Source organism: Schistocerca cancellata, chromosome 1 (assembly GCF_023864275.1).
Source record: "Schistocerca cancellata isolate TAMUIC-IGC-003103 chromosome 1, iqSchCanc2.1, whole genome shotgun sequence".
Taxonomy (NCBI): Eukaryota; Metazoa; Arthropoda; class Insecta; order Orthoptera; family Acrididae; genus Schistocerca; species Schistocerca cancellata.
This window is the reverse complement of record NC_064626.1, coordinates 762,286,048-762,340,903: the sequence shown is the minus strand read 5'-3', so window position 1 is coordinate 762,340,903 and position 54,856 is coordinate 762,286,048. Positions and strand designations below refer to the sequence as shown.

The 54,856-nt window shown below is 40.7% G+C and overlaps 1 protein-coding gene across 2 annotated transcripts; it reads left to right on the top strand.

The window, feature by feature from the left end:
• The first annotated feature begins 4,689 nt into the window (after positions 1–4,689).
• LOC126186724 (PC4 and SFRS1-interacting protein-like) lies at positions 4,690–54,498 on the top strand. Of its 2 annotated transcripts, none has more exons than XM_049928235.1 (3): positions 4,690–4,764; positions 5,294–5,436; positions 52,631–54,498. In XM_049928235.1, the coding sequence occupies exon 3, from the start codon at positions 52,657–52,659 to the stop codon at positions 54,067–54,069; it is 1,413 nt and encodes a 470-aa protein (XP_049784192.1). In that variant the 5' UTR covers positions 4,690–4,764; positions 5,294–5,436; positions 52,631–52,656; the 3' UTR covers positions 54,070–54,498. The 2 variants fall into 2 exon arrangements, with proteins under 2 accessions (XP_049784192.1, XP_049784193.1); XM_049928236.1 differs by having other exon boundaries at positions 4,713–4,852.
• Positions 54,499–54,856: the final 358 nt, after the last annotated feature.

Sequence of the window (54,856 nt, the reverse complement as noted above, 5' to 3'; positions counted from 1 at the left end):
AGAGGATCCCACCAGTTCACAGTAGTACCCAAATTTGCTTGGAGGCGATGGCAAGTTCATAATACCACAAAACAGTTTACTAGCAGCAGACCCTTTTCCAATGGATCGAAGACCATACACAAGTTGAACATTCACATCAAACACTCTAGATCTTCCGTCTTCACCAAAGAGACTGGCATGTGAATTGTAGAAAGTCACTTGATACTTGCATCATGCACAGATTATCTTCATCTCACAAGCTAAACCAAAGTGCTTTGTTATCTCTAGCCCCACTCTTACACTTGAACACATTTTGCACAGAACACTTTCTTTCAGCACAGAAGATAATAATCCAATATTCAGTACTTCGTTAATATCATCACTGTCACTAACATATTCACGAAATCTGTCACTTCCACCAGTCAGCTTCTTGCTAGAAGATGTCACAGGGTTATGGCCGGCCATGTGTTGTTTAGCAGAAGAACACACTGTTTCAGTAATTGTAGTATCGCAACTTGGTATTAGTGTTAATTTTATTTTCCCTACGTTCTTCCTCTTCTTATATACACGGTTACTAAAACGTGGCATCGTAACCAGAACAACACTTTACACAAGAAGTATAACACTACCAACAACAGGCGCAACACTGAACTAATTCGAAACGGTAAACAGCAAAGTGACGATGTTCCGCACTCTTAGCGCTTCATTTGTCACAGAAAACAATGTAGCCAACCCTTGCACACTCGCTGTATGCGTATCATAAGGCGCTGTATGCGTAACAGGCCGTGAGGCCGAGCAGTTCGCCAGGAAGTCACGAGAGGGTGTTAGATGCATTCAGCGGCCGCCCATTTCCTCTGCAGGCATGGGGGAAAATGTTGATAACTCCACTTCTAGGGCGAGTAGAACAATAATTCAAAGTTTACATTAAAGAGGAATGTTCCAATTAATTTTCGGTAGCAAAAAAAAAATCGTAGTTTTTTGGATTTTACCACATCCGGCTCCCCTTAAAGGAAATGGTGGGAGGATTCATATGTATGGGTGTCTGTGTGTCAATGTAATGTACAGTACAGGATTTACCTCCCTCAGCGTATCTTGGAGCACTATATAATTGTAACGGAATATGTTGTTGTTGTGGTCTTCAGTCCTGAGACTGGTTTGATGCAGCTCTCCATGCTACTCTATCCTGTGCAAGCTTCTTCATCTCCCAGTACCTACTACAACCTACATCCTTCTGAATCTGCTTAGTGTATTCATCTCTTGGTCTCCCCCTACGATTTTTACCCTCCACGCTGCCCTCCAATACTTAATTGGTGATCCCTTGATGCCTCAGTATATGTCCTACCAACCGATCCCTTCTTCTGGTCAAGTTGTGCCACAAACTTCTCTTCTCCCCAATCCTATTCAATACCTCCTCATTAGTTATGTGATCTACCCATCTAAGCTTCAGCATTCTTCTGTAGCACCACATTTCGAAAGCTTCTATTCTCTTCTTGTCCAAACTATTTACCGTCCATGTTTCACTTCCATACATGGCTACACCCCATACAAATACTTTCAGAAATGACTTCCTGACACTTAAATCTATACTCGATGTTAACAAATTTCTCTTCTTCAGAAATGCTTTCCTTGCCATTGCCAGTCTACATTTTATATCCTCTCTACTTCGACAATCATCAGTTATTTTGCTCCCCAAATAGCAAAACTCCTTTACTACTTTAAGTGTCTCATTTCCTAATCTAATTCCCTCAGCATCACCCGACTTAATTCGACTACATTCCATTATCCTCGTTTTGCTTTTGTTGATGTTCATCTTATATCCTCCTTTCAAGACGCTATCCATTCCATTCAACTGCTCTTCCAAGTCCTTTGCTGTCTCTGACAGAATTACAATGTCATCGGCAAACCTCAAGGTTTTTATTTCTTCTCCATTGATTTTAATACCTACTCCGAATTTTTCTTTTGTTTCCTTTACTGCTTGCTCAATATACAGATTGAATAACATCGGGGAGAGGCTACAACCCTGTCTTACTACCTTCCCAACCACTGCTTCCATTTCATGTCCCTCGACTCTTATAACTGCCATCTGGTTTCTGTACAAATTGTAAATAGCCTTTCGCTCCCTGTATTTTACCCCTGCCACCTTTAGAATTTGAAAGAGGGTATTCCAGTCAACATTGTCAAAAGCTTTCTCTAAGTCTACAAATGCTAGAAACGTAGGTTTGCCTTTCCTTAATCTTTCTTCTAAGATAAGTCGTAAGGTCAGTATTGCCTCACGTGTTCCAGTATTTCTACGGAATCCAAACTGATCTTCCCCGAGGTCGGCTTCTACCAGTTTTTCCATTCGTCTGTAAAGAATTCGTGTTAGTATTTTGCAGCTGTGGCTTATTAAACTGATTGTTCGGTAATTTTCACATCTATCAACACCTGCTTTCTTTGGGATTGGAATTATTATATTCTTCTTGAAGTCTGAGGGTATTTCGCCTGTTTCATACATCTTGCTCACCAGATGGTAGAGTTTTGTCAGGACTGGCTCTCCCAAGGCCGTCAGTAGTTCCAATGGAATGTTGTCTACTCCGGGGGGCTTGTTTCGACTCAGGTCTTTCAGTGCTCTGTCAAACTCTTCACGCAGTATCGTATCCCCCATTTCATCTTCTTCTACATCCTCTTCCATCTCCATATTATTGTCCTCAAGTACATCGCCCTTGTACAGACCCTCTATATATTTTCTGCTTTCCCTTCTTTGCTCAGAACTGGGTTTCCATCTGAGCTCTTGATATTCATACAAGTGGTTCTCTTATCTCCAAAGGTCTCTTTAATTTTCCTGTAGGCAGTATCTATCTTACCCCTAGTGAGATAAGCCTCTACATCCTTACATTTGTCCTCTAGCCATCCCTGCTTAGCCATTTTGCACTTCCTGTCTATCTCATTTTTGAGACGTTTGTATTCCTTTTTGCCTGCTTCATTAACGGCATTTTTATATTTTCTCCTTTCATCAATTAATTTCAATATTTCTTCTGTTACCCAAGGATTTCTACTAGCCCTCGTCTTTTTACCTACTTGATCCTCTGCTGCCTTCACTACTTCATCCCTCAAAGCTACCCATTCGTCTTCTACTGTATTTCTTTCCCCCATTCCTGTCAATTGTTCCCTTATGCTCTCCCTGTAACTCTCTACAACCTCTGGTTCTTTCAGTTTATCCAGGTCCCATCTCCTTAAATTCCCACCTTTTTGCAGTTTCTTCAGTTTTAATCTACAGGTCATAACCAATAGATTGTGGTCAGAGTCCACATCTGCCCCTGGAAATGTCTTACAATTTAAAACCTGATTCCTAAATCTCTGTCTTACCATTATATAATCTATCTGATACCTTTTAGTATCTCCAGGGTTCTTCAATGTATACAACCTTCTATCATGATTCTTAAACCAAGTGTTAGCTATGATTAAGTTGTGCTCTGTGCAAAATTCTACCAGACGGCTTCCTCTTTCATTTCTTAGCCCCAATCCATATTCACCTACTACGTTTCCTTCTCTCCCTTTTCCTACACTCGAATTCCAGTCACCCATGACTATTAAATTTTCGTCTCCCTTCACTATCTGAATAATTTCTTTTATATCATCATACATTTCTTCAATTTCTTCGTCATCTGCAGAGCTAGTTGGCATATAAACTTGTACTACTGTAGTAGGCGTGGGCTTCGTGTCTATCTTGGCCACAATAATGCTTTCACTATGCTGTTTGTAATAGCTTACCCGCATTCCTATTTTCCTATTCATTATTAAACCTAATCCTGCATTACCCCTATTTGACTTTGTGTTTATAACCCTGTAGTCACCTGACCAGAAGTCTTGTTCCTCCTGCCACCGAACCTCACTAATTCCCACTATATCTAACTTTAACCTATCCATTTCCCTTTTTAAATTTTCTAACCTACCTGCCCGATTAAGGGATCTGACATTCCACGCTCCGATCCGTAGGACGCCAGTTTTCTTTTTCCTGATAACGACATCCTCTTAAGTAGTCCCCGCCCGGAGATCCGAATGGGGGACTATTTTACCTCCGGAATATTTTACCCAAGAGGACGCCATCATCATTTAATCATACAGTAAAGCTGCATGCCCTCGGGAAAAATTACGGCCGTAGTTTCCCCTTGTTTTCAGCCGTTCGCAGTACCAGCACAGCAATGCCGTTTTGGTTATTGTTACAAGGCCAGATCAGTCAATCATCCAGACTGTTGCCCTTGCAACTACTGAAAAGGCTGCTGCCCCTCTTCAGGAACCACACGTTTGTCTGGCCTCTCAACAGATACCCCTCCGTTGTGGTTGTACCTACGGTACGGCCATCTGTATCGCTGAGGCACGCAAGCCTCCCCACCAACGGCAAGGTCCATGGTTCATGGGGGGGTAACGGAATACACCTATTTATTTAATTTACTTATGGAATAGGTTCCTGTTTTTTTAATTTGTATATGCATATATGCTTGTAAATTATTTCAGTTGCCCATTGATATTTTGTAAAGTCGTCGAGGAAGATGTAGTTATTTTCTTATCGAAGAAACTTATAATTTTTTGACGTTTATTAATGTAATTGATTTCCTTTGAGTTGCAAAAGGTACTCTTTTATTTGCCGTTCTTCTTGTCACACACAATTTCTTTTTAATCGTGTTCAACTACGACCTTTCAGAGTATAGTTTTATCTTTCTATTCTGTTGTCTTTGTTACCGGTGAGACATTTTGGCGCACTTTGGTTGTGAGTAATAGTAGCATTGGAAGAGTTATTTGAATTAGGTGAGGAGATTTAGTGTTTTGTGAAGTTATTTTTGCTCCAAAAAGTCACGTCATTGCTGATCATAGGAAACGAACACAGTAATGCTTAGTGGGTTGTGTTGTGGATATTTGTAATGTGAATTGTGTGAAACCTATTGTAATGATTTGTTCTCCACTTTTTTGAGTAATTGTAAAAATGGCAGTGGGACTGAGATGTCAGCAAAAAGACGCTCCAGTTTAAGAACAGTTACCACAGTTAATGTTGTAGATGAATTTAGTATGTTTCTGTAGGCGTGTTGTGCTAGAAGAAGCTAAAATTTTACTTTGTAATTTGTCGCTTTAATCTTTATTCGGCATAGTGGTTGCGAGTGTTAAGTTTTTGGAAACGAGCTTGCGTGCTGTGAAACTTGAAGATATTTGTGTGGTTACTTCAGAAGATATCATTATTGATATGGAAGAACGCCCTACAGAATTGTATTCTTGTGTAATATGATATTGAATTGATCGTTACTTTCGCGATGCGTTAATGGTACCAAAATTTGTGTTGCAGTGGTTAGACTCCTTGGTCTTCCTTGAACTGCAACGTGTTCAATTATGGTGAAAGCTGGCGAATTGTCTTAAAAAGAGCTGGTGGAAGTATCGCGACTGGTGTGCGCCGATACAGCCGCACGTTTTGATACTGACATTTTGGAGGTACGTTAATATATTTGTGGAGTCAAATTATTTTTTTCCTGGTAAGCACTTGTTGGAACTTTGTTGTTAAATTGTAAATTTAGTGTACCTACAATCTAAAGGAATTGTAATCTGTTAAATACGTTTGATTTTTTAATATATCTGATATCTTTGTGAACTATTTAAGTAGAGAATTTCTATGCTGTTTGAATATGTCGGCGTTTTTATTGCAGAAGTAATCAGTTTCTGTTCCATTGCTTGCAGATTTAGTAGATGGCCCTATGCTGTATATTGTTTAACATTAGGGATTTCCATTTTAGTAGTTCACAAAGAAGAATTAGGGTCAATGTTCCAGTTTTGGACGCTGCCGTAATTAGCGTATTATAGACATGAAATGTGCTGTTAGATATAGGAGCATTTCTTTGTTCTTGTTCGGAGTCCTACTTCTGTGTTAAGGCCTGTTAAAGGTTTTTCTTTAAGCAACATATAACCGTTTTTCGTATTCCACATTTTGAAGTAAAACATCCGAAGAGAGTTAATCTCTTGCGAGGTAAGGTGAAGGATTATATGTTGTTAAACTTCATGGCCTTTAACGGATACAGATTTTGCCTCTTGGTTCTCTGTTATGGCTGCGTTTGTGGCTATATGTAGATGTGTGTCTTATTTTTGACCACTTACAAAACGGGGCATTACTGAGGACTGGGATAAGACCTGTCAGTTTTGACCAATGACATCAGAAGTTACCACAGAGGATGTATTGCATGGATTTAACAGAGTGATGGATGTTGAGAAACAAAGGAATGCAGGACTGAGCAAACAAATGGACATGTCATGTACATTCATATTTTGGGTATAATATTAAGTACATCACTTCTAGGCACCCTGGTATCCTATTCTTAAATTTCCTATGCTCAACTAAAGAGTAGGATACTAGTGCAAAAAAAAAAGAGGGCAGAGGTAACACAAGCATTGAATATCTCAGTTGGCATATGAGTTGTATCCTGAACTTCAGCTGCAGTACGGGATACAATTTTAACATATGTAGATGACCTGTGTAGGTCAACTGAAGTATGCTATTCAAATTTTACAGGTGTTGATTTTTTCCGCCTCTGCTACTACTAGTGCCCTATTCTTCAGTTGATATTAGTACTAGCTAAGGTGAAAGACCAAAATATGTATCCCATACTTCAGATGACCTATATTTGCCAACTGTAGAGTAGGATACTAGTGCTAGTAAGACGTAAAAAATCGATGTACGTAACATTGGCAGCCTTGTACCTCAGTTGAAGTATGTGAAAGTGAATAAAAGTGACACTTGTCAAATTCTATCCTATACTTCAGTTGACCTGTACAAATACAAATTTTGTTTCACCTTTGATACTGACAATATCAACTGAAAATTATCATAGGTAGTTGTGATGGCGAACGGTAAAATTTTTCTCCCGTACTTCAGTTGACCGAAGTAGAATACTAGCGGTAGCGAAGATGAAAATTGGCAACATACATAAAATTTGTATCCCATTCTTCTGTTGACTTTGTATGTCAACTTAAGATCCTTCATAGTTAAACTGAAGTATAGGATGCCAATGTTATTTATGTTGCATTTTTCATCTTTGCTGGTACTAGTATCCTATTCTTCAGTTGACCTGTATAGGTCAAATGAAGTATGGGATACAAATTTTTCGTATGCTGGTTGTTTCACCTTCGATAGAACTAGTATTGACTGAAAAGAATTGTAGTAATACTAGTGCTAGTGTAGGTGAAAAAAGAGACAACTGAAAAATTTGGATTCCGTGCTGCAGGTGACAAACCCTGCTTCAAGTCTTCCATATTGATGGGAATAGACAAATAGATACCTACAAATGAAAATCAAAAAGTAAAAATTGTACATAATGAGAAAATTCTTCTAAAATACCTCACTCGCTTTGAATGAATTGTAACGAACAAATGATTTAAATTAGTAAAAGTGCAAGTCATACGGCATCGTCCATATCAATTAAGGCAGGCTAGGAAAAAATTTTACCTTCATAGTCTCGGATGTTATTGAATTTGGCATATGTCAAAGTGAAGAACTAAGTAATGAACACATTTTTTGTTTTGTCCCAAAAAATTTCTGCTCGGAGATACAGCCCTACAAAGATGACACTGCCCATACCATTTTGAAGATTCAAATTTTGGAAAAAAATTTAAAATGCTGTATCTCTGGAACAGTTCTAGATATTTTGTTGTGTCTTTTATTTGAAAAATAATTGCTTTAAGATTACAAAGAAATCCTCCATTTGGGCTTATCTGTCAAAGTTCTATTACTATAGATTTCTGAACTTTCTGATTTATGGATTTTTTCAAAAATTCCAAGCCATAAAATTTGAAATTTTTTTTTTTTCTGTTCATTAGTACCATATAGTTCTGTTTCCTGAAAAGGAGAGCTTCCACTTTCAGGTTGAACAGGTTTTATGAACAATTGAATTTTTTGCCATACATAAAATCTTTATCACATAACAGGCTCATAAAAATCAAAAGCTAGCCTTATTTAACATTATTTTTTGTTTTGAAAGATAAGAGATTCATTTTTTCAAGCATTTTAAATGGTTCCAAAATGTGTGAAAGGTCCAAAAACTTACAGGTTTCAATTTATACAACTTCTGTGCATTCTGTTCTGTACTGAAATTAGCCAGTCAATGAACTAAGTGTGTTCCACTGCTTCGGTATCTTCCCTTGATGTAGAGTGGTACCTTCCTTTTGAACCAATAGGAATTGGAGCACTAAAGTCTTCAGAACATTGTGAACGGGAAGTGAGCGCTGATGGTGTTGTTGCTGTCCTTCAGCTGGAAACCTGTATCTAGCAGCTGGTCCATGTGGTAGCATAAAGTTCACTGCAATTTCATTTAACTCGTAACTGGTTTATATAATCTCTGCAATCCACCTGTCATACCTACGTGCCACGAAAATCACTCTTCTCATGTTGTGAATCTGAATATTATCCTGCTGTTTCTGAGGTATTGGCTGAACAAACGAAATTTCTTCCATCTTGCTCTTTAAATGGCATGCAATATGAGTTTGCCCATCACTTTGAGTCCAAAAATGTGTCTTCTGAATTCCTTTCACAGTAGTAGTTTGTTTGGTCTATTCTTTTTCTACTCAAGGAATTCTTAGATTTCCTCTTTGGACAAAAGAACGAGGGCTGTGTGTAAGATTTCTTGGCTCTCTTAAAATCCTCAGCATTCTGAATCGCAGCTGTATTTGGTCCGGAAAGATTGTTTTATAACATTGTGCTCCAGCAAGCCGCCTCCTACACCATCACAAGGTCCTTTCTTGTGACCAGTAGCACTGTATAGCCAGTCAGTTGGCACAAGCGACTTGCTCACTTCAGACAGCTGGTAATGATTCTTAAAATGACTAGGAGCACAATCAGAAATGATCTTCTCTGCCCCTGTTTGCACTTGAATTTTGCACATTGCTAGTAAAAAAGGTCCTTTCATCACTTATAACTGCAACACTTTTGGTCTTGCTTTGAAAATATTTCACTCCTGTAAAAACTGAAATCTGGTCATTACTCTAGTGATACCCTTGTACTTCTTGTGGGAGAGTTACAGACCAGTTCTCAGAAAAATCATGGTGCTGTAGTGTTACTGATTTCACTGACCAAATATCAAGTTCATCAATGAAACTGTCAAAGGCAACAGGTTTTTAAGTAGTTTATTTTCCTCCTATGTTGCTATGTAGTTTTTGCAGAGTTATCTGCTATGTCTTCCAGGCCAAGTGTCTGTAAAGACAGTCCTCCCTTTCCAGGGCAGTCACCACATTCTTGAAACAACAAAGTATTTTGATTTACTTCACAGACTACCAATGACTTCACGCGCCCAACCAAGATGTCATATGTCACGTGCTCCAGCAAGTTCTTCAAAGTTACCACACAAAGTTCAAAATTCACGCAGTACACACATAAACAGACATCTCTAGGTGGGTGCGGAGTTGCTCAGTTAGGTCGTAGTGCATGAAATTTTGATCTTCCAATGTGTGAAGTTCTATTGTTGCTCTTATAAACTGCAAAAGTTTCTGTAATACTGCAAGTCATTTACCTCTTCACTTTCGCAACTTTTTGACCTTCAGCTGTTACAGTTGTAGTGTCTTTTTTGTTGGCACACTGGCGAGAACGGTCCCATTTATCTTCCTGATAAAATGACTGCACTGTTTGAACTTGAGCTGCTTCTACAGGATGACCAGAATAGGGATCTGGTCTTCCAGACTCCTTTTACAGATCTCACATTTCTTAAATTGTGTAACATGTCTTTGATACTTATGGAATGTGGTTCAAAATTTTCTTTGAAAATGTTTCTGGAATAATAGTTAAAACTTGCACCTTTTCACTGTAGGATGCACAGTATTAAAGAGCTGAATTGATATTTGTGAAAAATTCCTAGCAAGAGGTGCAAGAGTGCTTTGGTTCATTTTCTTCTGAAGATGGAATTTCTACTTTGAAGACTGTGGTCAGTTTTGCTGTAGTCTATTCATCGATAGCTCTAGTGATTTCTCTGTGCTTTCTTGATGCATAGAGCTCATGACTCTTCTTCACTGACCACCGTTTCTTAACAGGACTAACACATACATCTGTAGTTGACTTATTCAGGGTATTTAATTCTTCCTCTATTGATGCAAAATCTGCACCATGAAGGCTTCACCTTGTTCACATACTGTCATTGTTGTTATTTTGTCAAAACATTTAGAACACGAAAAAGTTGTCACTGGAAACATCTTCACTTTGAAATAGTCTTCAAATGAACACTTATTCCCAATCTGAACAGTCTGTTTTTCGTTTCTTTTATGGATATGTAAATAGTTAGCACACTTCACTCTCCTGTGGCCCCAGTCAGAGGACATGTCAAACAGTCCTTTTCTCAAAACACACTGGAACTGTCCCAACTGGCAAATTCCTCACAAAAACACAGAACTCACTGGATGGTCTCAGATTTCATAGAAGCCTCTTCAGTGGACAACTTAGTATTGAACAACTACAATAAGAAAACCAACAATGAACAACCACAACAAAGAGAATGACAAGAAACTACAACAAAGTGAAAAGAAATAACTGCCATAAAGTGAAAAAAAGAAATAACGGCCACAAAGACAATAGATACAAACATTGCAACAAAGAAATTAGCAAGAAACAGCTTCAGTGAAGACATACATGACCCTTGAAAGCTAAAAAAAATGATTTTTTAAAATAAAACCTGTCCAGCTTAAAAATGGAAGCTCTCCTTTTCAGGGAATGTAATGTGGTACTAATCAACAGAAAAAAATAAAAATTTTACAGATTATAATTTTTGAAAAAAATCCGTAAATTATAAAGAAGTTCAGAATGCTATAGTAAAAGAACTTTGATGGGTAAGTCCAAATGGAGGATTTCTATGTTATCATGAAGCAATTATCTTTCAAATAAAAAAAACCCCAACAAAATATCTAGAATTGTTACAGGGATACAGCATTCTAAAATTTCTTCCAAAATTCGCATTTTCAAAATGGTGTTTCCAGTGACATCTTTGGAGGCCTGTGTCTCCGGGCAGGTATTTTTTTGAGAAAAGAAAAAAAATGTTTCTTATGAATTTTAACATATGCTAAATTCAATAACATCAGAGACTGAAGGTAACCCCTCTGCCTGAAGTGATATGGATAATGCCATACACGGTCACTCTGATAAGAGGTGACAATTGTGCCATATACAACGTCCAGCCCTGTCTTTTAGAAACACTTTAGTTCAATTTACAATAGTGACGCCTCACTGCAGAAGGTAACCAATTTATTATCCATGGCTTGAAAATAGACATTCATTTCTAAGAGTAAACCACGATGACGGCAGTCGAAGCTGATGGGTTGTATCCCATTTTTTCACTTGACCAAAAAAAAAAGTTTACAGTACATCTATAACAGACCAACAAATTTGCTCTGCATTCTAAGTAGGCTGATTTTAAGTAGACGTATTTAAAATAATTGTTACTTTTTTATTTCAAGATAGGCATAATTAAGTCTAGCCTGAGCATCTCATAATTTATCTGTGCTTGTAGCATAATAAAATATTCCACATGAATTATAAAAATATAACATTTTTAACTAAAGGTTTTTGAGTCAACACAAAAAATTTCAGTATTCTCCCAGTGAAGTGAAAAATGCACAGGAAGGCTATTGTTTAGGGAATGAAGGTTGCTTCTACAACAAAGTTGTACAATGCTCCAAGTACATTAAAGAAATAAGATTTCTGATAGATCTCCATGAAAATCTGTTGGGCACTGTGGCCCACATTCTGTCTTGGGAGGAAAAAAGTTGCTGCGCTTGGCTCTGGATGGTTCAGAGATGGGGTTTCCAGTTTCTAATGAAAATCGTGATGTATATATGCAGGAAGGTATTGAAGAAACAGATTTTGCGAAATTCTAAGGCTGCATTGCACACAATCTATCTGCAGAAAGTGATTGTCATTCTGAAGAGAAGCAGAGCTTAGTAACACAAAGCTGCTGAATGTTAATGGGATTAGAGATACAATAACAGCAGGAAAAGTAAGAAATTGGTTCCAGGAACGAACTGAATGTCATGTGACATGACCCTGACAGACTTTTTAATGTGGTTGAAAACTTGCTTATTTTTCTGGCTCGTAAAGGAGAATTAATTGTAGATTGCTTCTAGACCAGTCATTACAATGCCTTAGGCCAATCATTAAAATGCTTCTGTTAATTATTTTTCAATTCCAATCAGTTGCTGTAACTTGTATCTACTTAATACATTTTTCTTAAGTGCTTGTATAAAGAACAAATCACTTTTCAGCAAACAGTGGGTAAATGTCTGGCCATAACTAGTTTGTGGGGCAAAATGGGGAAATAAACCATTCTGATTTCAATTTTTTTTCTATAAAACTTGGAAGGTTTATTACATAGTCGTAGTATACATACTTCGAAACGATAGAAATGATTTTTATAAAGTGATGTGTGAACTTCTTTCCTGGAGCAAACATAAAGCCTGTTGTGAATTGTCTGTATGATAGCCAGAAGTGGTGCCTCAACCCTACAGTAGAAAGTCACTCTTAATATATTTCATAACATTATTCTTCCTCACATATGGTAACTTAATGTTTTTGTGGGTTGGTTATTTGCTACACAAAATATAGACTGTGGTTAAGCTTCCAGTTCTAATTGTAGTCAGAAAGTAGCATACTGTGTGATTTTGTATCAGGTTGGCTTATTTGAGATAGTCTGCACTTGACTCCATAAGATTTTGTTCAAATTTGGTGTGTACTTTTGCTAAATGAGATGATTTACAAATTTCTAGTTTCCAAATGCTTTGTGAGGAGGGATCTCATAAGTGAAGAGCCTAGAAATGTTGGATCAGTGTAACAGAACTTTAATACCTTTGAACTGCTGTAAGACAGCAAATAATAGTGGAAAAGATGCAAAACATGGCAGGATAGTGGAACAGTGCATTTGTACATTATTGGGAAGTTTTATTTGGGTCCCTAGTTTTGGTCCAAGTGGAACCTAAAGTTGCCAAGAAATTTTGTAATGAAAGTAGCTAGATTCCTGTTTGTGGTTGGTTTTGAAACTTCTCCTTTAGTGACTTATTTTCTAGTTAGGCTGACTAGCCTATAAAACTTGTTTTAGCACTTTTGGGCTCATTATTATTGAAATAAACAGATGTGAAAGTACCTTTGAACAGATTTGCTGCAATAGTGAATTTTGAGTCCTTTTATCACTGAAGGGATACCTCATCCATACTTGGGTTAACTACCATTTGGAAGAGCATCTTTTTCTGTTTGCAATACCAGGTTTCCATGGATGCTTTTTTCATTGGTTAGGGCCTATACGGTAAAATTTCTTACGGAAATATTTTAGAGTATCAGGAATCATTGGATTTTTAAAGTAGTTGTCAGTCACAGTAGAATTAAAATCTTGTGCAGGTCCATGGAAACTTTTGCCACTGCCAGTTAAAAAGAAACTGCATCAGCATTGCCAAGGTGCCATGCCTGATTGCCACCCGAGACTTGCCACAAGGGGAGTCACTTTCTCAGGTTCCCGAGATAGAGGAGTCGTGGGTGACCTCTTGTCTGCTCTGAGCTATCTACTGTCTCAACTCATATACATTTATTTTTCCTTAAATTATTTATCAGCTCAGTTGCAGTATTGCTTCAAACTGTGCAGTGGCTTAACACCCAAACTAGTTGCCAAGTCTAAAAGTATGTTGTTTAATAAAGGTACCCAAGCCCTTCGGAGTTGACAGTTCCTGATGGCCTCCATGCTATCACTGACATGACAAAACACAGTATTAGTGCTGCAGTGACTTAAAATTTTCATCAACTTTGGTAATGACTGGTTCTGAGAAACTCTTGTTGGCAGTGTTGTAAATGGCACTAGTAGATCTGTGATAAATGTGCTGATCAGGAAGCCAGCATGTATGTTTTGAACTACCAAGTGAAGAAACTCCAGAGGGCCAAAAGTATACACAAAATTTATTAAATGTGTTTCGCATCAAATGATATTTCTCGAACATCCCCAACACACAACCATGTTGTCATGCAAGCATGTGTGCAATTCTGTACTGGTTGTAGTGTTGAAACCATAACTTCTGCATTGGTTCGTATATTTTGGCAAAGAAAAACTTTTTCTGAGAATCACGGGCTAATCATTTCTTCTCCATAAAAATTAATTTTGTTAAATTTCTACTTACCAAATTTGAGTACAAAGAAGTGCAGACTTGATTTCCCTAGGAATGCTGTAGGCTAGTGTGTCCAGCCAGTTGTTTTTACAATGTCTCTTATTACAGTGTGCAGATTTGCATGACTTGTTGCAAAAAAGTTTGGCTCAGACTTAGATTTTGGTGTCAATGCTAAAATTGTTAAAATTTTGTGCTGGCTTGCAAAGACATCACTGAAATATGCAGTTTTCCTTTGATTCGTCACTTTTGTTTCAGTAATTCCATAAATTTTCTCAAAAAGGGATGAACTGCAACAATATCAGCTACGGGTGTCAGTAATTATATAAAACCTTTTGTATTGTCTTCACTTAAAACTTCCGGGCTGATAGGCCATGGTCGAAGTATAAAACTCTGTCCTGACGTTTCGTCTCCGACTGCGGGAGACATCCTCTGAGGTAAAGCGGTGAACTGTGAAGAGAACTCGGGGAAGTGCTGATTATATAAGCAGTACAGAGGGCACCACAGTCGATCATGTGGTGTCGGCTGTGAGATTGTATTTGGTGATGCCAACATTCTCGATTGAAAGTAATCGATCGTCATGCTTGCGGTGCATCGCTGACATTCAAATTTTATCCAGTTTAACACCTTCGTCTTTCCTGTTAAAATTATTACGATGTTTATCAATCTCGATAGCCTCTCCATACAAGTGTGCATAATAATGTGAGGTTTTTGGTATGACACTTGTCTCGCTGAATTTTATTTCATGATCACCTTCCTGGTAAACATGTTCCGCTACGGCCGATTTATCCGTGATACAGGCGGCAATTCCTCTTATGTTCAACAAGACGGGTGTTCACACTTCTCTTTGTGGTAGCGATGTAAATCTGTCCACAACTACAAGGAATTTTATATACTCCCGGTGTAGCCAAAGGGTGTCGTGCATCTTTTGCCGACCTTAAAAATTCTTTTATCTTCCTAGTGGGTTTGAAAGTAGTTTCCACCCCATACTTGCCTAAAACTTTCCCAATGCGACCTGTGACCTTACTAATGAACGGAAGAAACTATGAACGTGTCATCGACATAGCGATGTAGTATGGACACGCGGAGCAGAGGAGTTGGATGCCTTCCTGACACATTTAAACAGCATTAATCCGAATATCCAATTCACTATGGAGATGGAAAGGAATGGGCAATTGAATTTTCTAGATGTGTCTGTGATTAAACGACGGGACGGTACGTTGGGCCATAAGGTGTATAGAAAGCCCACACATACTGATCGTTACCTGCATAAAGATTCAAACCACCACCCTAGACAAAAAAGAGGTGTAATGAAAACTTTGATAGCCAGGGCGTACAAACTTTGTGAACCTGTTTATTTAAAAGACGAGATTGAACATCTACGGTCAACTTTCGTGAAGAATGGCTATTCCAGCAAGGATATAGGTCGAACACTTCGCTCTAGGCAGAGAATCAGGAGCAACGACGAACAAGTCGCCCAAGGGCAAAGTTTTTCTTCCGGTCATTAGTAAGGTCACAGATCGCATTGGGAAAGTTTTAGGCAAGTATGGGGTGGAAACTACTTTCAAACCCACTAGGAAAATAAAAGAATTGTTAAGGTCGGCAAAAGATGTACGACACCCTTTGGCTACACCGGGGGTATATAAAATTCCCTGTAGTTGTGGACAGGCACCGGGGGTATATAAAATTCCTTGTAGTTGTGGACAGGTTTACATCAGTACCACAAAGAGAAGTGTGAACACCCGTCTTGTTGAACATAAGAGGAATTTGCCGCCTGGGTCACACGGATAAATCGGCCATAGTGGAACATGTTTACCAGGAATGTGATCATGAAATAAAATTCAGCGAGACAAGTGTCGTATCAAAAACCTCGCATTATTATGCACGCTTGTATAGAGAGGCTATCGAGATTGATAAACATCGTAATAATTTTAACAGGAAAGATGAAGTTGTTAAACTGGATAAAACTTGGATGTCTGCATTGCACCGCAAGCGTGACGATAGATTACTTTCAATCGAGAATGTTGGCATCACCAGAGACAATCTCATAGCAGATGCCACGTGATCGACTGTGGCGCCCTCTGTACTGCTTATATAATCAGCGCTCCCTCGAGTTCTCTTCGCAGTTCCTCACTTTACCTCCGAGTATGTATCCCGCAGTCGGAGACGAAATGTCAGGAGATAGTTTTATACTTCGACCACGGCCTATCAGCCTGGAAGTTTTAAGTGAAGACAATACTGGCCGTGAAAGCTTACATTGTATGATCTTTTGTGTTGTATTTGCTCATTTCCAACCAAATATAAAACGGGCTACACAGTGTGACTGTTTACCCTGTGAAAACCTTGGTCAATGCTATGGACAAAAAAGATGTTATTCTCTGTGAAATCAAGCAGTGCAGTCACTTCACTGGGCTCAAGATTTTTCTGTTTTGAGATTGTTTTTGTTTTGAAACTAACTGGGGAATTTTAATGTTAGATTTGTGGTCAGACCCCCGATATACTATCAATATAAACTTGTATGGAGGGCAGATTATGATGGTTTGGAGGCTCGGCCTAAGCATTTCGGAAACTGAACAACTTGTCAGATGTTCAAGGAGTGCTGTGGTGTGTTAAACAGGTGGCAAAACCAAGGTATGTTGTGGTGTTGGGTGGACACCCCTCATTACAGATGTTGAATGTCGTAAGCTAGGCAGACTTGTAATAAAAAAAAAAAAAAACAGGCCGGCAAACTGTGCATGAAATAACATCAGACTTTAATGCTGGACAGAGTGCTAGTGTGTCTGAACACAAAGTGCACCAAACACTCCTAATGATGGGCCTCCACAGCACCTGTATGTGTGCCAGTGTTAACACAGACATCTGCAACTATGTCTGAAATGGGCATGTGATCGTTGGCCCTATATGTTGGTGCAGTGGCAGAGCGTTCCATGATCTGGTGAATCGTGATACTTTAATCATACTGATGGGAGGGCGTGAATCAGTCCTCTTCCAGGGGGTAGAACTTGTTGACACCTGTACTGCCAGATGGAGACAAGCTGGGGAAGGCTCCTTTATGCTCTGGAGAACATTCATGTGAGCATCTATGTGTCCAGTGAAGCTCTGCAAGGGACTGTAATGGCCAAGGAGTAGCATACACTGGTTGCAGACCACATACACTGCTTCACGATTGTGTTTCCCGATGTCAGTGGCATTTTTTGACAAGTTAAAGCACCATGTCACAAGCCCAGGAGTGTGGCGGTGTGGTTTGAGGAGCACAGTGGTGAGTTCCAGTTGATTTGCTGGCCCCTGTGCTAACTCCCTCATCGCTTCCCTGGCTGCGCGATTTGAGGCGCCATGTCTAGGATTGTACGGCTCTTCCTGCTGGAGGTTAAAGTCCTCCCTCATGCATGATTGTGTGTGTTGTTCTCATCATAAGTTAGTTTGTTAGTTTAAGTAGTGTGTAAGTCTTGGGATCGTGCCCTCTTCAGTTTCGTCCCTTAGAAATTCACACACATTTGAACATTGCTTCCCTGCCACAATACGTCGCTGCTGTTCTCCGTGCCAAATCTCTCTCTCTCTCTCTCTCTCTCTCTCTCTCTCTCTCTCTCTCTCTCTCTCTCTCTCTCTCTCTCACACACACACACACACACACACAAAATTGCTTAGCAGCAGCTGTTTTTGTTTCTGAGCTTGTATTACACTAATTGGGACAAAGAACCATTTTTTCATGTGGTGTTGGTAGCTCATCCTTTTAAACTTCCTAGCTGTTTTAACCATTGTGTGTGTGTGTGTGTGTGTGTGTGTGTGTGTGTGTGTGTGTGTGTGTGTGTGTGAAATTTTCTCAAATGTGAATTTGTCAAGTCTGATAAGTCAGAACAATTCCCTCTTGTTTATCTGAACCTGCTGCAACTCACAAAGGTGAAAACCACTAACCATGTGGCTACTCATTAGTCTTTGTACCTGATTAACTTTGTCTGTCACAGCCTTTTAAATTGTACCTGATTAACTTTGTCTGTCACAGCCTTTTAAATTACATTTTTATTGGCACTCTGAATTTTGAAGAGGGGAAGCCCCGAGAGAACATGCTTCATTCTATCAATCTTCATTAGATGAAACCTTAGCCATTCATAGTTGCTAATTGCAGGGTGTATACGATCCGGGAAAAACCCGGGAATTTTTTCATCCGGGAAAAGCCGGGAATTGTTCAGAATTCCGGGAATTTTTCATTGTTTTAGTTTTCAGTTAAATTTTTGTGATTTTGACTGGTAAGAACAGATACTCGAACAAAGGATATTACTGTATCCCGCTACTGCAGAATAATTCTGCAGCAACAAAACATGAACGAGAGAAAAAATGAAAACTGAAATGAAACTTTAAGTTGCAAAGGAAATGTGGTATATACAACAACTAAACACAGTGCTCAGACGAGTGTCTGACAACATCAAAGTGTGTCAGAGGCCTTAGAAAGACTATGCAATGCTTCATAACAAAAAATTGCCCCTGATGAGCGTGACGTGACAACTGTTTAAATTAGATTCGTTTGAGCAGTTGCTTCTGGTTACAGAAGTGTGGCTGGGTGCCACTATCTAGTATTGTCCTGTTTCGGAAATATCGTAGATCCGGGGCTGATGCACAGAGCAGTCTGAGTTGTGGTGTGGAGGTGTGTCGTCTCCACGTGACCTCTGTTTACGTCCAGTGTTTTTTGTTTCCTCCTAGTTTCTTGCTCTCACATTAAATGAAAACAAAACGGATTTTTGTGGCCGGGAGCTAGCTAACGTTCGCATAATTACGGAAGGCTGCTATATTAGTTTCAGATTTTATGTCCACCTTTCTGACAGTCAAGCATTAATCGCCTTGCAGAACAGTGATGTTATTTTTGTCTGTTTGCTAAAGAGATTTGGCTTTTATTAAATGTTTTCTGCTGAGGCAGTCAATTTATTTGAAACGGTGCTTAATTTCACACTGTTGGCTAGTTTCAACTGTTCACTGCATTTCAAGTGCACGTATGGCATTATGCACTAATAAAGAACCAAACATGAGATAATACAGTACTGGTATTCCAAGAAAATTTGCATCCGAATCTGGACATACGAATGTGCACTTTAAGCCGAGTTATGCATTTTGGTATGGTTCACGAAATTCCGATGCTCTTGAAGCATCCTCTGATGTCTTGTTTCTTTTATGTCATAATGTAAGATCTTTTAATGTTTTACACGTAGGAACATCGGATTTCCTGCGTCATCGTAGCTGCGCAAGCGTGGTGACGCCCGTTATCTGGCGCTCTCTGGCAACTGCTGAAACGAACCTATTTCTAACAGGTCACGGGAAAATGTTGTGATTAGTGGTTTGAAAAGCATTACATTCAAGGTAAATTTCCATTTACGCAAGATGAACTACGTGCGAGAATGTACGATGAATTTCTTAAACCACAAAGCATTTGACTCTCATTTAAATATCACTTCTTTGAGGACGACCATTTAGAAGAATTTCGAGCCCAGAAGATCAGAACATTTACATCGCTATTAAAAATTTACTGGTACATTTGTGTGATGCATCTTGAAGTGTAACATGCGCAAAAAAGATCCACATTATATGTGGAAGCTTAGCTTCTCTTCCAGCTTATTAATCTTCTTACGTGAATGCTATGTATATTAATTTAAACCATTAAATTTCATTACTTGTGTGTTCGCGCTACTTAAGAGTGATCTTGCTATTGACTGACTGCATCACGTGTCTTATGCTGTCATCAGCTGACGAGATCATGTGACATGAGCTATGACTGGCTTACAAAAGCGCATCGCAATCTCGATTTGAATGCTTTGTAAAGTGACATGCTGTGTTTGCTGGAATTCAGATTTATACCTTCGTAATACGAAAATATGCAGTGTATGTGTTGCTGCACATCAAAGGTCTTTAAAAATGTGTTTTCCCCCCTGAGTTTCGCTTTCTAAAGTGCCGGGAAATTCTTCCGTGGTATATAAAACCATAAACGTTCAAAGGATTGATGAGTTACACAGTGCCGAAGAGGAGTATACTGTCACTTAACACAGGAAAGTGTATTTTCGCCCGGGAGAAAGCATATTTTTAACCGGGAAAAGTCTGTGAATTTTTTTCCCTTGTCAACATATACACCTTGTAATTGGCTGCGACATTCAATATGGCAATTTACACACTGTTTGCCAAACTGAATTGTACTTCTTGAAATTTTTTGTCTGATTTGACAGTTTCATTGAAATACCTTAATTTTTTTCCAATTATGTTGAGCCTTATGTGAAGAAGTATTAGTGTGATCTTTGCACAGATTCACATTTTTAAAGTAGGCTCATTATCTACATTTGTACTCCACAAGCCACCCAACGGTATGTGGCGGAGGGCACTTTACGTGCCACTGTCATTACCTCTCTTTCCTGTTCTAGTCGCGTATGGTTCATGGGAAGAAAGACTGCCGGAATGCCTCCGTGCACACTCGAATCTCTCATTTGTGATTTCCTTGGGAGGTATAAGTAGGGGGTAGCAATATATTTCATACTGCATCCAGAAATGCACCTTCTCGAAACCTGGCCAGCTAGCTACACCGTGATGCAGAGCGCCTCTTGCAGAGTCTGCCACTTGAGTTTGCTAAACATCTCCGTAACGCTATCACGCTTACCAAATAACCCTGTGACAAAACGCGCCGCTCTTCTTTGGATCTTCTCCATCTTCTCTATCTCCTCCGTCAACCCGACCTGGTACGGATCCCACACTGATGAGTAATACTCAAGTATAAGTCGAACGAGTTTTTTGTAAGCTACCTCCTTTGTTGATGGACTACATTTTCTAAGGACTCTCCCAATGAATATCAACCTGGCACCTGTCTTACAACAATTAATTTTATACGATCATTCCACTTCAGATCATTCCGTACGCATACTCCCAGATATTTTACACGTTTGTTCCGCTATCAAATAATCATACAATAAAGGATCCTTCTTTCTATGTACTCGCAATACATTACATTTGTCTATGTTAAGGGTCAGTTGCCACTCCCTGCACCAAGTGCTTATACGCTGCAGATCTTCCTGCATTTCGCTGCAGTTTTCTAATACTGCCACTTCTCTGTATACTACAGCATCATCTGCGAAAAGCCGCATGGAACTTCAGACACTATCTACTAGGTCATTTATTTATATTGTGAAATGCAATAGTCCCATAACACTCCCCTGTGGCACGCCAGGGGTTATTTTAATGTCTGTAGATGTCTCTCCATTGAGAACAACATACTATGTTCTGTTTGCTAAAAACTCTTCAATCCAGCCACACAGCTGGGCTGATATTCCGTAGGCTCTTACTTTATCAGACGACAGTGCAGAACTGTATCTAACGCCTTCCAGAAGTCAAGGAAAATGGCATCTACCGGGGAGCCTGTATCTAATATTTTCTGCGTCTCATGATCAAATAAAGCGGGTTGGGTCTCACACGATCGCAGTTTCCGGAATCCATGTTGATTCCTACAAAGTAGATTCTGGGTTTCCAAAAATGACATGATACACGAGCATACAACATGTTCTAAAATTCTGCAACAGATTGATGTCAGAGATAATAGGCCTATAGTTTTGCGCATCTGCTCGATGAGTCTTCTGGAAAACTGGGACTACCTGCGCTCTTTTCCAATCATTTGGAACCTTCCATTCCTCTAGAGACTTGCGGTACATGGCTGTTCGAAGAGGGGCAAGTCCTTTCGCGTACTCTATGTAGAATCGATTTGGTATCCCGTCAGGTCCAGTGGACTTTCGTCTGTTGAGTGATTCCAGTTGCTTTTCTATTCCTTGGACACTTATTTCTATGTCAACCATTTTTTCGTTCTTGCGAGGATTTAGAGAAAAACTGCAGTGCGGTCTTCCTCTGTGAAACAGCTTTGGAAAAAGGTGTTTAGTATTTCAGCTTTACGCGTGTCATCCTCTGTTTCAATGCCATCATCATCCCAGAGTGTCTAGATATGCCGTTTCGATCCACTTACTGATTTAAAGTAACACCAGAACTTCCTAGAATTTTCTGTCATGTCGGTGCATAGAATTTTAGTTTCGAATTCACTGAACGCTTCATGCATAGCCCTCCTTACGCTAACTTTGACATTGTTTAGCTTCTGTTTGAGAGGTTTTGGCTGCATTTAAACTTGGAGTGAAGCTCTTTGCTTTTGCAGTAGTTTCCTAACTTTGTTGTTGAACCACAGTGGGTTTTTCCTGTCCCTCACAGTTTTACATGGCACGTACCTGTCTAAAACGCATTTTACGATTGCCTTGAACTTTTTCCATAAACACTCAACATTGTCAGTGTTGGAACAGAAATTTTCGTTTTGATCTGTTAGGTAGTCTGATATCTGCCTCCTAAATTACTCTTGCTAAACAGATAAACCTTCCTCCCTTTTTTTACAATCCTATTTACTTCCATATTCAGGGATGCTGCAATGTCCTTATGATCACTGATTCCCTGTTCTGCACTCAGTCGAAAAGTTCGGGTCTGTTTGTTATCAGTAGGTCCAAGATGTTCTCTCCATGAGTCGGTTCTCTGTTTAATTGCTCAAGGTAATTTTCGGATAGTGCACTCAGTATGTCACTCGATGCTCTGTCCCTACCACCCGTCCTAAACATCTGAGTGTCCCAGTCTATATCTGGTAAATTGAAATCTCCACCTAAGACTATAACATGCTGAGAAAATTTTCTCTTAGTTGTTCTGCCACTAACGCTGCTGAGTCGGGAGGTCGGTAAAAGGAGCCAATTATTAACCTAGCTCGGTTGTTGAGCATAACCTCCACCCATAATAATTCACAGGAACTGTCCACTTCTATTTCACTACAGGATAAACTACTACTAACAGCGACAAACACGTCATCACCGGTTGCATGCAATCTATCCTTTCTAAACACTGTCTGTGTCTTCGTAAAAATTTCGGCAGAATTTTCAGCCAGCTTTCCGTACCTATAACGATTTTAGCTTCGGTGCTTTCTATCAGTACTTTACTAACATAGCTTCGATAGTTTACAATTAAAGTACCGACTGCTGCTTAGTCCCCGCGTGTCCTGACTTTGCCCCGCACTCTTTGAGGCTGTTGCCCTTAATGTACTTGCCAGAGGCCATCTAACCTAAAAAGCCGCCCAGTCCACGCCACACAACCCCTGCTACCCGTGTAGCCGCCTTTTGGGTGTAGTGGACTCCTGACCTATCAAGCGGATCCCGAAACCCCACCACCCTGTGGCGCAAGTCAAGGAATCTGCAGCCCTTGTGTAATACGATATTAAAAGTGGAAAACTTGTAGAATAGACTTCAGTATCATAAATATTCAGTTTCTGTGTTACATTTGGAACATCACACACAGAAAAATAGAAGAAACTGAAATAAATAAGTGTGCAACTGAGAAAACAGTGTTTAACGTTTTTGCAGTAGCTACTAATGATATTCATGTCACTTTCCTCAAAAACAAAGGAGGCAAGGAAATGTAGCTATCCACATGCAAAGGCTTCTGTGAATTTTTGGTGAACTCTGTAGTTCATATTCACAAAGTTATATTCCCAAAAATTAGTGTATTGATTGCAAAACAATCAACTTTAGATTTGACAGTTGATTTAATGTGACGAGAGCTCAGTAAAAATTTTCATCTCTGTGTCCGTTTTGCTCTAAAATGACCTCATTATCATTTGCATGAAAAACTTTGTTGGATAATGGTAAACAACATATTTGATCAGGTGAACATTTGCATCTGAGGAAAATATTAAGAGACTTAAAAAATCTGCTTCAGGTGCCAGTAATATTTTATTGCACAACCAGTTTCGAAGCAGGTGCCACCAACTGCACAGATCCACAATTCTGCGTTATTACTAGAATAAAAACTCTGGTTCAGTTATTTATTGCACAACTGATGTAAAAGTTTAAAGCATCATCTTAAGGTCTCAGAACTGCACAGTTTGGGTGCACCTGAAGATGAAGCTGCAGTCTTCGAAAGCGGTTGGCAATAGGTTATTGGCAACTGAAGCAGATTTTTTATTTTATTAATAATGCACGATAGTGGAGATTAAAGGAAGGAAGCATTTGTGGAAACATACTTTGTGTAGAAAAAGTTGACCTTTCAGACTTTTAACAAGTGTGCATCAGGTATCCCTGCTGGGGTATGGGTTTCAAAAATAATTTACTTTTGAACAAATTTGTTTATGGATGATTCACAAGGTTGCAACATAAACAGTATTAGGAAAAGGATAGATTGCTACTCACTGTAAAGATAACAGCTTCAGTTGCAGGCAGGCACGACAAGACTGTTACACAGTAGAGCTTTTGGCCAAAGTTTTCCTCAGAAAACACACATTCACACAGGCAAATGCACCTCGCACACAACTTCTACCATCAGCAGCTCTGATCAGAATGAGACTGTCTTATGAATGGCAATCTGGAGTGGTGTGGAGAGGGGAGAGGCGGGGGGGGGGGGGGGGAGAAGAGTGCTGTCTGATGGAGCGTGCAGGGACTGCCAGGCACAGTGCCGTGAGGTGGAGGGGGGGGGGGGAGTGGAAAAGGAGAAGAACAGGGAAGGGGAAAGGATGGACACACATGTTGGTCGAGGACAGCAGCCGAAGAGGGTGAGTGAGTGTAAAAAGGGAATAGGTGATGATAGAAGGGGCAGAAACTGTTGGGTGGAGGGTTTGATTGAGGCTGGGATAATTTTGGGATGCAGAATGTGTCGTAAGGATAACTCCCACCTCTGCAGTTCAGAAAATCTGGTGGTGGAGGGTTGTGAGGCAGCTATTGAAATCCAGCATGTTATGTTCAACTGCATGTTGTGTCACAGGGTGCTAGATTTTATTCTTTGCCACAGTTTGGTGGTGGCTATTCGTGTTGGACAGCTGGTTGGTAGTCATAACAGTATAAAAAGTTGTATAATGTTTGCAGCAGAGCCATAACACAACTTGGCTGCTATCAACGGTGGCCTAACTGCTGAAGGGGTTGGATAATCCTATGGCAGGACTGGAATAGATAGTGCTGGGTGGGTGGATTGATTGGACAGGGTTTGTTATGCCTGGATCTTGAATGGGGATATGATTCCTGTGGCACGGGATTAGCAATGGCATGGGCATGGGCATGGTCTAGGATGTTGTGGAGGTTAAGTGGGTGTCAGAGCACAACTGTGGGGAAAGGCTTTGGCTAAAATGTATAACAATATTTTGGTTGTGTCTGTCTTCAACTCAACTTATTATCTTTACAGTGCATAGCAATCTGTTCTTTTCCTAATACTGTTGTTAGGTTTTATAAAAAAGTTACTAGGCAATAAGTTCACAAAAATGTTGTTTCTAAAACTAGTACACAGACTAATCAACTTGGGAGAATTTTGGTGTACAAATTTTGAGAAATTTTAATGCCACTTGGAGCAATAATTGTGACCCAGATGACAGAACTTGCAGAATGTGCAGCATATAGACTGATCTTGCCAGATTTTGCAGCTTTATCACAACTGTCCACAGAAATGCAGCACTTAAAAAGAGATCTCATTTTTGAAATGTGGAAGTGAGATAAGTACTTGCTTTACCAAGAACTGGGTGCTGTAGGGTGCGCATAGAACACGCAATGTTGATTTTCATGTTAGTTTTGATATGGTGAAATTACTTAGCCACTGTAGTATTAGTTATGGCTGACGTAAAGCAAACACAAGAATTTTAAGAAGCAACAGAATTTTTTCAAGCATAAAAATTCTAGTGGGGGAGTCAGAAGCAGTAACAGTGGATCAGTGTAGCACATATTCTACCGTTGCCAGCTACCAGGCTAGGCCACGGCTGCGTATGACATGCAAGCTGTTACCTTTTTATATGCTGACTGCTGTGTTGTCTTGTCACTTGATGCCAACCATATAATGGTGTTGATCAATTGCGTCTGCAGTAGTTCTGTCAAACTAAGTTCTGCTTCTTGTGTTAATTCTGTGTTGTGTTTTAATAGTCATGCAAGAATGAGTATGGAAGCAACTCTTTGGCAATCTCATATTCTACTTAACCTGAGTTACCTCTTTTCATTATTTTGACATAAGCTTAAAATCCCGATTGCACTCTGGCAACTAAAGGAAAGACCTTCGAAAAAATAAAACCCTGCTTATGTCAGTTTCCTTGCTGGTAGTAAAGAGCTCGGCCACTTGAAAGCATCTGGTATTACGTGGGTTGGAATATTAATAGTGGCAACTATTTATTTACAGCTCGTACAAAATAGATACGTGTTTCAAAGTTTTACTGACCTACAAAGTAGTCACCACCATTGTGAATAACCCATTGCCAGCGATGTGGAAGTCGTAGGATACTCTTAACAGTGCCAGTTACATTGGCAGTTCGAGCGGCGCAGTCTACTGCCTGACGAATTTGTAGCAGTTCTGAAGCGAATGCCGTGAAGTGTTTCTTTCAGTTTAGAAATAGAGTTGAACTCACGAGGGCTTAAGTCAGGGGAGTGCAGTAAGTGGTATAGCACTTAGCAGCCCCATCAGTCAAACAAATCAGTAACAGCTTGCACTGTACGTGCTTGAGCATTGTCCTGCAAAATGATGGTCAGGTGCTGCAGAAAGTGTCATCACTTCTGTCTCTATGCTGTTCATTTTTGGAACACAACTAAAAGTGTTCGCCAGTAGTAAGAGATGAATACATCCAATGTGCTCCAGCCATCTCCTCAAAGATTTATGTTAACAGGAAATCATTGTGAAATACATGGTTAGAATTCATAGCTACACAGAAACAAAAATGGCTTAAAGTTTCAGGATAATGTAGTTGAAGGCCAGTGCACAAGTATACTAGGTTATCTTCATGTTGTAACTTACTATTTTGATCTTTTAAGGGGAGTTGGAAAGCTCTATCCTGACAATGTTAAATTTAGTGACTTGGCTTCCCTGTATTTCAGGAACCACTGTTGCCATTGACATAAAACATTGACAGTACTTTAAACTGAATGTTCTGAGTCTGCATTTTTTAATTACATGGTTAACATTTTGTGAACTTTTTCTTACATTATCGTAAATAGTTTTAATTATACATACAATTGTTTTTCCTTAAGTTCAGTAGACTAAGGATATGTATATTGTTATTCCCTGAAAATTTGAATGCTGTTCTGGAAGTGGTTTGTGAGATTTAGGGAAAAATGCACTAGAAAATGTAAATTTTCTGGAACGTCTCCTAAAGTTTCAAGACTGTAACTCACATGATTTATGCTTAATTTTTTATTTTCAGTCGCTCGGAAGCACCTTGCACCATACTGTATATCATCCTCTTGATCTTTTTCCGAGTTTTTTTCTTCTTTCTGGACTCCTTAGTGGCCAACTGTGCTGCGTACTCTGCTTTATCAATGCGAACCTTGTCCATCCGTTCAAGTTCTCTGATGCAGTTTGCTCCAGGATTAATTCCCATATTCTGTAGCACTTTCATCCTACCAATGTTGCCATCATTAAAAGCAATAACAGCATCACTGCCGCCCTCCCCCGCACTTTAGTATCTTCATTCCAACAAAAACATTCTTTGGTGAGTCCATATGAGATTATTGAACAACTCATTGGGATTTTGAGTCTGACCATGCATACACTTCTTCAGTAATTCAGGACTTGCCAGGTCTCTGTAAATAGGTTTTATGATATCCATGACTGCTGCTGGGATGGAATGTTTACTTGTCCAGTACTCACAGTCCATACATTGTGGTAATTGCACCATGAATCAGGTCCAGGAGGGCAAAGGTGGTGTACTGGTTTTTCATCAGTTGGCAGTCTGTGGAAGAAAATGGCCCATACTGTCTGCTTAATTTTCAACAAATCCTCCGTATTATTTCCAATGGCCATCCCATAATACTGCTGTAGAACATCAATTATTTCGTCTGTCAGCCTGCTCTTACAGTTTTACTATTATAAAGTTTCTTCTTGTCTCTCAAACTTCGTTTCAACTTCCTCAACCTGGTGCCCATCCTCTCCTGCACATTACCTTTATAACTCAGCAATCCACAGCCTTCCGTATAAAAAATTACAGATTTTATTAGATCTTGAAGTAATGCATTTAAAAATTTTAACTTTTTAACTGGTGTAGATTATATTTAAAAAAAGAAAATAAAATACTTTCCATGTTTATAAGTGATACATAGATCATTTTATTCAGAAAATTGCAAATTTTATAGTGAGATAAAAATTTGAAAAGGTGAAAAAAAATTCCGTTCTAACTTCCCTCAAAGCTGTCTTCATGACTGTATGTAATATCATTCATTATAGGATGGCTTTCATTATTAAAAGAATTATTTTTGGAGCATAATTTTCAAAATATCTTTGAGGGGTTAAGACTTCATCTCAGAACGTAATTGTCACTCAGGATAGGAAGGGGTAGATGACCAATATAAAAATGATTTTCAGTTCACCACCTGTGCTTGCAACAGTCCACCTGTGGGCAGTGTTTCCTATCTGGGTGATGTTTCAGTATAAAATCAGTTGAGGGAGAGCGTAAGGGTTGCCAAGAGAACTTAGTACTGTTTAAAAATTCTAGTGCTATCTGGCTATTTTAATAGTTTTTGTTTTTTACAGTTAACTTTCACTTCATCTCCTGGCAGAGTTAGATTATTTTGAGAGTAATACTGTTAATTTTTCTTTCTAAATATGTTACTCCTCAACTTTTGTGGCCTTTTGTAAGATGTGTTTTTTGTAATGTATTGATAAAATTTGAGACTAGTTTCCAAAAGGAAATATTAGGCCGAGAAATACCTAGTGTAGTCTATCCACTTTTGAGCCATAGTAGTACTTCTCCATTTATGATATACAACCTCTGACAAAGTCCAGTGCATAGTCCTGTAAATAATCCTGTAACATGTACGTAGATGAACTATGCACTACAATTACCTTACTGTCCTTCGAAATAGTCACCTCCCACAACTTTGCACCACTGAGCTCTGCAATACATGCCCTGGAAACTTTGTACGAAGTCTTCCTTTGGGATGGCATTCAAAAGGTGCGTCACATTACGTTGGGTGTCAGGAATATCGTCAAATCTCTTTCCTTTCAAAGTGAGTTTGAGTCGAGGGAATAGGAAGAAGTCTGAAGGATTGATATACAGTCAGTATGATGGATCTTAAAGTTCACCACCCTCTTTTTTGCCAGGAACTGTTTGATGACATTGGCTGTGTGTGGGCGAGTGTTGTTTTGAACAAAATACCAGGAACCTTGTTGTGTACTGGGATCGTACCCTGCGTAGATGTTGCATGAAACAGGTCAAAATATCAATGTAGCATGCAGTGTTGAACATCATTCCCCCAGGTAGAAATTCCTTGTGGATAATGCCTTGACTACCGAAAAAGATGATGAGCATTGTTTTGATGTGGGATTTTCGGCTTTCACCTTTTCCCGATGAGGTGATGTTGGAGAGCACCATTCCACGCTTTGCCATTTCGTTTTTGTCATGCTGGAGACACCAGGTTTCATCCTCGGTGACAATACAGTTCAAGAAATTGGGTGTCGCATCAACCGTTTTGATAAAATCCTGTGAAGCCTCTACATGTGCCTGCTTCTGATTGTCAGTCAAGTGATGTGGCTCAAGATAACACGTTTTGCTCTTCCCTAACTCCTGGGTAATGATTTGCCACATGGATTCACCTTTAATCTGCATTTCATGCACTGTCATTTGCAAAGTTTATCAGTGGTCGTTAGTGATTAATGTCCTTACTTTCTCAATATTTTCGTAACTGACAGCGGTCGCCGGTCATCCGCTACAGGGATTGTCAGAAACACTTTCTCAGCCTCTTTGAAAATGGTGAACCATTCTTATACACGCTTCATGGACAGTGCTTGATCCCCATAAACATGTACCAGCTTTGGATGAGTGTCTTTCGGTGTCTTGCCAAGCTTAAAACAAATCTTAAAATTGATCCTTTTCTCGTTCATTGTCCTGTTCCCATTTCTTAGTCCAACAGGTCTAACTCTGAACTCACACGATGCTTAACTGAACTATGGTGGGTGCGGGTTGTCAACACTGGCCGCTACACAGGTGCAGCGTTGTGAGTCAGTAGTGTTGCTTGATCAACTGTTCTGACTTCATTCTCCAAACTTTGTCAGATGTTGTATTTAGAAATTTGCTGGAGCCCTTCATGCAGCTCATGCTTTGAGCCCTGTAAGGCTTTTCTTAGACGTGATGGATGTTAATGGCAGCTACTCCCAGTTAAATATATTTTTTCTTTTTACAATTGGTCAGAAAATGTTAGAATTGTTCTAAAAAGCATGAACCAAATGTAGCTTGTATTTAGATGAGGCAGTTTGCTTTCTCTTATCATAGTTACTCCTTGTCGACCTAGTCACTTCTCAAATTCTGAATCAAATGTGTGCTGGTCGCTCTCACTTTTTTAGTGAAGTAAGTACAGTCCCCGCTGTTGCTGTCTGACTCTGCACTTTTTCCGAAATTTTTATAGTAGTAGGGATTGTTTGGAAAGGACACCTTAGTTATACTGTTTCAAAGTAACCAGTTTTGGATGGTACTCCAGTCAAAAAGCCAACATGATAGCCAGTGTGATACGGTCATCAGGGAACCTGTTGATTAAATGCCCATGACAATACTAAACTTAGAGACGATGCCAAAGTGGTTACTTTCTGCCCCAAACTGAGTAGGAAGTCAACTGTGGCCAAAGATTGCTGCTTTGACGTAACCTAATTGAAACAAACAACGGTGAGAGTATGTTATCTTAATAGGTTCCGAACACAGCTTCAGTGATCGCACATAATGTGACTGCTCAGTTGTGGGGAAACTAATGGCATATTGCGTAGCAATGTTAGCAGCCACTGCCTATTCATTTGCATTCATGCTTCATCAAGCATTATTGGGACATGACAGTTTCTGAACTGAAAACCTTGAGACATGAAACACCCTTTTATTGATTGTGAATTTAACAGCCTTTAGCACAGTGTATAGATATTTTCCCATGAGCAAACACACACTATTACCAAATGCTGCATCACCTCATTAAGAGGGAAATCAGAGAAACTAATAATATTCCACAATATGTGGCAACAAGAATCTTCCCTACCCAATGGAAGAAAAACATAGTTCGTCAATTCTGCAACCTGGGAAAAGTCTGGCATGCAGAGCAAGTTTGGTTATCAACTGATTAGCTTAACAGCAACTCTGTGCAAATACTGGAGCAGGTGGGTAATGTTGTTCCACCTTCATGAAAACAGCGATCGTTCACTTTTGTAGCTTCAGGATGTAGGCAGTTGAATGTTTCACAGGCAGGCCCTATAAAATCAACCAAGGTATGTAAAGGAATCATCCTGCATCTGTTTTGTTAACGCAACTAGTAGTAGTGTTTTAGATGTGAGGTTTGTAAACATACAGTGGAAAGACTTAGTGAATTTTTGTGTATACCCTGCAAGTATTCCAGTTTTATTGCTTTTCAGAATGAAAAATCAAGAGCCTGCCAACCAAAGATGGCCAATAATTCAACTGTAAATGAAACAGCTAGGTTTTAAAACTACTTTATTCTGCATCAGTCCTCTTCAGTCTGGTCCAGTCAATGAATTGCACAGTTCTGTCATTTGAGAAACTGTGTTAATATTCATAATATGCCCTTCGAATAATATATTTCTCACTCAGTGTCATTGCAGCTATTTAAGTATGGCTGTTGAAAGTGAAAGGTTTTTATTTTGCTCTTCAGGAACGGTTGCAGCCGACAAAACAAAATTGTTCGCACGGAAAATGCGTACGGTGTGTACATACACATCACAATTGCTTGCAACACTTTTGCCCTTCATGACCATTTTATATTGTACTGGTAACATGCCATACCAGTGAGGCATACAGTGCACAACATTGAATAATGGAAACTTTTGGTAAGAATATCAAACAATTAGGAAAAGACAGTTTGCTACTTACATTAAGGTGACATATTGAGTTGCAGGCAGAAACAATTAAGGCACTTACATAAAGCTTTCGGCCACAGCCATCATCAGCGAATGAGAAACACACCATTCATGGGCACAACTGCCAACTCCAGCCTCTCAGGCCGGAATGCTAAGCTGTGATTGGCAGCCATGTGCATGAGGTGTGTTTGCTTGTGTGTCTGAATGGTGTGTTTTTCTCTTATGCTGATGAAGGCTATGGCTGAAAGCCTTGTGCCTCTTAATTGTACCTCCCTGCAACTTAATGTGTTGTCTTTAGGGTAAGAACCAATCTGTTTTTTCCTACATTATACAAAACTCATGCCAATTAAACATTATTTACAAAAGTATAGGAATCAATAGCAATTGTGAAATATTTTGTAATTTGACCATAAGTGCAAGATGCCATTGCTGTGCCTCACGGTCAGAGTGCTGGGTATTAGCCTGTTGAACCAGAGTTCAGTTCTGCCAAGTGGCCAATAGTTTTTGCCCCTGTTGTGTTAGGTGCCGAAAGTCTTCCCTTGGTAAGTTATTGTCTTAGTGAGCGCAACACTGGTGTATATTTTTTGTAGTCTTTCAAACTCTCAAAATTAAAAAAGAAATTCCATCCAAGTTATTTTAAAGGCATTTGTTTTGTAGGAGTAAGAGAATATTATGAGTAGGTCATTTTAGATTAATCAGACTTCTAGCAAAATTTTATGTATTCTGAAGATTGTATTGGAACTGTATGAGTGAATAACTCATCAAACAATTATTAAATTTTTTGTCATGAATGAAATTGGTAATGATATACTTTTAATCAAATTACGCACTCAAATGTAAGCACTAAACTCGACAGCAGTCCTTTTGCCCTTTTATTCAGGAACATTGAAGTTCAATATCACTTTAAATTTTGAAAAACAATTAAGCCCAAATTGAGTTGCCAAAGAGAAATTTGTGTGCATGCATAAAACTATTCATGGAAGTAATGGACAAAATGGGAAAGCAGATGCAGCAGAAAAATCATTAAGATGAAATTGAATAAGAGTTTATTGATAAGCTCATAAATATTGGTCTCAAAGTATTTACACATACTCTGGGAAAAGTAAGTTAAATTATTCAATGTAATGGGTCTGAATAAGGTGTTAAAATTGTCATACAATATTTATTAAAACCTGGTTGGATGTGTACAATGATCCGCTAGAGATATGCATGTACAAAATTGAATGACCTTCCAGTTGACAGGCCAAGTGTGGAATATAATTTTACAGTTAGTGGGATCATTTCTCCATAATTTGCAAGGAAAATAGAACTCGCTAATTTCAGAGACATGTGGCCTGAATATGCTGAGTCTTTGTGGCAGTAAATGACTTTGTTAGTCATCTGTGGCGCAGTGTTATCTTACGCACACCTTGGTTGTATTCATGTTATGTTTGGCACTCATCTACAAACAAGAAAAAAGTATCAGAGGGATGTGAATGTTAAGTACTGCCACGGAACTCCAGAGCCTCAAATGACGCCACACAGCTACCACATAACTATACAGTTTTGCTCTGACTTGTACATTAAGGCAGAAATATCTCTGTATTTCAGACAGGTAAGCGATATAGTACATATAAAAACAGTAAGCAGTAATTACACACAATCACAGAAAATCAAAACGGTCTAAAAGTAAAATCGTACAATAAGAACAACAAATGGTGTTAAAAGTTAGTTACGTGTGGCGCTGTCACTGTTTCCGGTGTGTGTTGCTTTCCCATTGGTGCAAGTTCGACACAACCGTAGATACCAGAACTTATCAAGATGCGTGAACAGTTTTGTTTTGTCGACGTATGTGTGGTTGTCATCCCATACTTTCCAAGACTACTTCAGTAAATAACCCATCAAATTCTGCCTTCAAATTCTGCCTTGTAAAAGGAGGAAAGAAATTTGTTTCTTAATGGAATATGCAAACAACGTTGTATTGGAATTTGATATCTCTGGTAACTTCTATGGCATAAGGTAGATAACAAAGTACGAAAATTCCTCCTGTAACTGAATGACTTGTGCCCATGATTCAGGAAGGTACACTAGCTCCTTGACCTTACAATGAATAGGACTCTCCATTTCTGTTCCCAAACATTTGTGCTCAATATATTGTAGGTTACTGTTATAACCATGAACCATGGACCTTGCCGTTGGTGGGGAGGCTTGCGCGCCTCAACGATACGGATAGCCGTATCGTAGGTACAACCACAACGGAGGGGTATCTGTTGAGAGGCCAGACAAACGTGTGGTGCCTGAAGAGGGGCAGCTGCCTTTTCAGTAGTTGCAGGGGCAACAGTCTGGATGATTGACTGATCTGGCCTTGTAACACTAACCAAAACGGCCTTGCTGTTGTGGTACTGCAAACGGCTGAAAGCAAGGGGAAACTACAGCCGTGATTTTTCCCGAGAGCATGCAGCTTTACTATATGATTAAATGATGATGGTGTCCTCTTGGGTAAAACATTCCGGAGGTAAAATAGTCCCCCATTCGGATCTCCAGGTGGGGACTACTCAAGAGGACGTCATTATCAGGAGAACAGAAAACTGGTGTTCTACGGATCGGAGTGTGGAATGTCAGATCCCTTAATTGGGCAGGTAGGTTAGAAAATTTAAAACGAGAAATGGACAGGTTAAAGTTATAGTGGGAATTAGCAAAGTTCGGTGGAAGGAGGAACAAGACTTTTGGTCAGGTGAATACAGGGTTATAAATACAAAATCAAATAGGGGTAATGCAGGACTAGGTTCAATAATGAACAAAAAAAATAGGAATGCAGGGAAGCTCTACTACAAACAGCATAGTGAATGTATTATTGTGGCCAAGATAGACACGAAGCCCACGCCTACTACAGTAGTACAAGTTTATATGCCAACTAGCTCTGCAGATGATGAAGAAATTGATGAAATGTATGATGAGATAAAAGAAATTATTCAGGTAGTGAAGGGGGATGAAAATTTAATAATCATGGGTGACTGGTATTAGACAGTAGGAAAAGGAAGAGAAGGAAATGTAGTAGGTGAATATGGATTGGGGCTAAGAAATGAAAGAGGAAGCCGCCTGGTAGAATTTTGCACAGAGCATAACTTAATCATAGCTAACACTTGGTTCAAGAATCATGAAAGAAGGTTGTATACATGGAAGAGGCATGGAGATACTGGAAGGTTTCAGATAGATTATATAATGATAAGACAGAGATTTAGGAACCAGGTTTTAAATTGTAAGACATTTCCAGAGGCAGATGTGGACTCTGAACACAATCTATTGGTTATGAACTGTAGATTAAAACTGAAGAAACTGCAAAAAGGTGGGAATTTAAGGAGATGGGACCTGGATAAACTGACTAAACCAGAGATAGTACAGAGTTTTAGGGAGAGCATAAGGGAACAATTGACAGGAATGGGGGAAAGAAATACAGTAGAAAAAGAACGGGTAGCTTTGAGGGATGAAATAGTGAAGGCAGCAGAGGATCAAATAGGTAGAAAGATGAGGGCTTGTAGAAACCCTTGGGTAACAGAAGAAATATTGCATTTAATTGATGAAAGGAGAAAATATAAAAACGCAGTAAATGAAGCAGGCAAAAGGGAATACCAACGTCTCAAAAATGAGATAGACAGGAAGTGCAAAATGGCTAAGCAGGGACGGCTAGAGGACAAATGTAAGGATGTAGAGGCTTATCTCACTAGGGGTAAGATAGATACTGCCTACAGGAAAATTAGAGACCTTTGGAGAAAAGAGAACCACTTGTTTGAATATCAAGAACTCGGATGGAAACCTGGTTTTAAGCAAAGAAGGGAAAGCAGAAAGGTGGAAGGTGTATATAGAGGGCCTGTACAAGGGCATTGTACTTGAGGACAATATTATGGAAATGGAAGAGAATGTAGATGAAGATGAACTGGGAGATAAGATATGGTGTGAAGAGTTTGACAGAGCACTGAAAGACCTAAGTCGAAACAAGGCCCCGGGAGTAAACAACAGTAGAACTACTGACAGCCTTGGGAGTGCCAGTCCTGACAAAGCTCTCTACCATCTGGTGAGCAAGATGTATGAGACAGGTGAAATACCCTCAGACTTCAAGAAGAATATAATAATTCCAATCCCAAATAAAGCATGTGTTGATAGATGTGAAAATTAGTGAACTATCAGTTTAATAAGTCATGGATGCCAAGTACTAACACGAATTCTTTACAGACGAATGGAAAAACTGGTAGAAGTCGACCTTGGGGAAGATCAGTTTGGATTCCGTAGAAATATTGGAACACGTGAGGCAACACTGACCCTATGACTTATTTTAGAAGCTGGATTAAGAAAAGGCAAACCTACGTTTCTAGCATTTGTAGACTTAGAGAAAGCTTTTGACAATGTTGACTGGAATACACTCTTTCAAATTCTGAAGATGGCAGGGGTAAAATACAGGGAGCGAAAGGCTATTTACAATTTGTACAGAAACCAGATGGCAGTTATGAGTCAAGGGACATGAAAGGGAAGCAGTGGTTGGGAAGGGAGTGAGACAGGGTTGTAGCCTTTCCCCGATGTTATTCAATCTGTATATTGAGCAAGGAAACAAAAGAAAAATTTGGGGTAGGAATTAAAATCCATGGAGAAGAAATAAAAACTTTGAGGTTCGCCGATGACATTGTAATTCTGTCAGAGACAGCAAAAGGCCTGGAAGAGAGTTTGAACGGAATGGACAGTGCTTGAAAGGAGGATATAATATGAACATCAACAAAAGCAAAATGAGGATAATGGAATGTAGTAGAGTTACCTCGGGTGATGCTGAGGGAATTAGATTAGGGAATGAGATACTTAAAGCAGTAGACGAGTTTTGCTATTTCGGAGCAAAATAACTTATGATGGTCGAAGTAGAGAGGATATAAAATGTAGACTGGCAATGGCAAGGAAAGCGTTTCTGAAGAAGAGAAATTTGTTAACATCGAGTATGGATTTAAGTGTCAGGAAGTTGTTTCTGAAATTATTTGTATGGAGTGTAGCCATGTATGGAAGTGAAACATGGACAATAAATAGTTTAGACAAGCAGAGAATAGAAGGTTTCGAAATGTGGTGCTACAGAAGAATGCTGAAGATTAGATGGGTAGATCACATAACTAATGAGGAGGTATGGAATTGAATTGGGGAGGAGTTTGTGGCACAACTTGACTAGAAGAAGGGATCGGTCAGTAGGACATGTCCTGAGGCATCAAGGGATCACGAATTTAGTACTGGAGGGCAGCGTGGAGGGTAAAAATCGCAGAGGGAGACCAAGACTAAGCAGATTCAGAAGGATGTAGGCTGCAGTAGGTACTGGGAGATGAAGCAGCTTGCACAGGATAGAGTAGCATGGAGAGCTGCATCAAACCAGTCTCAGGACTGAAGACCACAACAAAAAATAATTTGCAACATCCTGAAGACCACAACAACAAATAATTTGCAACATGTTTTTTAAGTTTTCTTGTAGTAACATATGTGTTAACAGACTGTAATTTTCAGAGCAGGAAAAGTGGGAACCCGTTTCTTGTGCACATATGGCCTTAATTTTTTTTTTTGTCTCGGCATTTCTTTTCAGTAAGTGTTCACTTCTTCACTCCCATTTAGTTCCATATCTTTGATTTTCTGGCCTGTCTCCCTCCTCCCTCGCACTACTTCTACTACATATAACGAATGCACTTTCTGCTCTTATTAACTTGCAAGATGTTTTTTCAGTGATCGCTGTCTTGCTTATTTATTACCCTGTTGTCCACTTTTAAGCTCTGCATGAAACCTCCCAGCCTCTCCAGGTCTCTTCCACATGTATAATCTTCTTTCAGCAAGGGTAATCATTATGCTTTGTAAAAAATACTACCAGCCAAAGCTCTTTCATTCTTATTGCTTAGGCCATGTGTTTGTATTCTTCCTTCTCCTCCTCTTCCTGCTATTCAATTCCAGTCACTCATCACAATTAAATTTATGCCTCCATTAAATATTTGAATAATTTCCTTTCTCGCCTTACATTCTTGCATTCTCTTCATCTGCAGAACTAGTTGGCACATAACTTATAATCTCTGCGGTGGGTATGCAAACGCGCGCGCGTATGTATCTGTGCAGCTTTGCAAAATCAGTTTTTTTTTCACTAAGTATTTCAATTCTCTAAAACACAAATGGTTGCACAAGAGATGTACAACCAGGAGGAATAATAATCACTAATCCGACATCAAAAATTTACAATGCCTGAACCTTCTGTCCTGTATAGGAGTCAACGAATAAAACAAAATCTTTGTTTTTGTAAAGAGCAATCAGGCATTCATTAAAATATTCTACTAGTCTTTCCTTCATTTTGTCACAATTACATCAGGGGTTTGTACAAGTGCCCTGTTCACCAGTTGCTGAACTTGTGGTCCAAATACACCATTGTTTCTTGCAAACACAAGTAAAATAAAGCAAAAAGAAAGCATGCTTTAAGGGCATATTGTAAGGTGCGACTGTGGGAATGTGACATGAATATAGTCTACACTACATTTAGTATGTTCTCCAACTAATGGAACTGTGTGGGTCAATTTCATTTTGTAGTTAAAGCCAAACTGATCTGTGTTGACAAATGCATCTTCAGACTGTTAGAATTGGATGTTATTTGGTGCAGTAAACTTCTTGGAATAGATCTTAAAGTTCATTGACATAGTTTTTGCTTACATATTTGATAATATTGCTGCTTGTAATTATGTATTTCCTTTTGAAAGTGAGTAACCTAAGCAGTGAAGCTTTAAAGTTCAGACCAATTTGTTTAGCCCCATGCGGGCACGGGGGTTAGAATAGGCCCGAGGTATTCCTGCTGTCGTAAAAGGTGACTGAAAGGAGTCTCACACCTTTCGGCCTTTATGTGATGGTCCCCTATAGGGTTTGACCCCCCCCCTCCTCTCTCTCTCTCTCTCTCTCTCTCTCTCTCTCTCTCTCTCTCTCTCTCTCCCCCCCCCCCCCCAAAAAAAAAAAAAAAAAAAAAAAAAAAAAACCCTGGAGAGCCAACCAATTGGGGAAAGGTGCCTTACATGGTGCATCGTGCATTGAGAACTTTAGCCCACTTTCTTGTCGTAGTATTGCAGTCCTGCTCATCCTCCATCTCTTGAGTGAAGACACCTTCCTGGGTGCATTTTTCTCCACCCACTATGTAGTGTTGTTTTCTGTGCTGACGGTCACTAGAGAATTCCTTGCATCTCATATCCAGCATGGTAGCAAGTCCGTTGTGGTGTGGCCCCTTGTACCCTGTTGTTTGTAGCCCCCTGACTACACAGGGATCACTCTGCTGATGCCTGTGCCATTAACTCCCCACGTATGCCAAGGAGTCACCTTGAGGCGTCGGGACTCCGGGCAATGGCCATCCTGCCAGGTGGCCTTTGCTGCGGCTGGGTGGTGCCTGTGGGGGAGGGCCCCTGGTCGGAGTGGTGGCATCAGGGCGAATGACGCACAATGAAGTGTACCATGCCATCACTTGCTGGTGATCAAACGCCAGCAGTCTCTAAGCGTACAAAGTCTCAGCACAATGCAAGGAAGCATGATCCTAAATTGTCACCCTCCCTGACCACACCATGGGAGGAACGCCAGGCTAAGGATGACAGCATACCTTATTCGCCCTGGTACATCTTATTTAAGAGAGATGATGGGGACTCCTTTGTCTCTATGAAGCCTCAGTTTTTTGTAGATCATTTAGAGGACAAGTCTGGAGAGATAGAGGGCTTGCCCAAAATATGGTCGGGGTCAGTCTTGATGAAAACAGCATCCTTTGCCCTGTCATGGGTATTACACGCTTGTGAGTAGCTGGGGGATGTTTCCGTTACCATCATACCTCATAAAAGCTTAAATATGGTCCAGGGTATTATATCCCACAGGGACCTTCTTTTGCAGTCTTGACAAGGAGCTGTGCGCCAAATTAGAGGGACGAGGAGTTAATTTCGTCTGGCGTCAGTCGGGGTCCGAGGGATAATCAGGTTGCCACGGGTGCCTTCATCTTGGCCTTCGAGGATGACACATTACCTTAGAAGGTCAAGGTGATAATCTGCCGCTGTGATGTCAAGCCATATATCCCTCCCCAAATGTGGTGCATTAAGTACTGGAAGTTCGGCCATATGTCTTCCCACTGTACTTCCAGCATCACATGTGGAGATTGTGGATGTCCATCCCATCCCAAGACTCTATGTGCCCCTCCTCTCATCTGTGTCAACTGTGGAGAGCATCATTCCCCTTGCTCACCAGACTGCAGGATTTTACAGCGAGAAAGGAAAATCGTGGAATACAAGACCCTGGACTGAATGACCTACACTGAGGCCAAGAGGAAATTTCAGTGCCCACATCCTGTGGCTATGACCACCACTTAAGCCACCGTTACGAGAGCAGTTGCAACCCCCTGTTCAATTCCGCGAGTTCCAGTCGGCTCTCAGAGCTGTGAGGCTACACCTGCCCCCTTGATGGTGGGAGGCACTTCCCTCTCTGTTGCCTCCGCAGCACCTACCTCGGGAGCACTGTCCCTCCAACCATCAGGGACACCAGTCCCCACTTCTCAGCTGGAGAAGCGTAAGTCGTCTTTGGCTTCTCTTGCTAGGAAGGGGTCCTTTGGTTCACCCCTTCCGAGCTTCTTGCTAGTGTGAACGATGACACCCGTGATTGGCTGAAGCGCCCAAAAGCAGCGGGTCATAGGAGCTTCACGATCATCCTCAGTCCTGGAGACTGTATCAGTGAAAGCCTCCCAGCCAGAGAAACCCAAGGATCAGTGAGTGAGAGAAACCCAAGGATCAGTGAGTGAAATCCAGAAAGGACAACCATCATTCCGGTGCTAAAACCCGGTAAAAATCTGCTTGATGTGGATAGCTATCGGCTCATCAGCCTCGCCAATGTTCTCTATAAGCTGCTGGAACATATGGTGTGTCAGTTGGGTTGGGTCCTTGTCATGTGGCTTACTGGCTCCATGTCAGGGCGGCTTCTGCCAGGGTCTCTCTACCACTGATAATCTTGTGTCCCTCGAGTCTGCCATCCGAACTGCCTTTTTCATATGTCAAAACCTGGTAGTTGTTTTTTTTTACGTAAAGCATACGACACGACCTGGTGAAGACATATTGTTGCCACATTGTATGAGTGGGGTCTCTGGGACTCGCTCCTGTTTTTTATCTAAAACTTACTGTTAATCTGAACTTTGTGTCCAGATTGGTGCCTCCCATAGTCCCCCCCTCCCCCCCATATTGATGAGAACGGCGTTCTGCAGGGCTCTGTATTGAGTGTATCTCTATTTTTAGTGGCCATTAACAACTTTTAAGCAGCTGTAGGGCTGTCGGTCTCCCCTTATCTGTATGTGGATGATTTCTGCATTTTGTATTGCTCCTCCAGTACTGGTGTTGCTGAGTGGCACCTACAGGGAGACATTCACAAGGTGCAATCATGGGCTCTAGCCCATGGCTTCCAGTTTTTAGCTGTGAAGTTGTATGTCATGCACTTCTGTCAGTGTCGTACCATTCATCCAGAAACTGAACTTTATCTTAATGACGATCCACTCACTGTAATGGAGATGTATTGATTCTCAGGACTGGTTTTTGCGCCCGATTGACTTGGCTTCCTTACCTTCGTCAGCTAGAGTGGGAGTGCTGGCAGCACCTCAATGCTATCTGCTGTCTGAGCAACACCAACTGGGGTGCAGATTGCTCTACGCTGCAGCAGCTCTTCAGAGCTTCAATCTCGCCTTGATTATGTGAGTCTGGTTTGTAGTTCGGAGGTGCCCTCAGTGTTGCGTTTAAGTGACCCAGTGCACCACTGTGGCGTTCGCCTATCGATGTGAGCTTCTAGAATTGGTCTGGTGACCACTGTCCTGGTGGAGGCGGGAGTCCTTCCATTGCGGATTGGACTTGTACAACTGCTCGCCAGTTATGTTGCACACATTCGTAGTTCTCCTGAGCATCCAAATCACTGTCTCTTCTTCCCACCTGTGGCAGTTTATCTCCGACATTGGCGGCTCAGGATTGCTTTTCGCGTACGATCCCTTCTATCCAAACTGGAGTCCTTCTCTTCACCACCTCTACTTGAGGTGATTCACATACACCTCCTGGTGTACACCTCGACGGAAGCTTTGTATGGACCTTTTCCATGGCCTTAAGGATGCTCTCTGCTGTCACTTCCTCTCGATTCTTCCCCCCAGGGTGACCACGGGGCCCCAGCCCTCGCAGCACTGCTTCTATTTCTGTGCTACTTGTCTCCTCTTCTCCTGTCCTTTTCCCATCTCCTGGGGAGATGTTTTGTGTATTCACAGCATCTTGAAGCTCATTTGCGTTGGTTTGCTTGTAGGAATATTCTCTCTTGCACTGCCCTTTCTTCCTTTCCTCCTTATCGCCAATCACCAAAAATCAAAACAATCATCGAAAGGCAAACAATCTTCCCCCTCTCCGACTTGTCTGCCCTCTTGGACTCATCAGTCCTTTTCAACTGACCAGCACCGGGGAAGCTCCATTGATCCCACTGAGTTGATGGACGAGGATGCTCCTCTGTGGATTTCAGTGGCTGTTCTCCCTTGACAGTTTGCCCTAAGCGACCATCAAGATATTTCTTCATTCTCCAGCCCTTTTACAATGGAATATCCGTGGCCTTCCATCTAACAGGGTGGATCTCCAGCTGCTCCTGTGATAGCAATGTCTGCTTGTAGTCTGTCTCCAAGAAACCAAGCTACGTCCTCAAGACCATTTTGCTCTTTCCCATTTTACTTCGTTACGAATGGACCTTCCTCTTACTGTGGGGATTCCTTCTCATGATGGGGTCATGCTGCTTCTACGTCATGATTGTCATTATTGCGTACACACACACACCTACAAGCAGTTGCTGCGCGTGTTTTCCTTCCCGAATTTACCTTTTCCTTCTGCACCATTTATATCCCTTCGTCTTCTGCTATCGTGAGGGTGGACCTGATGCAGGTTGTTGCTCAGATTCCTCCGCCCTTTCTGCTTCTTGCCCGTCATCCTCTTTGGGGCTCACCTGTTGCCTGCCCGAGAGGTTCCCTTTTGGCAGATCATCTTAATCTTGTGTGTCCTAATACTGGTGAATCCATGTTTCTCTCTGATTCCACACACACTTATTCCCACTTAGACCTCTCGATCTGCTCTGCCCAGCTTGCTCGTCGTCTCAAGTGGTGTGCTCTTTCCGATACTTACTCGAGTGACCACTTCCATTGTGTGACTCGCCTGTACAACCATACCCCATCACAGTGGCCCGCTCATCGGAAATTCTCTCTTGCTTACTGGAGGCTATATTCCTCCTTGGCAGTATTTGACGAATGGCCATTTACCAGCTGTGATGATCAGGTCGAGCACCTCGTGGACGTTATTCTCTCGGCTGCCGAATCCTCTATCCCTTGTATTACTACTCTTCCCTGTCGGGTCCCAGTCCCTTGGTGGACTGAGGATTGCGGCAGTGTACTTCGTGTCTTTCACCGTCATCCTACATTAACGAACTGCATCCGCTACAAGCAACTACGTGCGCAGTGCCGTCTCACTATTAAGGAAAAGAAGAAACCATGCTGGGTTTCCTTCATCAGCTTTCTCAACAGTTTTACTCCATCCTCTATCATTTGGGGTGGCTTGCACTGGCTTTCCGGGACTACTGCCCACTCCCAGATCCCTTATCTGACTGACGGGAAACGTCTATAGTCGACCCCGTCAATGTTTCCAACGCTTTGGGCCGGTACTTTGCGGAGGTTTCAAGCTCCACACACTACCATCCTGCCTTCCTTCCTCGGAAACAGGCAGCGGAGGAGGCTCGTGGAATCTCTTTTTGTCTCTTTGAATCGGAATGCTACAATACTCCTTTTACTAGGAGGGAGCTCGAGCATGCTTTTTACTCATCCAGGTCTTCTGCTCCTGGGCCCGATACAATCCACGTCCTCATGCTGCAGAATCTTCCTCCTGCGGGAAAACGCCTTGTCCTCGATACCTGCAATCGTATTTTGACTGACAGTGTATTTCCCACGCTTTGGCATTAACCTATTATTGTTCCCCTACCTAAGCCTGGTAAAGATAAATATCTTCCTTCCAGCTATCGTCCAATTTCCCTTACCAGCAGCGTTTATAAGGTGATGGAACACATGATCAATGGTCAATTAGTGTGTTGGCTGGAGTCACACCATCTTCTCACCAATACTCAGTGTGGGTTCTGAAAGCGCCGCTCAGCAGTTGATCATCTCGTCACCCTGTCGACGTTCATCATGAATAACATGCTGCAGAAGTGACAAACAATGACTCTATTCTTTGATTTGGAGAAAGCTTATGATACCTGTTGGCAGACAGGCATTCAACGTACTGTGCACAAATGGGGCCTTTGCGGTCTTCTTCCCACTTTCACCCGGGAATTTTTGACAGACAGAGTTTTCTGGGTACATGTGGGTTGCTCCTTATCCTACACCTTTTCACAGGTGAACGGGGTGCCTCAGGACTTCGTACTGTCGTCCTCTTCGCCATAGCCATCAACCCAATTATAGACATCCTTCCAGCTGGCATTTCCGGCTCTTTTCGTTGATGACTTTGCTATTTATTGCAGCTCCCAGCAGACGTGTCTCCTGCAATGCTGTCTTCAGCATTGTCTGGACCGTCTCTATTCGTGGAGTGTCGCAAATGGTTTCCGCTTGTCAACTTCTGGCGGTACAAGGCGTTTCTTCCCCCGTCCTTGCGACTGGGCCAAAATGCTCTCCCGTTCATGGATGCAACGAAGTTCTTAGGGCTTACGTTCAATAGGAAACTCAGTTGGTCTCCCCACGTGTCCTACCTGACTGCACGGTGCACCCGATCCCTCAATGTCCTTCATTTATTGAGTGGTATCTCTCGGGGAGCTGATTGGACTGTCCTCCTCCACCTCTATCGATCTCTTGTCCACTCCAAGTTGAGTTATGGATCCATTGTCTATTCCTCTGCACGGAAGTCTATCTTACGCCGTCTAAATACAATACACCATTTGGGGATCTATTTCGCCACTGGTGCCTTCCGTACTAACCCCGTTGAGAGTCTCTACGCAGAATCCGGTGAATTACCCCTGTCATACTGGCGTGACATCCTACTCAGTAGGTATGCGTGTCGGCTTTCTTCCATGCCAGGCCACCCAACCTTTGACCCTTTTTTTATGACATTTTTACCACAAGTACGAGATATACGTTTCTTCTCTGCAGCCTCCTGGTGTCCACTTTCGTCACCTGCTTCAGCAGCTGCAGTTCACACTTCCTGCCACTTTCCAAGTGGGCAAGAGCCCTTCACCACCTTGGCTTCAGGCACAGGTTTGTGTTCATTTTGACCTCGGCTCATTCTCGAAGGATTAGTCTCTCGAGCTGACCTATCGCTGCAGATTTCTCGAACTTCGCTCACAACTTGCCGATAGCATATTTTTGTAAACTGATGGTTCCAAGTCTGCTCACAGTATTGGCTGTGCTTTTGTTGTTGGGGATGATAAGTCTCAATACCAGCTCTCGACCAGTACACAATTTTTACCACAGAGCTTTTTGCATTCAATCAGGCTGTTCACTACATCCGGAGGCATAAGCTCGCTCGGTGGGTTATATGCTCTGACTCCCTCAGTGCCCTTCAGAGTCTGGATGATCCAGATCCAGTCCACCCCATTGTTCGACGGATCAAGGACTGCCTCCATTTATTCCCGGATGGGGAAGCCCAAGTGATGTTCATGTGGGGATCCTGGCCATGTTGGTGCGCCTGGGAATGACACTGCTGATCCTGCAGCTAAGGCCGCTGTCCATCTCAGTCGGCCCGCCTCTTACTCTGTCCCTTCACAAGATATTCTTACTTTTCTCTATCGGCGTATCGCGTCACTTTGGCATGACCATTGGTGCTCCCTTCATGGGAACAACCTCAGAGAAGTCAAACCTCTCCCAACAGCCCGGTCAACTTCCTCCTGAAAGTCTAGCCGTGAGGAAGTAATGTTAGCTCAGTTGCAAATAGGGCACTGCTGCTTTACTCATCGCCACTTGTTGACTGGCGACCTTGCACCCAGTTGCCCTTTCTGTAGCCAGTCATTAACAGTCAGACATTTCCTGTTCCTCTGCCCCTATTTTAGCCACTTACTTCTCAGGGTAGGGCTGCTGCCCACTTTGCCAGGCATTTTAGCAGATGACAAGCGAGCTGTGGCTCACGTTTTTAAGCTTTTTAAAAAGCAATAATATGACAAGAGATTTGATTTCTACCTGGTGACTCCGGTGTCTTGTCGCCATATTTTAGATACTCTTCGTAATGTCTGATGTTTCAGATTTGTTTTTTCTTCCTTTCTGTTTTGGATCTCGAAACGGTTTTTTACCCTCGCAGTCCCAGCATTTTATGGTTGTATACTGGGTGCTTATGACCTTCGATGTTTTGTGCCCTAAACCCAACAAAAAACCTAGATTCTTGACGTGTTCCGGGGCTCTGAAGTTGTTTACACCGACAGCCCGGTGGCTGATGGTAATTTTGACTTTGCCTATGTCCACAGAGGCCATGTTAGACAGCATTCCTTCCTCGCTGGCTACAGTGTATTCACTGCAGAGCTTGTGACCATATCACGTGCTCTTCAGTACACCCGTTCCTCTTCTTGAGTTGTTTTTTCTCTGTTCTGACTCCCTGAGCAGCTTACAAGTTACCGACCAGTGCTACCTTTACCATCCTTTGGCACTGAACATCCAGGAGTTCATCTCTGCACTGGAACGGTCCAGTCGTTCAGTGGTGTTTGTGTGGACCCCACGGAATCCCAGGCAATGAACTTGCTGACAGGCTGGCCTAACAGGCTACGTGGAAACCACTCCTGGAGATGGGCATCTCTGAAACTGACCTGCATTCTGTCTTATGCCGCAAGGTTTTTCAGCTTTAGGAGACGAAGTGGCATAACAATATGCACAACAAACTGCGTGTCATTAACGAGACACTGAATCTTTGGAAGTCTTCGCTATGGGCTTCTTACAAGGAATCAATTGTCCTATGTCGGCTCCGCATTGGCCATATGTGGCTCACACATGGTTACCTCCTCCGTCGCGAGGGCCCAGCTCAGTGTCGCTGTGGCTTCCAAATGACAGTCATGCACCTCTTGCTGACTGCCCACTTTTAGCTGCTCTGCAGTGGGCTTTTAACTTTCCCAACACCTTACCTTCGGTGTTGGGCAACAGTCTCTCAACAGCAGCTTTAGTTTTAAGTTTTATTTGTGATGGTGGGTTTTATCTTTTCATCAGAGTTTCAACACGTCCTTTGTCCCTCTGCGTCCTCCACCCATGAGCTTTTAGTTTGACCGTTTTAATGTGTAGCAGAGTGGCTGGCTTCTCCTTTTTTTTATTCTCGAGGTCAGCTAGCCATGGTAATATGCTTTCTTGTTTTTAATCTCTTCTCCCTTTTTCTTGTCCTATTTTGTCCATTGTAGTGTTTGTTGTCCTTCTGTCAATCTTCTGGTTCTTCCTTTCCCCTTTTGTGCCGTACGTCTTATTTTTCTTTTTTTCCTTGGGTAATTGTTCTACTGGGAACAAGGGACCGATGGCCTCGTAGTTTGATCCCTTTCCCTCCCTTTTAAACCAACCAACCAACCAATTCGGTTAGCGTAATGCAATCCCCAAATATTTAAGTCTTCCATGAACAAAACTTAATTTCTGGCTAGAATAAATTGTTCGTATACGTGGTTTCTAATTCACTGAACTTCCGTCTTCAGGTTCCATCTTGTTCCACGACTGCTTTAAAGCATTTAACTGTGTGTTTTTCTTTCCTCCATCCCTTTAAACTTATTGAATTTATTTGTAACGTCACTCTACAATCTGTCTTTCAGTTGGTTTGGATTTTATTGGAGCATTTCCTTCATGTAACCTAATGAAATGCCATCAGATTGACTTCACAGCATCTCTTATTTGTATAGATTATAAACATTCCCATCTTGTACATACAGCCCTGCAGCAATCAACAGTGTATCTCTTTCAACACTTATCAACAAATGAAGGAAATAAAGCGTACAAATATTGCACATTCCTTACTTTGGAAAATATTCATGGATCTTGTTATGTAGGTCATGAGCTATATTTGCAGGACTCATGTTGCCCATGGAATATCACTCGTGTATTTAACATGCACACATCCAAAGACACAAACAATCCTTTGCCAGCCAGGCAATAGGAATCCTCTCTCCGCTGTGTACTGTGCGTTGTGTGTTTAATTTCGTTTTGACGTCTGTCTGTTTAGGTGTTGCATCCTTGTACCACAGTGTGATTATCTCGCATCTGCCTTACTGCTTACAGAGAGGGGTCAAAACCAGTAGCAGGTTTATATCTGAGATCTGGTGTGTTTTCACCAGTACTCAGCACCGGGATCCTGTGATTACAAGGTGATGAGCCAGTAAACCTACATAATCTGCAGCAGCAAGATATTGAATGAGCCCTCAGGCACATTATTGAGTGCACAAGATCATCCTTCCAGTCCCTTGCTGTAATTTTCCTAAGGGTTACCATTATTAGCTGTAAGCTCGAACAGCATACAATTAACAGATCACTACTATTTTGCAGTTGTACCCTTCCCCAAACACAAGACACAGCAGAATTCACAACAGGTGTCTTACTGGCTCAGTTTCAGTTGAAGAATCTCAAACTTGGATGGAAAGTGTTAAAATACCCAGAGTAGAGTTCGTGCAGAATACTGTGGCCAGTAGATGTGTGAACGGCAGGGCACACTTGAAGAGAGTGGTAGCGGTGGGAGCTGCAGGCAGTTGCTGTAGGGGAAATGTCGAGTGTTGGAGGGGAAGTGCCATTCTAAACTGAAGCCTTCACTCAAATGTTTTATAAATATGAAGTGGGTCCCCACCATGCCCACACTTGCATGGTGACCATTCAAAAAGATCTGTCACATCTGCTTTGGCTAGTACTGAAAAAGAATTGTGCCAAAAATGCAGTGATTTATTTTTGCCTGCTATGTTAACCATTTGTAAAGAGAATTGTCAAGTGTACCGAATTAAGAGTGAAACCTATACCATTCTCATGTTGCCATGTTAACATATGTAGTTGCAATTGAGAGAGAATTCTGAAAGAGTGGTTTATTAAATTAAGTTTATTAAATAATGAATTGAGGACAAGGAAGGTCAGTATCTCATGAAACAGCACATCCTCAGTACAAAATAAACATGTAGTGTCTTCACTTATGGTGTTCCAAAACCCATAGCATTTATCATTTCACCAGCTGTTGATGGCTCTTATAAATTACATTCTTTCATTGACAAATTTTGTAGTTTGTGGAAATAACATGGTCGATACTTGAAGTTTTGCATAATGACCATACATAAAAATGCTCTACTCATTGCATGGTATCATTTGCCAAAATCTCATTTCAATATCTCAGTTTATGAAATATGAGGAATGTTGTGGATATTTCAATCTGGCTTTATCACTGGCACAGTGTGATCTCAAATATGTGTGCTATGTCAGATCAGTTTTCTTGAGATTCAATATGTTAGCTAAATTTTGTGTGTTTCAACATATTATGTTAGATGCACCAAACACAGAACCATAGTGACCCCTATTTTTCATTGCAAACTTTTTAGAATTTTGTACAATGTCTACTTCCACGCAACTATCACAATGACTATGACCATTAACAAAATGATTGGTACATCATAATGAATCTGACATAAAGCTACAAGTAAATTACAAATGAATTTTTTAGTGAATAGTTTCTGTAAAATTGTTTGAGAGAGTTTGCAGAGCATGCGTCTTGATTGTCATCGCCAGCCGTCCAAAAGGTGACTGACAGTGTCTGCCTCCCATTCTGAGCAAATGAATGAACTCTGCCAACGCATTGGCCAAAAATTAGTCGCTTTGCATAGGCCCCCATATCCTGTATTGACTCTACCTCCTGGTCTCCGCATCTCCTGTACACTTAGTGCTATGGTGCTCTGCTACAGTCAAGTAGAGGAGTGGAGATATATATGTACTTCCTGTAGAATATACAGTACCACAAGAGAGAATAGCATTTGCAGTGCCTTTGGTATCTGTGATATCTATCAGTACTTTACCCTGGGACATCAATTCCCTACAGCTCTCAACACTTCACAGCAGTCAGGCAAATTCCAGCTGCTTGTGAACAGTAACATTCTGTCCCAGAGAATGGCCTTCACACTAGGGCTGCATTCTTATTGGAGCAATTTTTTCATGCTTAAGTGGAAGCTGTGACAGTATAATTTTTGGTAAGGCAATGTGGTTTGTAGTTTCCAAAATCTGATGATTACTTCAGATAGAATGCAGATTATTTTTCTCGGGTGTATTCTTCAAAATAAACTTTTGCTCATTTGTAATGATTGCAGTTTTGACGAAATGCTAAAACCTATTTTTCCTTGGCTTTGTATTAATGGTAAAAAATTAAATTTCTGTGTTGCTGTTGTCTTGATTGGAGAATCATTAGTTTGTATTAAAGTTGTTTTTACTTAGTTTCTTTGCAAATTTTAAATGTAAATTGAGGGGATTGGCTCCATTGCAGCAACTGCACCTAATATAAACAGCAATAAAATTTGTCAGATATAGTTGCAGTGCTAGGTGCAGGAGAAGAGATGCTTTCTTGATATTCAGATATACATCAAAACAAAGAAGACTCAGTGCAGCTTTTGCTTAACTTAAAGAATACATGAAGCAAAAGTGTTGACGGCCTTGAATTTTGTTTGTACCAAAGTGGAAGTTACTCATAATTAATGTCAAACTTTGAGTGTTTTTACAATAGAATTTAACAGGCAGTAGTAGTTTTTCATTTGTTAACTTGATTGGAAAAGTAGTAATAACACATTTTGGCTGAGCATTGTGTCCAAACTGATCAGAGGTGAACAGAATTTGAGAACATAAATATGGGGATCACATATTTTAGAACAGATACCTGCAAAAATTGTCAACAACTAAGGTGCTTAATTCAATGACATCAGGAAATAAGTAGTTCGTATATTGTCTTTGTTAAGTCCTCTGATTTTATGAGACTGGAAATTTTAGCAGAATTGAAAAGTAGTGTCAGTAGATGTCTTTCTAAAATTGCTGAGGCAACATGTTGACAGAATCAACCAGTAGGAGTTGTATTCCTATACAGCTGGTATTGTCATTATCATTTTGGATCAAGTGGACCAATGAAATACAGGTTGTACATAAAGTTGGGGAACACTTTGTTATTTATTGCAGAAGAACTAAACATTTTACAGGTGTAATACATATTGCATTTTGAAAAGAAACTCTGATTTATTTATTTATTTATTTATTTTTTTTTTTTTTTAACAAACATTCCATATGTGAACCACGAGTGACCTGGCAGACGTCAATAAGGTAATCTAATTCTTGCCATACCAGTCCCAGCATGGCATCGTTGACTGTGGCAGTCAGTTCCTGTATTCTCTTCTGGAACTCTGCTACATCACATGGTAGAGGCGGTACATACACCACATCATTAATGTGTCCCCATGGAAAAAGTCACACAGAGTGAGATCTGGTGATCGGGGAGGCTATTTTGTCAAATGCCTGTCCCATTCTGTAGCACAGCCGATCCATTGATGCGGCAGCTCAGTGTTCAGGTATCCATGAGCTTCACAATGAAAATGGGGTGGAGCCCCAGCCTGCTGAAAGATGAACGGAGAGTCCGATCGCATTTGAGACATCAGCCATTGCTATAACGTGTCAAAGTAGGAATATCCAGTGACGGTGCTCTTGGCGAAGAAGAATGGTCTGTACAGTTTTCGATGTGACAAGGCACAAACAACATTTACCTTTGGGGAATCGTGCTTGAATTCAATGCACTCGTGTGGATGCTTTGTAGTCCAGATTCGACAATTATGCCTATTCACTTTCCTGTTAGTGTGAAAAGTGGCTTCATCTCTAAAAATGAAGCGATCCTTATTCAGTTGTTGCAACTGCGAAGAAAACTCTAAAAGCTTGTCTTTGTCGTCGTCGTTGAGCTTCTGCACTAGTTCCAATTTGAATGGTTTGGGATGCATGAGACACTGATCTCTTTGGACTCCTTACAAATGTTATGAATGTCTCTCGTACGCATTCCAAATTCACTTCGCTCACTGGGATGTCAGCTTCTCTTTGCCGGGTACAAGCAACCCGCCGTAACGAATTTAATGAATTTGTTGTGCCAGTGGTAAAGGGCCGTGTTGGTGGCTTCTTCCCGTACTAGGTTCTAAACATAAAACTCGAACACACAGAAAGCTCGCTCCGCACCTAAATTCGACATGTTTGCAACGACCGCTGACTATCAGCAAATTAACAGACGAAAAACTTTCAGGGTTTCTCTTCAAAATGACATATGTATGGTCTACATCATTTGGTTCTTGTGCAATAAATAATTGAGTGTTCCTGGACTTTATGTACAGCCTGTATAAAATATAGATTTCAGGGCATGCAATGAATAATAAATGAAACATAATGGGATCAGCTGTGTAGTTTAGAGCAGAAACTTAATTTTAAAATGTTCCTGTGGTCTTTTATGAGGAGTTGAACTACTACGTAGTGGGTTTAGATCTGAGTGATGAAATTTTAGGTGTTACTGTGATGAAATAATGAGTGCCTTGTGTGCTATACTTCTGTATCTGTCTGACTTCACTGAAAGTCATGTTAATCTGTCAAATCTTAATTATATGTTTCCTGTAGATATTATGAAGATCAAAAATTCCACAAACATTGTGCTTTTAGCTGACTGAGTTATTTATGTATTTTCTTTTTCTTTTTCAGATTGACTGACACATTTGCACTCAAAAATGAAAACCTTTCATCCTGGAGACAAGGTTTTTGCAAAAGTTCGCGGATACCCACCATGGCCTGCAAGAGTGGAAAATGTAGTAGCGTCAACTCCCAATAATGTGAAATATAATGTTTTCTTTTATGGTACTGCAGAAACAGCGGTTTGTAAAGTTGAAGACCTGTTTTTGTATTACGAAAACAAAGAAAAATATGGAAAACCAATAAAACGCAAAGGTTTTGCCCAGGCGTTAGCACAGATTGAGGGAAGAGAACCTCCACCTCCAAATATGCCAGGTAGTATTCCAACTACACAAAGTGCAGATGGTGAAAGTGAAGGTGAAGGAGACTTGGTCATTGATGAAGCACCGAGAACTTCTGTTTCAAAGCCATTAGTGCCTGATACTGCAGAGGACAAGAAGCGTCCCGTGAAGCGTAAACGTGTGACTGAAATTGGTCCTGATGAACAGGAAACAAAACGAACAAAGCGTCAGAGTACTTCAGGTAACCGGAAGTCTATGAACAAAGAACCTCTGCGCACTCCAGAGACTGTCGGAATACAGCCTTCTCCACAGAGAGCAGAGATTGTAAGTAGATCTGGCCGTAAAATTAAGCCAAAAAAGTTTGCAGATGATGATGACGCTGCTGCAGCTGCTGCATTAGAAGAAGGTGCCATTCAAACCACCATACTTGCTGCTGACGAAGGATCTTCTCAAGAACAAAAACCTTCAGTGAAAATTGAGAAAAGTTCTGCAGACATAGGTGGTGCAAAAGACCTTAAGAAAACTCTGAAAAAGAACCAGTCGGTGAGGGCAAATGCTCCATCAGGTCAAGCTGTTTGCATCCATATAAATACAGATGAAGAGAAAGCTCTTGAAGGTGCCCTTAAATTGAAGGATTTAATAGAAGCAGGTGATATTATTCCAAAAACTATGCAAATGTACCTTAAAGAAGAATCAGAAAATACACATGGCCAACTGTTAATTGAACGTCGGAAGAGTAAAATTAAATGGCTCAAAACAGAACTTCGCTTGGCACAGCTTGATGGTGCAATAAAAGGATGTCTAGGTTTATTGAGTGCAGATCCTGACAAATGTTTGCAACATTTAGATGAACTCGCTGGTCTGTCTATTGATCCCTTGATGCTTCTCAAGCAACCGAGTTTAGTAGAAACCATCAGGAGGCTTCGTCATTATGTGGGAAATGTAGACAAGTGGAATTTCTCAGAGCAACAAAAGGCACAGTTCTATCCCAAGACAGCCACAATAAGAAATAAAGCAGCCTACATTTACAGCCAGTTTAAATCACTTTTTACTGTTCCTGAAAATCAGTCATTTTGGAGTTCTTTTACAGAACGCAAACTAAAATTTCAGAAGGTTACAACAGCATTCCCTAGAGAGTGTGTCCATTCCTTCATTCAGGATTCAAAATAATCAGATCAGCTCAGAGAGTGTCTTCTGTTTATGTGTAATGGACTATTGGAAATTCAAATCTGTTAAATATTTGATTCTTCTTATGTACTGATGATCCTCGTATTCATACTACTTTTGAACAGTATTAACTGTTACAGAAAAACACAAGGTGTGAAAAATAAATGTAAAAAGCAACTGATTTGGTAGACAATGTTTTAACAACCTTACTATGTTAAAAGGACGATTCATAGTGGTTTGTCATTTTGTAGCTCTTTAAATTTGTATGGGCTGTTTTTATGTCCAGCTGTCCCATCAGTTAAGAATACAATGTAATGTTTTGCATGCTCTATTGTAAACTTAGTGAAAAAATTATGGATAGGTGATTGTTTCGTATAATAATATGAATTTTGTCCCATCTTGATAATCAATAAAGATCTGTATGTATATGTATCTAAACTCTTTAAGTTTGATTTCAGTTAATCGTATGCACTGTGCAGAAACTTTCTTGTCCTACATTTGATGCACGATTTTTAATGTTCACATTAATTTTCACTCCATTCCAGCCTGACAAAAGGCTTTTGGTAGCAAACCCTATGATGTGTTTTTTGTTAAAACAGTCAATCTTACCTGGATCAGATAAGTGATTGACAGCCAAGTGTTTACCAGAAAACCACCTAGGTTGTGGCCTCCTTTCCGCTCTGTGTTCTGTTCACTGTTGTTATATCAGTTGTGGTAACCTGTCAGTTGCAGACTGTAATATGTAACTTGTGAGTAATGGAGAACGTGTTGAGATTTAGAACTGAATTGC

Excerpts from the sequence above, each read along its gene's own strand:
- LOC126186724 (XM_049928235.1), top strand. The coding sequence starts at position 52,657 with ATGAAAACCTTTCATCCTGGAGACAAGGTTTTTGCAAAAGTTCGCGGA.